We start from the raw sequence: 72,089 nt of genomic DNA, 5'->3' as shown, positions 1-72,089 counted from the left end.
CCACCTAACAGATGGGAGAGAAATTTTGATTCTTAGAAACAAACAGGGGATGTGTCGATGGAGAAGTAAGCTCAGGAGCTGGAGTGTGTGTGTGTGTGTGTGGCTTTTTTGTTTAACGGCAGAGTTCGCACTGAATGTTGTACAATATTAACAGGACGGTTTGCAGTGAAAGTGAGTAGGTTAGTGAATGGCACAGACACGCGTGCACTGTGCTGCTAGCTTTTTAATTTAAAAAAATTGCTTAAGTGTTTACTGCGAGATCGTACGTACGACGAATGGATTGGTACAGCATGTATTGTTCTTGGCTTCCCCTGTTTATTAGACAATGGACCAATGAATTCTTCAAATTACACGTTATGACACGAGATTCAAAGGGACAAAACCTCTCTGGAAACAGTGCATTTGGAAGTGGCGCACGTGTTTTGGGGGAACGCTGTCTGAGACACTCTCATTTTGAATGGCTGCCTTTTTCCAGTGGTACTTTCTAGAACAGCGTATAAATAATTCGAACATCAGCAAGAAGTTCAGAAGTTTTCGAACTGTTCTAAGTGGGACAGCACTTCCCACCCCCGCATATATTGATGCACATTCAGGAATTCATCATTGCCCCCAGCGCCCAGCTCAGCCAACTGAGGACCAGGTTCTCAAACCTGTGACGAACGTTACGGTTTACTGGGCAGCAGTGATCTCCACACTTGCGTATGCTGCGGACACTTGGACAACCCACAGCAGGCACCTCAAAGCACTGGAGAAGAGCCAGCCTTTGAAAGATCCTCCAACTCCAGTGGCAAAAAAAGTTGGTCCAACAGCAGCATTCTCTCCAAGCCAACATGCCCAGCATTGAGGCTAATCACTGAAAACCCAAATAAACCCAAGGATCCCATTTGCTTTATTGACAATAACTTGGTCTCCCACTTTCAACATTTGTATACATACAGCTTGGATTGCTGTATTCCTGCAGCCCTTAAACTTGTAACATTGAGTTCAGAAATTAGACTAGGCTGAGAACCCCGAAATCTATTACTCTTGTTGAAATGCTTGAGCTCCAGAGAAAATATATGGGCATTGCTTGATTGATAGCTCTGGCTGTCTGATCTCTGCAGTCAATTTCACAATGACTATTTACACAAGGTTAAGTAGCGTCAAGGGCTTGTGGTTTCTGTTTTTGACCCTTTAAAGGATTTGGATGATTGACACTTTTGTTGCCCTGTAGTGAAATGAGTTTTTCTTAACAAAGTGGAAAGTAATGAATGAATAACTTTTTAAAATTTTTTTTTTTTTACACATCCTACTGTATAGGCTTCATTGGTTCTATGCAGTCTATATGGGCATGGAAGTGCCATAGCGTGGCATGGGGTGCATGAGCATTAGAATGAGGATTAGGTGGCTGTGTGCTGGCATTGCTTAGCATAGATGGCATGAGGGGTCATGGGAAGTGGGTGGAGGAGCATAGCTTGTTACTGGGACATGAGCTGATGGGGGGGGGAGGTAGATGGGGGCATGAAATGGCATGGATGGGGCATGGGGAGTGTGTAGAGTGTGAGTGAGGCATGAGGATTGGAAGGGCTTCGTGTCCCACATCACTGAGGCAGGTCTTTTAAACAGCCCACCTCAGCACTCGGCAGCCCCTGTGGCTGCTTCGCTCCTCTTTCCTGGGTTGGTTTGCCCAACTGCAGCTTGCATCCACCTCCTAGTAATGAAGATCCTGTGTTTATAGGTACTTTCTCTCGAAGTGGGCGGACTAAGCCGGGAATTTTCCTGACTCCCGCCACCTGCCTCTGAGATGAAAATCTAGCCCTAAAGCTCTCTGTGTCTCTACCTCTATTTCCTCCTTTAATATACTTCTTAGAACCTAGCTGTTGGTGCAAATGTTTAGTTATCTATGCTAATATCTTTTTATCATGCTCGGTGCAAAATTTATTGGATGATATCCCTGTGAAGCACCTTAGGATATTTTACTTTGCTAAAGATGCTATATAAATATAAGTTTAGGTTGTTGTTGCTCCATGCTGGTGCTGCCCTTCTGCCAAATTAGTTGACACCCTGCCACACAGGACTAGTTAACCTTCCTTCCCAAATGGACATTGATCCCAGCTCTGCTAAAGTCAACCTGCCCACCTTGAACTGGTCCCTTCTGCTCCAGAATGAGTCTCAATACCCCAGGAATCTGAAGTCCTCCCTTTTCTGCTATTTTTCAAGCCACTGTTTTAGACTAATACAGTATTCCTATACTCATTTGCTTGTGGCACTGGGATTAACCCAGAGATAATTGCCTTTGAGGTCCAGCTTTTTTAACCTCTGAAACTCTGATGACAAGACCTCAATCCTATGCCTTCCTGTATCATTGGTCCCATATGGATCACGAATTCTGGCTGTTCCCCTTCTTCCCTCAAAATTTTCTGCACCCTCTCAGTAATGTCCTATACCTGGACACCAGGGCAGCAATCTATGCAGAATTCACATCAGCAGTTCCAAAAATGCCTCTCTAACCCCCTGGCTATTGACTCCCCTATGACCGCTGTATTTCTACAGTTTGCTATGCCCCCCTCTGTGGTCATTTGCCTGCTGTTGACCTGGATGTGCTCTAGACTGCATTCCCCCAAGATGTCACCATCTTCACTGGTATTCAATGCTAAAAAACAATTTGAGACACTTGCAGAGGATTCCATGCACTGCCTATCTCTTCATACTCTGCTGATGGCCACCCCCTTACTATCCTACCAGGGTGATGACCCCCTAGAACTTGCGCTCCAGGAATCTCTGGGCTCCCCCCATATGCCCTGCACTGTCTACAGCTAACTTTCATAAACCCTAAGTGCAGGTTCAAGTAAGTGGTGGTGCTTCTTGTTCATGTGGTTATCCAGGACACATGAAGTAACCTGGAGTTCCTACATTGTACAGAAATCTTGTTAAAAATAAATCCCTTTAAATCTACATGGTTACACTGAATAGTCCTACATTTACTGTTGCCAATTGGTTTAAATTAGTCAGCATCTCTTTCCTTCTTTGCATCGAATTCCCACTCTCACTAAATTCCCATTGCCACTCTTAGCATATACTCTCAGCTCTGTGCATACATATACCAGCATTCAAAGTGAATAGTTCAATAGACAATTAGTGCAGTTGAGCTCCAGACCAAGCCCTTATACACAAAGTACCAATAATGGGCAAAAGAAACAGTTTGAATATTCTTATATACGCTTTCACGACACTCAAATCCAGAAATGACACCGTAGAGATTCAAACATAAAAATGTAAGACCCTTTGTCTGAAAATTATATTCTTGTGAGCTAATGGATAGCGATCGTAACAGGGTGGATTCAGACGAACTACAGTGGATGTGTGAGGATGGCACAAGACAGACAAGCGTGACATACCATGACAGCAGATCTCCTGGTAGGAGTAAGCTACAAGCAGAGGCAGGGAGTTTAGTGGGGATATTCACTGTCTGTTAAAATAGCAATGATAAATTTCAGCTAAACATGTTAGCATTCACATGTTAACAGCTCATGGCATAATTTCAGGACCACCTCTTTTTAACCTGATAATGAAAATAAATATCTAAATGTAGTTTTAATTTACTTTAATTAAACTTCCATTTAAACCATTGCTAACAATTGTGCCGCACAATGCAGATCAGTGTCTTACATTCAAATTCACTTGCTTGAGGAGATCAAGGCATTTAGAGTCCAGTTAAGCTGTGGCTTGAGAAATGTTGCATAAAACACAATGTACTGAGATTCAAAGTTGCTATTCTGAGGATCCTTTGAATTTTGCCAAATGAACATAATGCTGTCTATTATATAGGGCAAACCATCTTTTAAAAATATTGCTGTAACTGTGAAGATCCCTCTCCTTTACATAAAAGTCTAATTTTTCCCTGAGTTTCCCCCCTCATTTCTACAGTTCCTAAAGGCATTTGCTAGTGCATTCAGAAACAAATCATTCTCCAGATCTCAACCTATTGACCATTCAACATTTTTTAGCATAGACAGTGAGTGCAGAAAGCTCATTTAACAATGGGGAAGGTGTCCCAGCCTAATTCAGTCCTGTCTGCACAATGATTGACCAGTAGAATTCACTGGACAACAATTATGAATGATAACCTTGGTAAATTTTCTCTTTCTCCACCCCAGTGGTCTAAAGTCATTTGTAATATCCTTCCACCAATATGGCTGAGATCAATGAATTCTGAGCAAATGGCAGATTGAACTAGAACCTTTGTAGATCTGTAATACTAACTATATCTTGTCTTCATTTACTCAATGCCTCGTTTTTAAAATTCTCACCCTTGTTTTCGAATCACTCCATGGCCCTGCACCCCCATGTCTCTGTAACCTCCTCCAGTTCTAGAACCCTCCGAGATCTCCTTGCTCTTCCAGTTCTGATCCCTTGCTCGCCCTGATTTTCTTTGTTTCACCATTGGTGGTTGTCCCTTCAGCTGCCTAGCCTGAAAGACTGGCATTCTCGTCCTCTGTTTCTCAACCTCTCTCTCCTGCTATAAAACACTCCTTAGAACCTATCTCTTTGACCAAACCTAACATTGTGGCTTGGGGTCAAATTTTATTTGATAATGCTCCTGTGAAGCTTGGGACATTTTACTTCATTAAAGGTGCTATATAACAGCAAGTTGCTATCGCTAATGACCTGAGCCATCAGGGGACATCTTTCCCTTTTATATATGTAATTGTAATGAAGATCTGATAGAGCAGTCAGCACTTGACTAACATTTTAAAAAATCACTGGAATGAAACTTGACACATAAATGTAAGCAAGCTATATAAATTAATTAGCTGGTTCATATTGTAAAATATATTTAAAAAGGATTAGTGCCTCTGTTAAAATAACAGACATAAGTGTTTAATCATTGGACATGTATACTTTCATTTTCACAAAGCATTATTTGAAGAAACAATTTAAGAATTAAATTTAAGTTGATATTTTTCCAGTGTTTTGACTTGAATCCTGCACAAACCATGGAGTAAATTTTACAGCTTACCCCTCCTGGCACAGTACTTCACCCAAAATGCTATATTGTGAGCACCAACTCATAACATTTATGCTCATATCTTTAATGTAAAAATTTTGGCACCTCTGTTGTGATCTTGTGGTCTGACTGCATGGCTCAGTAATATTGTCACTGCGGTATCAGATAAACTGCTAGGTAACCAGAAGACATATTGTCAGCATAGCTGCCTGATACTTGATCCACTTGTAATCAGAATATGATTTTTGCGGAAACTGCATTTTCAATACTCTGTTTGCTGTGGGCAAGTGAGCCTTATAAAAGAGACAAACTGATACTTAATAAAAATTAAATCAAAAGCATGGTGCGCCTACACACATGGACTGCAGCAGTTCAGGAAACCTTCTCGATGGCAATTTGGGGTGGTTAAAAAATGCTGGCCTTGCCCACGACCCTCACGCCCCACAAATGAATTAAATAAAAGCATCTGTCTAATGACTTGGCTTTGAGCCTAAATAGTCCCTGGTGTGTTAAAACTGATATTATCGTGGAATGAATACCAATTATATAATTGATTAATACAATAATGTAAATATCTGGCATACTAAACTGATTGGAGAATTCTGTTTCTCTATATCGCACATATAGGCCAGAATTTTCCGCCTCCATTGGTATCAGACGCCATTGCGGGTGTGAGCGGACAATATGGCGAGAAGGCCAAAAATCAGTTTTGCGCCATTGTGAAACTAGTTTGTTATCGTCCACTCTGCCTGTCAATAGGAACCTAATTTCAATGCATTTGCCTCTCATCATTTTGCCTGCCTATCAGAATCATCCCCCCCACGCTGGATCATCTGGATGATCATGATTGCATACCTAAACATGTTTCACAAGTGAACATAAGCGATGTACACCTAGCAAACTACACTTCTCTCAGAAATTTGAGGTTTGTTTGCCTGCTTTGCTTTGGGCAACACTCACGATCATCAGCTCCAGGCTTCCCAGGCAGCACCACATCATTTTAAGGGGGGCTCATGGGCAGGTCTCTACTTATTAGATCAGCCTTAAGGCAGGGGTAGCTGTTCAATGGCTGCAGGGCCAGGGCTTGCTTCGGGAAGTGGAAGAAGTGGCCTCAGACAAGGGAAGTGGCTGCAGGGCAAGGGCTGTACTGGGGACATATAAAGGGCGCAAAGCAGCCAGAAGAAAAACAAAATCTGATCTGGGTTCATTGCCATGAATCCACAAAGAAGATTTGAGGTACATTTGTGACTTAGCAATCATGGCACAGAACTTTGGAATGGCGGAGAGGAGACAGCAAGTTTACAATGTTGTTTTAATGCTGCATTGTCTTTGCTGTAGATACTTTCAATATTTATGATTTCTTTTTGGAATTAATTTTTGGGTGGTGGCAGGCGCGAAATTTCCTGACATAATTCTTCAACTTTGTTTCTGAATATTCACAAAAATAGGCCATTATGTAACCTTTAGGAAGACTCAAGCTGATGGAAAGCACCATTATTAAAATAGCACCATTTTCAGGTCTCAGGTAATCCAAACCTCTTAAAATGATAGATTTTTATTGAAGCTATATACACATATATGCTGGCCAATTTGCAAGGACACAGACAACACCACTTTCCACAGGGGAAATGATGGTTTTGCCGCTGGCAAAAAATTTCTGTCAGTTCCTAAATAGATTTGTGGACATCTGACAGGCTGATTCAGTGCAGGTTTCTTTATGTGGCTTGAAAGAATTCAGCAGCATGAGCAAGAGTCTATGGGTGGAATTGTCCCAGAATTGCACTAAGTACGGTAGCGGTCATGTGCTGGCCACAGTGACAGGTTTTCGCACTGTATTCTCCACTTCATGTCTCATTATTATGCAGTCACAGGAAAAATGCCGTTGCACTGGTGGGCTTCCTCCGATTACATACCACGCTACTTAATACTATGACAAATCCAAAAATTCCTAATTAATCTGATTGCCAACTACACAGCCTCTTTAACGCAGCAGTTCAACATAGACTTTGAACTTAAGTAGGCAATCCAGCAAGTTTACCACAGCACCCACTTGACAGTGGAATTCCAAAGGCATTTACCCAACTTTAGATACTGAGCACAGCAGACTTCTGCAAAAGTGGCTGAAGGCTTTTTTCCCCAAGTTTGTTTTACCTGGTCCTTTTAGATCTTACATGGTGCCTAACGTAGCCTTCCATCCTTCTTTATATATTTTTCTCTCTCTTCAATCTGTAAATCCCATTGTTCTATATATCTTTGTAAATTTATTTTTCCCATAATTTAAAAACCATTCATGTTGCCAATATGGTCAGTACCTTTGGGAAAATAAACATACTGTCTGGCCTCACTTATCTTGTTAGTTGTAAACATCTTACCATCCCTTTGAAACCTAAACAACCCCTTCACTCATCTAAAAATGCTAATTTCCTTCACACCCTACATGCTGCCCTCATCCATGTTTACTCATTAGCATTTCAAATGCCTTTTACACCCAACCTCTTTTGATAATTTCAACCTTGCAGTCCACCTGACATAGACAGAACCATACATACTCACATTCATAAAGCTACTGTACAATAAACTACAATAATATTATGAAAAATATGATAGTTTCAAGACACCTCCATCCTTATGGAAAAATGAATCATCGTCATTTCAAAAGGCAGCTTCATTTTCTCAACCCATTTTACATTACTTACTATACTTATCTATATACCGAAACTATTACATTACCAGATGCATGTATTAACATAACAATATATACAAATCCTTTGTATCAAGAGGTCATTTCAGTTCAGTGCCCAGGTTTTAAATGTCCAATTTCCTTTGACCTTTAACCTCTCGACAATGCATTTGCAATTAGATTTTCTTGTCCGGCCACCTGTGTAATCTGTAAATTGAACTGTGCAGTAATAAACTCTAGCTGAACCATCTTGCACTTCGGTCTCCAAACTTGTTCAGAAATTTTAAAGGATTGTGGTCTGTATAAGCAATTATTTCTGATGAAATGCTTGCAACATAGACCTCAAAATACTGCAACACTAACACCAAAGCCAGAGTCTCCTTTCCGATGGTTGAATATCTTCTCTGATGTACATTCAACTTGCGTGAAAAATATCTGATCGGTTTCTCAATTCCAATTTCATCTTCTTGTACCAATACAGCACTAATACCTACATTACTTGTGTCAACTGCCAATTTAAATTGCTTGGTATAAAAGGGGACTGCCAAAACTGGTGTCGTAATCAATACAGTTTTCAAATTGTCAAATGCATTTTGACACTCCTGCGTCCATTGAAACTTCTTGTTTCTTGTTCAATAGTTGAGCCAATGGAGCAACCACACTGCTAAAATTTGGCGCAAAGTTCTGGTAAAATCCACTCAAGCCCAGGAACCTCAAAACTTCTCATTTTGTTGTAGGTACTGGGAGACTCATGATAGCTTTTACTTTCACATCTCTCAGAGCCACCTTACCATGACCAATGCAATAGCCTATATCTATAACTTGCGCTTTTGCCAATTGACTCTTAGCCAAGTTCACCACCAAATTAGCTTCCTGCAGTTGATCAAATAGTTCTTTTGGATGTTGTAAGCACTCCTCCTACATTTGACTGACAACTATCAAGTCGTCAATATAAACAGCGCAATTGCTCAGCCCTGCAATTACTTTGTCAGTCTTTGAAATGTTGCTGGTGCATTCTTCATGCAATTGGCATAACTTTAAACTGATTTCGTCCATCTGGCATCAGAAAAGCTGATATCTCCTTTGCTTTCTCCAATAACGGTACTCGCCAATGTCCTCTCAGCAAGTCAATCTTTGTGAAACTTCAATTGTCCCACCTTCTCAATGCAATCTTTTAATCATGTGTGGTCTCACGAAGGCCCTGTATAACTGCAGTAAGACATCCCTACTTCTGAACTCAAATCCTCTTGCAATGAAGGCCAGTGTACCATTTGCCTTCCTAATTGCTTGCTGCACCTGCATGTTCACTTTCATTGACTGGTGTACAAGGACACCCACTTCCCTTTATACATCCACATTTCCCAGTTTATCACCATTTAAATAGTAGTCTGTCTTTCCGTTTTTCACACCAAAGCGTATAACTTCATATTTTTCTGCTTTATACTGCACCTGCCATGTGTTTGCCCACACACACAATTTGTCTAAATCGTCCTGAAGCCTCCTTGCATTCTCCTCACAATCCCACCCAGTTTTGTGTTGTCAGAAAACTTGGAAACTTTGCATTTGGTTTCTTCATCCAAGTCATTTATATATATCGTGAATAGCTGGGAAACAAGGACTAATCCCTGTGGTACACCACCTGCCACCTGGAAAAAGACCCATTTATTCCCTCTAATAAAAACAAAAAAACTGCGGATGCTGGAAATCCAAAACAAAAACAGAATTACCTGGAAAAACTCAGCAGGTCTGGCAGCATCGGCGGAGAAGAAAAGAGTTGACGTTTCGAGTCCTCATGACCCTTCGATATGACCCTTTATTCCCTCTCTCTGTTTCCAGTCTGTCAACCAATTCTCAACCCATGCCAGTATATTACCCCCAGTCCCATGTGCTTTAATTTTGCCCAATAGTCTCTTATGTGTGACCTTATCAAAATTCTTCTTGAAATCCAAATACATCACATCCACTTGTTCTCCCTTATCTATTCTATTAGTTACCTGTTCAAAAGACTCCAGTAGCTGAATTAAGCATGATTTCCTTTTCATAAAGTGATGCTGACTTTATCTAATCCCGTAAATGCTTTTCAACTGTTCTGTTACCACATCTTTTATAATAGATGCTAGCATTTTCCCCTACTGATGTTAGGCTAACTGGTCTGTCTATTATTTCCCTCCATTTTAAATAATGGGGTTACATTTGCCACCCTCCAGTCTGTAGGAACTGCTTCAGAGCCTATGGAATTTACAAGATGACCACCAATGCATCCAATATTTCCAGGGTCAGTTCCTTTAGTCCTCTGGGATGTTGATTATCAGGCCCTGGGGATTTTTCAGCCTTTAACCCCATCAATTTCTCTGGCACCATTTTTTTAATAATACTGATTTTCTTCGATTTTTCCCTCTCACTAGACCCTTGGTTCCCTAACATTTCTAGGAAATTATTTGTGTCCTCTTTTGTGAAGACAGAACTAAAATATGTGTTCAATTCTTCTGCCATTTCTTTGTTCCTCATTATAATTTCCCCCGATTCTGACTGTAAGGGACCTACATTTGTCTTTGCTAATCTTTTTCTCTTCACATATTTATAGAAGCTACATACTACATGTCCCCCTTCTTGATCAATCTTTTTGCCTGCTTTGCTGAATTCTAAACTGCTCCCAAACCTCAGGCTTGCAGCTTTTTCTAACAATTTTAAATGTCTCCTCTTTGGATTTAATACTATCCCTAAGTTATTTTGTAAACCATGGTTGAGCCACCTTTCCTGTTTTACTTTTGCGCCAGACAGGAATAAATAATTGTTGTAATTCATGTATACATTCCTTAAATATTATCCATTGCCTATCCACCATTAACCCTTTTAGTAAGATTCCCCAATCCAGCATTGCCAATTCATGCCTCATACCATTGTAGTTCCCTGTATTTAGATTCAGGACCCTAGTTTCAGATTCAACTTCTTCACTCTACATCCTAATGAACAATTCTATCATTTTATGGTCGCTCTTCCCCAAGGTTGTTATTTATTCCTTTCACGTTGTACAATACTCAGTCCAAGATAGCCTGGTCTCTAGTTGGCTCTTCAACGTATTGGTCTAAAAAAACATCACATACACACTCCAGGAAATCCTCCTCCACAGTATTATTGCTAGTTTGGTTTGTCCAATCTATATGTAGCCGAAAGCTACCCATGATTACAGTTGTACCCTTATTGCATGCCTTTCTAATTTCCAGTTAATACCTTCCCTTACATCTCCATTACTGTTTGGGGGCCTATAGACAACCCCCACCGAAGTTTTCTGCCCCTTGGTGTTTCTTATCTCCACCCAAACAGACCCCACATCATGATTTTCTGAGCCAATATCCTTGCTCACTAGTGCATTGATTTCCCCCTTTACTAACAGTGCTACCCCACCTCCTTTCCCTATTGTCTGTCCTTCCTAAATATTGAATACCCTGGATGTTCAGTTCCCATCCTTGGTCACCCTGCAACCATAACTCTGTAACTCCAACTGTACAGTAACCCTTTATATCTATTTGCACTGTTAATTCATCTACATTACTGCAAATTCTCTGTGCATTAAGGTACAATGCCTTTAGACATGTCTTTTTAACCTTGCTAGTCATCTAGCTTTATTTTGCAATATGACCTCATTTGTTTTTCACCCTTGTGTTTTCTGCCTTCCACTTTTGCTTCTTACTTTTCTGCCTTTTGTTTCTATCCTTGTTTCCCCCTCCTCTGTCTTCCAGCTCAGGTTCCCATCCCTCTGCCATTCTAGTTTAAACCCTCTCCGACCATGCTAGCAAACACCTATCCCACGGACATTGGTCCCGGTCCTGCCCAGATGCAACCTGTCCTGTTTGTACTGGTCCCACCTTCCCCAGAACCGATCCCAATGTCCCAGGAATCTGAATCCCTCCCCCTACACCATTTCTTCAGCCATGTATTCATCCAATATATCCTGGTGTTTCTACTCTCGCTAGCATGTGGCACTGGTAGTAATCCTGAGGTTAGTACCTTTGAGGTTTTACTTTTTAATTTACATCTTAACTCCCTATATTTATCTTGTAGGACCTCATCCCTTTTTTTACCTATGTCATTGGTACCGTTATGTACCACGACCTTTGACTGGTCACCCTCCCCCCTTCTGAATGCCCTGCAGCCTCTCCAAGACATCCTTGACCCTGGCACCAGGGTGGCAACATACCACCCCGGAGACTCTTTTGCGACCGCAGAAATGCCTGTCTATTCCCCTTACTATTGAACCCCCTATCACTATAGCCCTGCCTCTCTTTCTCCACTCTTGTGCAGCAGAGCTACCCGTGGTGCCATCGACTTGGCTCCTGCTATTTCCTCCTGAGAAGTTGTCTCCCCCAACAGTATCCAAAACGGTATATCTGTTAGAGAGGGGGACGGCCACAGGGGGCTCCTGCATCACCAGCCTTCCTCTACTCTGCCTGGTGGTCACCCATCCCCTCTCTGTCTGTTCAGTCTTTACCTGTGGTGTGACGACCTCACTGAACGTGCTATCCACGATAATCTCGGCATCGCAGATGCTCCACAGTGAATCCACCCACAGCTCCAGCTCCAAAATGCGGTTAGCCAGCTGGACACACTTCCTGCACACATGGCCACCAGGGACACTGGAAGTGTCCATGACTTCCCATAGCACAGGAGGAGCACATCATGAATGTGAGCTCTGCTGCCATGACTTCCCTTTAGATTAAGCTCATTAGTTACTCCCTTTAAAGAATAATAAGAAAATTCTTTAAAGAATAGTAACTACGCTTGGGGAGTTAATCCACTCCAAACACTCCCACTACAGTCCAAAGTCCTCATCTTATTTTGTTTAAGCTAATGGACTGCAGCAGTTTAATTAGTAGAAAAAGTGGAAGCAGAAGTACTCACCTGACCCTACTTACCAATCAGCTGCCTCCCCTGCGTCGCCTCACTTTTTGAATTGTGGCGTCACTTCAAACCCCACTGCCTGAAGGTCCTGAGGGTAAGCCTCTCCTCTCCAGTCTCAGCCTCTGTTTTTTGTGCCCTTTCATACCGCTCTCGCTAGCCTCTCCTCTCCGGTGTTCCTCTTTACATACAAAATCTTTAAACATTTCTGTAACCTGCCCTTCAGCACTCCCTTGGGTAAATTGTGAGCACATTCCCACTTCTTTACTTAACACTGCTTCTTCCTGCTTCACCTGTACACACATCACTGGTTTCTCCCGTGCCTGGACATTAGAACCCACAGCACTCTTACTTCCAGAACTTTTCTGCATTCCAGTTACTGCAACAGATTTTCCCTGCAACCTCCAACACATTGACTTAGCGTGCCCAACCTTATTACAATGAAAACAACTCAATTTTTTAGTGTCATTTCTATCCTCAGCACCTTCCTTTCTAGCCTGAGAAAAAAACTTCTTGACAATTTCCAACTACTCCTTCTCTTCCCTGACTACCCACCGTCCTTTCACCTTCCCAGTTCTTATCCTTCTCGGATTTAAAAAGGTGACAAAAAAAAGTTTAGATCTATGAACTAACTCATAATCACCTGCTATCTCTGCTGCTTGACTTGCCATTTTAACCCTCTGTTCTTCCACATGCATTCTCACTACTGATAGAATTGAATCTTTAAATTCTTCCAAAAAAATTGCTTCTTAAGAGCGAATTTTCTCTCTGCCTTTAATGACTGCATCCACTGGTCAAAATTACTTTGTTTTACTCTCTCAAACTCAATATAAGTTTGACCAGGCTGTTTCCTTATATTACTAAATTTCTTCCTGTATACCTCAGGAACCAACTCACATTCACTCAAAATAGTATTTTTTTAATGCATCATCATCCGCTGATATTTCTTCTGAAAGTTAACCGCATGAGCTCCACCAACCAACCTAGACTGTAAAAGCAATGTCCAGATTTCTTGCGGCCATTTCATCTGCTTAGTTATCTTCTCAAAACAAATAAAGAATGACTCTACCTCCCTTTCCTCAAAGTTCAGATGAGCCTGCACAAATTTAAACATCTTCCCACTGGGTTTTAGATTGGAAGTGGTCATTACATCCTCAGAACCACCCTCAGCCTCTGAGATCTCTTTTTTAACTTTCAGCCTTTTAAGCTGGTATTCTCTCTCCCTCTCCCTCTCTATTTCCCCCATCACTATTTTCTCAAATTCCAATTCGCTTTCCTGTTTTCTTTCTCCTGCCTTTCTGCCTGCTCCCTTTGAAATGCCCTTTCTCTTTCCTTTTCATTTTCCTCTGCCCCTAGCCTTTTCAATTACAATTCTCTCTCTTTCCCTTTTCCTTTTTCTTTTGCTTCCAATTCAAGTTTCTTCAGCTCCTTTGCTTGTTCAAATTCAAGCTTCTTCATTTGTAACTGAGGTCTCACTACTTCCAGCTGTGACTCACTAGCTTCAGGTATCCCTTCCAGTTTCAAATGCTGTGCTATTACTTCAACCACGTCTGCTTTCTTTGCCCTAACAGATAGCCTCAACTGCAACTTATCTGCCAATTCTGTTAACTTATCATTAGATTTTTTTTGGTAAACCAGCCGGAGTTATATCTTCTACTCCCAGAGAAGCCTTATCTATGGATAAAGCCATTTTTGCAGCCTCACCACTTCAAAATCCATCAGCACCACTCCTGAGTTCAATGTTTCCCTCACGCTCATAGCCTTAAGATTCATCAACTCCAGGCCAATTAAAGAATTTCAGAATTCCTGGATGGGCCCCCGATTTTGTTATGACGTGACAGGTGGCGTGTACCAGGTGGAAGGAAACGTCCCCAAGGGAAAATTGGCCACAACGGCCAATCACAATTTGCAATTTGTGTTTGTTATGAGAAGATTTGTGCACTGAATTCAGAAGTAATGAGTCCACTAACACCTTTCATGATTTTAAAAATGTAATTAAAACATTTATTATCAAAAGAAAAGATTTCAAGCACATACATAAGATTACAGTTTTGTAAACAATAACAAATCCCAAAATTCCCAATTAACCTGACTACACGCCCCCGTTATCGCAACAAAATAGATTTTGAATTTAGATAGACAATCCAGCAAGTTTATCACAGCACCCACTTGACAGTGGAATTCCAAAGGTGTTTCCCCAACTTCGGTTACTGGACACAGTAGCCTTCTGCAAAAGTGGTTGGAGTTTTTTTTTCCAAGGCTGTTTTACATGGTCCTTTTCAAGAGTCTTCCATCCTTCTTTATATATGTTTCTCTCTCTATTCTGTAAATCCCATTGTTCTATATGTTACTTTTCCCATAATATAAAAATCTATCATGTTGCTAATATGGTCAGTACCTTTGGGAAAGATAAATATACTGCTTGGCCTTGCTTATCTTGTTAGTTCCTATCATCCCTTAGAAACCTAAACATCCCCTTCACTTATCTAAAAATGCAAATTTCATTCACACCCTACATGCTGCCCTCATCTATGTTTACTCATTAGCATTTCAAATGCCTTTTACACCCAGCTTATTTTCAATTTTGCAGTCTGTCTGATTCCAATTCAATTAAATCACACAGACAGAACCATACACACTTACACTCATAAACCGACTTTCCAATAAACCACAAAAATATTATGAAAAACATGATGGTTTCATGACATTATACCCTGAACCTTTATTATATTCCAGTTTCTTCTTCATCATCTATTAAAGGCCATTGATTAATTGACAGCAAACTGGTGCAGTTCATGAATTGTCACAAACATTTTATTGCTAAAAATGCCATAGTCCATTCTTATGGAAGCATATTAAAGCACTAATCTGAAAAACCCTGATGGTCACATGTGCTGTACGTAATGGGCCCTGTAGTCTTGGGAACTTCCTGTCAAGAAGTGCAAGTTCCGGGACGTGTCCAGGCGGTGCCTCTTTCCACAGGATTAATGATGGCAATGGTCGCCATGCCCCTTAGGATAGGGTATTCTGATTTGGATGGTGGTCAGGGACAGGATGGTGTGATGACAGTTAAGGAAGGTAGGGGGAACTCAGAGTGCAGGAGTGTCAGCCTCTGCAATTATCCAACACATATGAGGTTCTTTCAGCTTGTTTGGATGAGAGTGGGGGCTGACTGCCCATGGAACTGTGGTACAGGAAGCCATTCAGTGGAGGCAGCACAAAGCAATGTAATGGTAGTAGAGGAAAGTACAGTAAGAAGTACTTACACTGTTCTCTCCAGCAAGGAAACAATATGTTGCCTGCCCGGTGCCAGGGTTAGGGACATTTGCTCAGGGCTAGAGAGGAATTTGCAGTGGGAGGTGGTGGATCTAGTGGTTGTAGCCCATGTAGGTACCAATGACATAGGCAGGATGAGTAAGGAAGTTCTGCATAGTCAGTATGAAGAGCTAGGCACCAAATTAAGAAGCGGGACCTTGAAGGTAATAATTTCTGGATTATTACCTGAGCCGCGTGCAAATTGGCATTGGACAAATAAGATTAGAGGAATGAATGCATGGTTCAAAGACTGGTGTGAGAGAAATGGATTCAGATTTGTGGGGCACTGGCAATAGTATTAGGGAATGTGGGATCTGCGCTGTTGAGGCAGTCTACACATGAACCGTGCTGGGGCTGGTGTCCTCGTGAGCTGCATAACTAGGGAAGTAGAGAGGGTTTTAAACTGAATAGTGGGGGCAAGTGATCAAATTTGGGAAGATGTTGTAAAGCAAAGGCAAGAGAGAAAGGTACTAACATGAAAAATGGTAAACAAGCTGTGACAGGAAGGGATGGAGAGTACAAATCCGAGAGAATATCAACAGATAAGACTAGACGCTGCAAAAATAATAAAAGGACAAAACTAAAGGCTCTGTATCTAAATGCATGTAGTATTCAAAACAAAACAGACGAACCGATAGCACAAATAGGAATAAATAAGTACGATCTGATAGCCATTACAGAGACATGGCTACAGGATGACATAGATTGGGACCTGAATATTGAAGGGTACATGACATTTAGGAAGGGTGAGTAGTGAGAAAAAGGTGGAGGGGTGGCTCTGTTAATTAATGATGATATTAGCACATTAGAGAGTGATGCCCTAAGTTCAGAAAACCAGGATGTTGAAGCGGCTTGTGTTCAGATGAGAAATGATAAAGGCAAGAACTCACTCGTGGGAGTGGTGTACAGGCCCCCTAATTGTAACTACGTGGTGGGGTAGAGTATAAAAGAAGAGATAATGAGACCTTTTCAGAAAGATACGGTGATAATCATGGAGGATTTCAATCTACATATAGACTGGAAAAATCAGTTAGGGAAAGGTAGCTAGATGAGGAGTTCTTGGAAGCTTCTTAAAACAGCATGTTCTGGAGCCAACCAGAGAATAGGGTATACTAGACCTGGCATTGTGCAATGAGATAGGGTTAATTGATAACCTCATAATGAAGGCACCCCTAGGTAGCAACAATCATAATATGATTGAATTTTACATTCAGTTCGAGGGAGAGACAAGTGTGTGCAAGATTAAGAATTTTAAACTTAAATAATGGCGATTATGAGGACATGAAAGCAGAGTTTGCTAAAGTAAACTGGCAAATGAGGTTATGAGATAGAAGTTCAGTGTTAGACAATTAATGGGATATTTCAGAATACACAGAATAGATACATTCCAATGAGAAAGAAAACTTCCAAGGGGAGGGCCAACCATCTGTGGTTAACTAAAAGGTTAAAGACAGTATCAGATTTAAAGAAAAGGCATATAATTATGCAAAGATGGCTGGTAGGTCAGAAGATTAGAAGGAATATAAAGAATATTAAAGAATGACAAAATGATTAATAAGAAGGGAAAAATTAGAGTATAAGAGAAAGCTAGCCAGTCATATAAAGAATGATAGTAATAGTTTCTACAGATACTTAAGAAAAGATTTAACAAAGTGAACATTGGTCCTATAGAATTGATAATGGCAAGTGCTTCGGATGAATTAAATAGATAATTTACATTAGTCTTCACTATAGAGGACACAAGTAACATCACAGAAATAGCTGTAAATCAGGAAATGGAGGAGAGGGAGGAACTCTGGAAAATTACAATCACCAAGGAAGTGGTATTGAGCAAATTGTTGGGGCTGCGGGCTGATAAATCCCCAGCTACTGATAGACTTCACCCTAAGGCCTTGAAAGAAGTGGCTAGTGAGATTGGTTTTAATTTCCCAAAATTCCCTGGATTTGGGGAAGGATCCATTGGATTGGAAAATAGCAAATATAACTCCTTTATTCAAAAAGTGAGGGAGACAGAAAGCAGGAAACTGCAGGCCAGTTAGCTCAATATCTGTCATAGGAAAAATGTTAGAAGCTATTCTTAAAGATGTTATAGAAAAACTCAAGGCAATTAGGAAACGTCAACATGGTTTTGTGAAAGGGAAATCATGGTCAGGATTTTCACCTCGTCGGGCAAGTGCGGCGGGCGGGCCCGTGAGCGGTCACGAAGTCGACTGGTACCCGTGATCAGGCACAGAGCTGCCTCAGGATGCTGAAGATTTATAAACTCAAAAATTAAAAACTTAAGCAACGTTAAAATCATAATCACCTCGTGTGACTTTGTCACATGAGCAGGGACATGTTATGAATGAAATTTAAACATTTTTATTTGATTTTTTATTTGCTGTTAGAAATTCATTCCGCCTGTGAATGCGGTTTCCTAAAAAATACAAAGGCTGCTTGGCCTTTCACGCCTGCCCACCAATTGTAAGGCTGGATGGGCAGCAAAAAATTTCATTTAATTATTACTTTAGGCCTGTTAGTTTTCGGCGCGCATGCTGCCGACTCACGCGCGCCCCTGCTGAACGAAATGTCGCGCGAGTGTGCTATGACATCAGGATGCTCGCTCGATGTCATCGCACATCATTTTATACCCAACAAGCACAATATTCTGCCCCATGTTTAACCAGTTTATTGGAGTTTTATGAAGTTGTCACATGTGCTGTGGATAAAGGGGAATCGGTGGATGTACTGTACTTAGATTTCCAGAGGGCATTTGATAAGATCCCACATCAAGGTTATTGTGGAAAGTAAAAGCTCGTAGAGTATGGGGCAACATCTTGGCATGGATAGAAGATAGGCTAGCTAACAGGAAGCAGAGAGTTGGCATATATGGGTCTTTTTCTGGTTGGCAGGTTGGAACGAGTGATGTGTCATAGGGATCAGTGCTAGGGCCTCAACTTTTTACAATTTATATACATGACTTGGATGAAGGCACTGAAGGTATGGTAGCTAAATTTTCTGATGAAACAAAGATAAGTAGGGAAGTAAATTGTGAAAAGGATGTAAGGAGCCTACAAAAGGACATAGATAGGTTAAGTGAATGAGCAAAGATCTGGCAAATGGAATAAAATGTGGGCAATTGTGAAATTGTCTGTCTTGGCAGGAAGAATATAAAAGCAGCTTATTATCTAAATGGCGAGAGGTTGCAGAGCTCTGAAATTCAATGGGATCTGGGTGTCCGAGTGCATGAATCACAAAAGGCTAGTATACAGGCTAATAGAATGTTATTGTTCATTGTGAGGGGAATTGATTACAAAAGTAGGGAGGTTATGCTTCAGTTGTACAGGGCACTGGTGAGACAACATCTTGGGTATTGTGTACAGCATTGGTCTCCTTATTTACGGAAAGATGTAAATGCATTAGAAGCAGTTCAGAGAAGGTTTACCAGGCTAATACCAGGAATGGGTAGATTGTCTTCTCAGGAAAGGTTGGGCTGGCCAGGCTTGTATCTGCTAGACTTTAGGAGAGTAAGAGGTGATTTGATTGAAATGCATAAGATCCTGAGGCGTCTTGACAGGGTGGATAAGGGTGTTTCTTCTTGTGGTAGAATCTAGAACCAGGGGTCACTGTTTAAAGATAGGGGTTGCTCATTTAAAACAGAGATGAGGAGAATTCTTTCTCTCAAAGGGTCATAAATCTCTTCTGAGATGGTGAAGGAGGAGTGCTCGAGGCTATAATTGCAGGTCCTGATGCAGACACAACGATGAGAATTTTATTGTGGAGAGGTGCGTGTGTTTGGATGCAGCTGAGGAGTTAAAACTGACAAGCATTGGGAAGCTGTTTTCTACCTGCTGACTTCTGGGTTATCAAGCACATCAGGCTGCTTGCGTGCAGTCCCTTTGAGAAACAGGAGCTGCCTAGCGTATGTTAATTTCAATTTATTTTCAAATTTAACAGAGCAGCCATGGATTCCCTGGGCTTCCTAAAATCCCCAGTGAAAGTAAGGCGAGAGCACGGTGATTATCGCGGAGGTCGATTAATCTCATGGAAATAGTGCAATAAATTATTCAGAACTCACAGCTGCTTTCTAATGTGCTTGTGGTTAAGGCTTATGGCACAGAAAAAGGCCATTTGGCCCATTGAATTCATGCAGACTCTCTGTAGCTCAATCCAATTACTCCCAATCTCATGTTCTCTCCCCTTCGCCCTGCAAGCTTATTTCGTTCAAATGTCCATCCAATTTGCTTTTGAAACCATTGATCTCCTCTGTTTCCACCAACCTCACAGGCAGTGAGCTCCAGGTTATTACCATCACTGCATAAAAACATTCTTCCTCACATCTTCCTTGTAGCTCTTGCACAAAACCTTAAATCTGTGTCCACTAGTCCTTGACCATCAGCTTTGCTTACCTTATCCAAACCTGCCATAACCTTCTATGCTCTTCAGATTACCCCTCAACCTTCTTTGCTTCAAGAAAAACAACACCGGCTTCTCCAACCTAATCTTGTAGTTAAAATTCCTCACCCCTGAACCATTCTGGTAAATCTTCTGTGCACTTTCTCAAGGGCCCTCACATCCTTCCTAAAATGTGGTGAACAGAACTGGACACAATGCTTTAGTTTTTTAATATATTCATTCATGTGAATATGGGCATTGTGGGCTATGCCATCATTCATTGTCCATCCCTAATTGCCCTTGAGAAGGTGGTGGTGAGCTCCCTTCTGAGAACTGCTGCAGTCCATACGGTGTAGGTGCACCCACAGTGCTGTTAGGGAGGGAGTTCCAGGATTTTTACCCAGCCACAGTGAAGGAATGGTGATATATTACTACCAGGTCAGAGCGATGTGTGGCTTGGAGGGGGCCTTCTAGGTGGTGGTGTTTCCATGTCTCATCTAGATGGTAGTGGTCATGGGTTTGGAAGGTGCTGTATAAGGAGCCTTGTTGAGTTCCTGCAGTGCATCTTGTAGATGGTACACACTGCTGCCTCTGTGCATTGGTGGCAGAGGGAATGAATGTTTGTGTGTGGGGTACCAATCAAGTGGGCTGCTTTGCCCTGGATGGTGTTGAGCTTCTTGAGTGTGGTTGAAGTTGCATCCCATCATATGGAGAGTATTCCAGCACACACCTGACTTGTGCCTTGTAGATGGTGAACAGGCTTTGGGAAGTCAGGAGGTGAGTTTCTCACCACAAGATTCCAAGCTTTGACCTGCTCTTGTAGCCACAGTAATTATATGGCTAGTCCAGTTCAGTTTATGGTCAATGGTTACCGCCAGGATGTTGATAGTGGGGGATTCAGTGATGGTAATGCCATTGAATGTCAATGGGTGATGGTTAGATTCTCTCTTGTTGGAGATGGTCATTATCTGACACTTGTGTGGCATGAATGTGAGTTGCCACTTGGGAGCCCAAGCCTGCAATTGTGCAGGTTTTGCTGCATTTAGACATGGACTGCTTCAGTATCTGAGGAGTCACAAATGGCGTTGAACATTGTGCAATCATCAGTGAACATTTCCACTTCTGACCTTATGATAGAAGGAAAGTCATCGATGAAGCAGCTGAAGATGGTTGGGCCGATGACACTACGCTGAGGAACTCTGGCAGTGATGTCCTAGAACTGTGATGATTGCAACTACAACCATCTTATTCTGTTCTAGGTATGATTCCAAGTAGCGGAGAGTTTTCACCCTGATTCCCTATGACTCCATTTTTTCTAGGGCTCCTTGATGTGTCCTTGATGTCAAGGGCAGTCACTGGCATCTCACCTCGGCAGTTCAGCTCTTTTGTCCATGTTTGAACCAAGGCTGTAACGAGGTCAGGAGCTGAGTTGCCCTGGCGGAACCCAAACTGAGCATCAATGAGCAGGCCATTGCTAAGCATGTGCTGCTTGATAGCACTGTTGATGACCCCTTCCATCATTTTACTGATATCAAGAGTAGACTGATGGGGCGGTAGTTGGCCAGCTGGATTTGTCCAACTTTTCGGGTACAGGACATACCTGGGCAATTTTCCACCTTATCAGGTACATGCCAGCATTGTAGTTGTACTGGAACAGCTCGATTAGGGGTGCGGCAAGCTCTGGAGCACAAGTACTATTGACGGAATGTTGTCAGGGCCCATTGCCTTTGCAGTATCCAGTGCATTCAGCTGTTTCTTGATATCACATGGAGTGAATTGATTTGGTAGAACACTGGCAACTGTGATGCTGGGGACCTCCAGAGGATCATCCACTCAGCACTTCTGGCTGAAGATTGAAGCAAATGCTTCAGCCTTATCCTTTGCACTGATGTGCTGGGCTTCCTCATCATTGAGGATGGGGATATTTGTCGAGCCGCCTCCTCCAGTGAGTTGTTTAATTGTCCACCACCATTCACGACTGGATGTGGCAGCACTGCAGAGTTTTTATAGATCCGTTGATTGTGGGATCGCTTAGCTCTATCATTTGCAGCTTATTTTGTTTGGCACTCAAGTAACCCTGTGTTGTTACTTCGCCTCGTTTTTAGGTATGCCTCAGGCTGCTCCTGGCATGTTCTCCTGCACTCTTCATTGAACCATGATTGATTCCCTGGCTTGGTGGTAATGGTAGAGTAGGGGAATATGCCAGGCATGAGGTTACAGATTGTGTTCAAGTACATCTGCTGCTGCTGATGGCCCACAGCACCTCATGGATGCCCTGTCTTGAGTTGCTAGATCTGTTCGAAATCTATCCCATTTAGCATGGTGCTAGTTCCACACAATACGATGAAGGGTATCCTCGATGAGAAGATGGGACTTCGTCTCCACATGGACTATGCGGTGGTCACTCCTACCGATACTGTCATGGATAGATGCATCTATGGCAGGCAGATTGGTAATGGTGAATTCAAGTACAATTTTCCCTCTTGTTGGTTCCTACACCACCTGCCACAGATTCAGCCGAGCAGTTATATTTTTTAGGATTCGGCCAGCTCAGTTAATAGTGGTGCTACTGAGCCACTCTTGGTGACGGGCTTTGAAGTCCCCTATCCAGAGTACATCCTGTGTCCCTGCCAGCCTCAGTGCTTTCTTCAAGTGGTGTTCAACATGAAGGAGAACTGATTATCAGCTGAGGGTGGGTGGTTGGAATCTTACCAAAGGCTTATAAAGGCAAAGCATAATTTTCCTGCTTTTGTGCTCAATAGCTCTATCTATGAAGCCCAAGATCCTGTTTGTTTCACAATACTTTTGCTGAGAGGTTACTTCGAAACATTTAAGCTTTTCTCAATCACATTGCAATGAGCGACACTCAGGCTGCCTTCATTTGAAACTTGCACGAAGATCAATATGACCAGCATTCAATCCAGCATCAACACCAGTATCAGCCTAATGTTCAGAGACCTGTAGCTGGACAGCAACGGAGAGGGGGACTGCACAGAGGGGAACAGTAGAGTGAACTGCAAAGAGAGGAACAGCAGAGAGTGAACAGCAGAGAGAGAAACAGCAGAGAGGGGCAGTGCACAGACTGAACAGCAGAGAGGAGAGCTGTTACGAAAGTATAATAATTTTCATAATATTTTTCTGGTTTGTTGTTAAGTGGGTGCATGGGGGGAGTGTTGTGTTTTTCTGTCTGCCTGAGATTTAATTACATTTTGTAGCCAAGCAGACTGCAAGTTGAAATTATCAAAAGAAGTAAGATATAGAAGTGTCTTTAAAATGCTAAGCAGGTAAACATGGTTGGAATCTTAGCATGTAAGGTGTGAAGGGAATTTGTATTTTTAGATAAATGAAGAGAGGTTTGTATTTCAAAGAGGATAATGAGAAAATTGGCAACATGAAAAGATTAATGTTATGAGAAAGGTAAAGTTCCAAAGACATGTTGAAATAATGGAATTTACATATTAAAAAGAGAGAAACATATATAAAGGAGAATAAGACTATGGCTTGAATTTTACCTTTGGCAGGAGCCATCGACGAACATGGGAGCGGCCAGGAAACGGACCGCTCACCGCAATTGGTCCTGGACCGCGGTTTCATGCTGGCTAGCCAATTAACAGTCAGCCAGCATGAAATGCACGCTGAAAAGCTCAGCGCTGCCAGGGTGGGGGCGGGAAGAGGGCAGGCGATGACGTCACCGTGGGTGCAGGTGAGCGCCGCGCGAGAGCTCCCTGAAGGCACACAGCTGCCTCAGGGAGCTACAGACATTCAAATGATGAATTAAAGGTTTCAAAAGCTGCAAAAAAAATGTCCATGCATCACAAGCAAGCACCTGAAAACATACCTCATTAAAAATGCTGTCCACAGATATTTATTTTAATTTTATTTCATAACGGAGATTTCATCCCAATGTTGGAGGAGGCTTGATGAAAAATGTAAAGCCCGCCTGGCTGATTCACCTGTCAGCCAACCATAAGGTTGGACGGGCCACAAAAAATCAGAGACAATTGCGCTGTTAATGGGAGTAATTGCCCTCTCAATTGTCGGCAGGCGCACTTCTGACTTTTGCGCGAGCCCGCCAAGCGAAATATCACGTGAGTGCGCGATGATGTCGGCACGCTCGCCCAACATCATCCCCCACAATCTTACACGCAATCGGGTCAGACGCAAGCCCGCCCGCAGGATGTAAAATACTGCCCTACGTGTCAGGAGAAGGCATTGCGAGTTCTAACGGAAGTGTGTGAAATAGCCTTAATGGAGCCTCCAGTATTTGTGCATAAGCCTGCTGTCTATAGAAATTGAAACTGGAGAAAGCCACTTTGAACTCCACTGCCCAAGGTATTGTGTTAATTTGCTGGATCTGTTTAAAACCTAAAAATCTATGTTTGGACCATTGCCTTAAAGGTAGTGTAACTGGGAGTCAAGTTAATTCAGGATTTTAAGTGTTATTATAGTAGTAATTTGTAGTTCTATGTATGTGCTTGAAATCTCTTTTGTTAATAAATATTTTAACCTAGCTTTTTAAAAAATCTCTAAAAGTCTTGACGGTCTTATTACTTCTGAATTCAGTGCACACATCTCAAAATGAATACAAATTAAATATAAATATAAATACCTTTGTCACTGCGTGATCAAGCTTCCCTCATGGACTTGACCTGCCTGGCACAAATCATCTGCCACATCATAACAGGAACAGCAGAGAGAGGGAACTGAAGAGAGGGGAGCAGCAGAGAGGGGATGTGGTAATTGGATGTTTAGTCACTCCCTTCTGCCAATCATGGGTTACGTGATGTTCTATGGGGGCTCTGACCAGTGAGCTCTTAACGCGGGCAATCCATGGAGCAGGGCTCCTCCGATGAGAGACCTGGTCGAGCGTGCAAACACTGAAAATGTCTCTGTAATAAAGTTTAACTGTTTCTTGATGAAACCAGTCTGCTGCATAGTCATCACATTTGGCGACAAGGGTAAAATCAGTTTCGATTCTGCACCTCTTCCTATTACTATGAGTAAATCAAATTTTCAAAAAGCTACTCACCAGTCACGTTACTGTTTGGAACAATCGACCCTTATGATGTTAATATTGAAGATTGGAACCAGTATGTTGAGCATCTTGGATTTTACTTTCTAGCAAATTAAATAACCCCAAAAGAAAAGGGGAAAGCGATCCTCTTAAATGTATGTGGCAGTAAAACATAGAACGTAACTGGCTCGAGCACATCCAATTCCAAGCCAAAGAGTGAATTAGTGGACCTGGTGAAAACACACTTCCAGCCTAAGCCATACTTGATAATGCAGCACATTAAATTCAATTTGAGAGTTCGGGTGTTGGGAGAGTCCATCGCAACCTGTGTAGTGAACCTCAAGCAGTTAACAGAACACTGCGACTGCAGAGACGTTTTAAACAAAATGCTGCGGGACCGATTGGTATGTGGGCTCAAGGACAATGCCAAACAGCGCTGATCGCTTGCCGAGGTCAATATTGATTCTAATCATGCCCTAGAAAGCTCCCTTGCCATGGTAAGTGATGCGAGAGGATCGCAGGCTTTGCAACAGATGGAAAATGGCGCCGTACTTCATGCGGGGTGGGAGCCTGCTACCGATCGTGGTACGAAAACCAGACCTGCAGAATTAAAGTGCGATTCGGTGGCCACTAGGAGAAATATCAAGAAGCTTAACAGAAATGCTTCATCATTGGTTTCAAGATAAAATTGCTTTAGATATGGAGGTGACCACAAAGCAGGAACATGTAAATTCAAAGAGGAGGAATGCCATTACTGTCATGAGAAGGGTCACATGGTTAGGCAATGCCGGACGAAGTTGAAGCAGTCTGCAAAACAGCAAACAAACATGATAGAAGTAACGGGTACAGCAAAGGCTGAAGCTGCTGCTCCTGACATTTACTCCTTATATAATGTGACTGCTATGAAAACTGAACCTATTTCTGTGACAGTACAAGTGAATGAGAAGCCACTGACAATGGGAATGGATACTGGTGCCTCAACTATGGTAGTAGGAGAGCGTACTTTCAGGTACCTTAATGAAGGAAGACAGCCAATAAATTTGGAGTGGACAACCGCTAAATTAAGAACTTACAGGGGAGAATCTATTCAAGTAAACTGTCTATGTCTCTTACAAGCGACAGACGACCCAACTGCCTGTAATAATAGTGAAAGGAGTGGGACCCAGCCTTTTAGGTTGGGATTGGCTACAGAGGATCAAACGCAACTGGTCTGATATATTTCACCCAAAATGAGCTGGAGTTCCAGAACTTCTAAGGAAATACAACATGGGTTCTTAGGGTGAGTTAGGAAAATGGATGGACCTTTACATGCTACAAGGATCGCTCAGGCCTACGTTTGTTCCTCTGGAAAATTATGAAAAGAGGCAAGATGAATTTAATGCCACTCTGGACAAACTGAAGAAACGGTTGGCAGACAAGACTCAACAATGTTCATTAGCCCAGGAGGAGGCTAAGAGATACAAGGAATAGACTGAAGAGCCAGCTGAATGAAACAAAAGAGCCTTGAAAAGAAGGGTCATGGAACTTTCCAAGATGCGAGTGGATAATGAAGCCATGAGTAGCCCAATTACAGAACTGAAGGAAGCTAAGGATTCACAAGGCAGAGACCTGGCCAACTGTGAAACAAAGTGAAGAACAAGGACAAGCTCTGCTGCAGACAGAGAAAGAAAAGACAGAAATAAGATTGGAAAATGTAAATCTGACACGGAAGCCCACAGAGCTGGAATAAAAAGCACTGAATGCCTTAAACATACTGTGAACCATTGAGTCATTGAAAAATAAAATGGCAGAAATTGTGGAACAAGTGGAAATAAAAGTTCCATTGTTGAGACGTCAGCGTCCAGCAGAACACGATGGACCAGTGGAGAAAGGGAAATGTCAAACCGACAAAGACCCCCCGCAAAGCAACTGAGAGTACCACTGCCCCAAACATGACAAAATGTGTTCTGGACGGATTGTCTGGGCTCCGGGAGCCATTGTTTCAGAGACTGGTCCATTATCTTTCCAAGTACAAGTGGGAGATAGAATTGTCCCTAAGTATGTAGATCACATCCATGCCAGAGAGACATTCCAACAATGACCTGATCAACCTGTAATTAGCATTGAAACATCGACTTCTGAAGCGTGTGATAGGACAGACCTAGAACAGACATTCCAGATGCTTCAGAAGAGTTGCCAAACCCTGAACTGCCCAGTTCCAATGATGCGTCTCATAGTGCAGCTCCAGAGCCTGTCAATCCTGTTCAGCAACCTGCAGTGCTAGAGCTATGCTGCTCTAGCCGTATAAGAAGGGCACCTCAGAGACTTGACTTATAATCACCTGAAATTGTATATATGTTTGTTGGATTGTTTAAATGCTTTTCTGTACAAAGTAATTTTAAAAAAACTAAATGGGGAGGACATGTGGTAACTGGGTGTATAGTCACTCCCTCCTGTCAATCACATGTCATGTGATGTACTGTGAGGGCTCCGACTAGTGAAGTCTTAGCATGTACAATCCCTGGGGTGGGGCTTTTTCAACAAGAGATTTGGTCGAGTGTGCAAGCGCTGAAAATGTCTCTGTAATAAAGTTTAACTGTTTCTCGACGCAACCAATCTGTTCCTTAGAGTCATCACAGGGGGACAGCAGAGGGGGGGAACAGCAGAGAGGAGAACAGCAGAGAGGAAAACAGAGAGGGGGAACAGAAGAGAGAGGAACAGCAGAGAGGAGAACAGCAGGGAGGGGAAACGCAGAGAGGAGAACAGCAGAGGGGTGAACAGCAGAGAGGGGGAACAGCAGGGAGGAGAACAGCAGGGAGGGGAACCGCAGAGAGGGGAACAGCAGAGAAGGAGAACAGCAGAGAGGGGGAACAGCAGAGAGGGGGAACAGCAGGGAGGAGAACAGCAGGGAGGGGAACAGCAGAGAAGGAGAACAGCAGAGAGGAGGAACAGCAGAGAGGGGAACAGCAAAGCAGCAGCTGCAGTGAGGACAGCTCCTGAGAGAGGAGCAACAAAGGGGTGCAGCTCGTAGGAGGCACTACGTGTGACATAGGGCATACAGGCTAAGTTTCCCTGACATGTCAGAACAGCAGGGTCTCAGGAGGCTCAGGTTATTGTACTGGGCGTTTGCAGACATCCTGCTGCCTCCTAGAAGAAGACATGCTTTCTGGATCTGGTGGCCACAATTTACCAGAGGCTGTCAAATCCAGCAATACCCTCAACTTTTATACCTCTAGGTCTTTTCAGGGTGCTGCCTGAAACATATCACAAATGCACAAGACAGGTGACCGATGCTTCGTTTGCCAGGGCCAGCGATTATATCAACTTGGAGTGCGGTGTTGCTGGTCCGAATGAGCGCTTTGTGGCTGTGGCTGGCTTCCCAAGACAAAGTGCCACCAATTGCACACACAGGACAATCAGGCACTCCAGAAAAGTTGGGAGTATTCGTCAACCGCAAGGGTTTCCACTCCATCAACGTGTTTGCAGGTGTGTAGCCACAAAGAGATATTTTTGCAGATGTGCAACAGAATTCTGAGGAGCTGCCACAATGCATTCAAGTCAGTGACCGGTGACGTATTTCAAGCTGCAAGGATACTTAAAGGGTGGCTGTTGGGAGACAAAGAAAACCCTCTCCAAACTTGGCTGATGACACCATCAGAAGTACAAACAAATCTGGCTCCTGTGCTTTCCTTAATCCACCGATGATTTTAAGTATCCCAGATTGCTTCATGACTATTGTACTCAGTCTCTATTCTCATTAATGGCTGTGAATTCCATCAGCATCCTTGAAAATCATCTTAGGAATCATTTCTATTGTTGGTTTCTAAAAGAAACAAAGGAATATAAAAAACTCGGAGCAGGAATAGACCATAGGCACTTGAGCCTGTTCTGTCATTCAATGTGATCATGGCTGATTAGCGGCCTTAACTCCACTTTCTTGCCCAGTCCCAATATCCCATAATTCCCTGAGAGGCCACAAATCTGTCTATCTCATGCTTCAATATGTTCAATGATGGAGCATCCAAAACCCACTGGGGTAGAAAATTCCAACAACATTCACAGCCTTTTAAGTGGAGGAATGACCAGCTGCTTTGCCTGATTCTGTTCTAGATTCCCCAGCCAAGGGAAACAACCTCTCAGTGTCTAACCTTGTCAAGCCCCTTCAGAAGGTTGTAGGTTTCAATGAGCTACAGAAGCCGAATGCCCCCCTGGGAAGGGCACCCTGTGCCTCTAGCCACTTGCGCCACCTGGTGCTGAGAAGGGTGGGCATCCTCTTGCATGCACTGGAAGCATCTGACCTGGGTGTTACAATGATGTTTTTCAACCCCACTGGCGGATGTGATGCTGAATTTCCAATTTTTGACCTTGCAGGTCCATTGTATGTATTCACTTGACACTCACCAAAGAAAAACATTCCGCTATAAGAGGGGTTCAGCGCTAGTGTTGTTTTAAGGTTCAGGCACCCAACTTGCAGGTCAGGTTATTTTGGATAACTTCTGCAATTGCAACGTCTCTGGAAGTATTCTGGCTTATTTTTTGGGGTATTGTAGTGAGTCCTTGGTTGGCAGGAAGTGTTGTTGCGAGGACAGAGGATTTGTTGATCTCTTCTCAGACATGAAGGCTGCAGTGGCAGTGCCTCTGAGTCTGCAACATGACAGGCAGATGGAACAGGGGCTACAGAAAGGGCACGCTGTGCCTGATGCCCTCTGCTGGTTTAGAGCCAGACTCCTCCATTCTCCTTGACAGTGACAGGAGGCTGCTTGTCAGGCCTGCCAGCGCACGCAGCATCTCGTCGTTCATCTTCATTAGCGTTGTCCTGTAGGCTGTCTCATTACTCATCTGAGTTCTCTACAGCAGAACTCATCTATGACTTCCCTCTCAAGTGAGCTCATAAATGAACTACCTTTCCCTGGCCTAGCCACACCCACTCGTGCCTCACCACATGCAGCTCCCAACTCTACGGTAGCCTTTAGGTTATTCAGTGCCAGTAAATGTCAGACTATTTTCAGGCAATTCTGTCATCTTCATAGCTAATCCAATGATTCACAAATTTGCCATGCAGCAAAATTGTAGTTATGACCCCTTCCGTGGGGTAGGCGAGGGTGAGTGCATCAGATATATTTTGACTTTTGTGCAATAGTGTAAAAATAGGGGGCAGCAAATCATCAGCTCATTTATATTTGTCCTATTTTTTGCCATTGAAGTCAGTGAATATAAAAATCAGGAGAGATGGTTTAACAAGCTGCTGATGTACTGTCCCCCATTTTACTATATTGTACAGGGTTGAGATCTACCTCTATGCTGTTAGCTTCATTCTTCTGTATTTGGTCCCTGTGTTTTTCTTAATCCACATACATTTTTAAATATTCCAGATTGCTTCATGTGTATTGAATGCATTCTCGGTTCTGATTAATGACAGTGAATTCCAACAATGTCTTTGAAAATCATTTTAGGGATCTCTTCTATAGTTGGGTTATCAAAAAATAGAAAGACTTGCATTTATGTAGCATCTTTCATGACTACCAGATGTCCCAAAGTATTTTAAAGCCAGGAAGGACTTTTTTGAAGTGTAGTCACTGTTGTAGGAAACATAACTGCCACTTTGCTCAGCAATGATGCCAGGGCTAACTCCCCTGTTCTTCTTTGATATAGTTCCATGGCACCTTTTATGACCACCTGAGGTGGCAGATGGGGCCTCAGTTTAGGATCTCATCCAAAAAATGGCAGCTGTGACAGTGCAGTGCTCTCTCAGCACTATACTGGTGTGTCAGTCTAATTTGTTGCACTCAACTCCTGGGGTAGGATTTTCCCATTGGCGAGTGGGGGGGGCGGGGCCTTCTCGCCAACGTGTAAAATGACGCGCAGTGACGCCGGGCGGAACTCCTGACGTCACTGCGCCCCATTTAAATTTTCCGGTAGGCGGGGGCGCAGCAAAATCAGCTGTGCGCCCGCCGACCTGTCAGTGGCCAATTGAGGCCGTTGACAGAGTCACTTAGCTAATTAATGGACCTACCCGTCCAACCTTAAGGTTGGCGGGCAGGCCAGGAGACCTGGCGGGAAGCAGAAAAAACATGAAACCTCATCCATGGATGGGATGAGGTTTCATGTAGGTTTTTAGAAATTTTATTAAAGTTTTTGTAAAATTATGGACATGTCCCAACTCATGTGACAGTGTCACATGAGGGGACATGTCAGGAATTTTTATTTTTATTTTTAATGTTTGATGATGATCCCCCTGAAGCTGCACTTAGCCTCAGTGAGATGAGTGTGTCCTTTAGTGCGCATGCGTGAAAGAGCGCACTCTCGATTTAGGGATTACCCCTGCCCCCACCCCAGGGAGCGCTTAGTCTAATTTGTTGCACTCAACTCCTGGGGTAGGATTTTCCTGTTGGCGAGTGGGGGGGCAGGGCCTGCTCGCCAACACGTAAAATGACGTGCGGTGGTGCCGCGCCCCCAATTGAGGGCGCCGATCGGAGGCACACCTTTACGCGCCTGTCATTGAACTTTGCCCCCAACGGGGGAAAGACCTGCCTCTGGGGTGGGTACTTGAACCCACAACCTTCTACCCCAGAAGCAAGATTGCCATCAACTGAGCCTCAGAGGAATGCAGCCTTAAGGGGTTTCTATACAATAAAACTCAGTTATTTGAATCATTGCTTAAGGCTCACTTACTTCTACTTCTAACGTGAACGATGATATATTTTTTGTCCATACAACGGTGAAGCTTTCAGGTGAAGTGTGATGAGTCTAATGCGCAACCCAGTTCACGTGTCACTGGACATGCTCTGAGTACAAGTTTCTAGAGAGCTTTAATCCCAATTTGTTTTTCTTGTGAGCAGAGGAGAAATTTATTAGCTGGCAGGGGATAATAAATCTATAAATAACTGTCAAAATTCAGCAATCATAACATTGTTATCAGAACTTCGAAGGAATATTCTCTACGTGTCTGTAGGCAACCAATTATACAGTTGATGCACATGCATTCCCTGTTCACTACAGATGTGTGCAAATCAGCTCAAAACTGCAGATATGGAGGTGGCTGTTGAAGTATTATTGGGTGATTCACTGCACAATGCAATAACGCCTTGGGCCTCTGTGCATTACCTTGCTGGAATAGTTTATATTACTTGCATGTGGTATTCATTCATTTTGACTGTAGTTCCCAAGATTTGTTGCTTCTTTGAAATACTCACAATTACTATATGTTCAGTTGTACCATAAGTCATCGATGGTCATTATCTATTCCCTTTTCTATCCTTATAAAGCTGTTACCTTTTCCAGTTCACCTCGGACTGATGTATTGAGATCCTCTTCATCCAGATAAACCACCAGAACAGGCAGTCAGCCTTGGAAGCTCCATCCAAATGAACTTTGTCAATACACTCCCTCAGCAGTTCATTTCAGTGCTAGGCTGGATTACACATTCTGAATCTTCAAGTTCACAACCTTCTGATTTGGGTGGGGGAGCTGCAACAAGTGAGATACACTGCCTCAGCATCTATGGCCATTCCTCCATTTAATGGTAATTCAAAAATCTACTCCAAACTGATGAGGGGCCCCAAAAGAATAGCTTGTCTAGTTCTGCACAGTTATGATAAAGGCAGAATGAATTCACCACAAAATTACCTGTCTTCTGCTTATCCTTACACAAAGCAAAAACTTTGGCTTTTTTCTTCCTGAATGAAATGTGGTTGGCGCCGTGAGTCAGCACAATTACCGTCATCTGTGGAACCTGAAAGGATAATGGTTCTAGATCTCTGCTGACTGTCAAGGTTTTACATGAACTAAGTTTAAGAGCCTTTAACCTGGTCACCAGCATGCATAGCCCCATAGCAAACTGGCAGTCTCACTCAGAGTAGCCATAAAGATGATTGGTGTGAGAAATAGGATGTTCCTGTTGGTGCCTTGAGGGTATTATTGAATGTTTCTGGGAGTTAGGGAAATTTGTTTGGGAAACTAGGAAACATTTATGCTGTGGTTAGCCTGCGACAGCTGTGCTGGGAATGAAAGTAGTGAAACTGGAAGAGGATCCTAATCCCTAATATTGAAATCCTGCACCATAATCGACATTTTAAAATAAATCAAAATAAATAAAAACATGTTGTGAAAATGTAACCTGATGTTAACTTTTCCTTAACTTTATAGGTGCACTACCACCAAATGCAGAAGAGAGGCTAGCTAGCTACCTTCTACATACAGACCGGTACAATAAACTCATCAGACCTGCAAAGAACAGCAGTGAGATAGTGACCATCGCAATAAAGGTTTCCCTCTCGCAGCTAATAAGTGTGGTGAGTACACGTTGCTTTAAAGGAAACAGTACTATTGAGATGCTTAAACTTTGTAAGAATGTATTTCAAAATCTAACATAAATCAAGGAGATAGCTGCAATGTTCATTGAAGTCAATGCATCCTCATGTGCCAAGTCCACAAAGTACAACAGTGAAAATGGTATATTTGCCTTTATTGCAAGGGGTGTGATGCATAAAAATAAGAAAACTTTGCGGCAATCACAGTGGTCTTTGATGAGACCACAGCTGGAATACTGTGTACAGTTTTGGTCACTTTACCTAAGGAAGGATATACTCACCTTAAAATGGCTGCAACTGGCTTGATTCCTGGGATGAGAAGGTTGTCCAAGGAGGAGATAATGAGGAGAAAGGGCCTTTGCATTCTATGGAGTTTAGAAACATGAAAGGCTATCTCATTTTTAGCCAACACCTAGAAAAGTCAACAAAAGAAGGGACAGTTCTAGACTTAATTTTAAGGAATGAAGCTGAGCAGGTGGAAGGGAAATCAGGGGACACCATCTTAGTCGTGGTGATCACAATTAAGTTAGATTTAGAGCAGTTATGGAATAGGATAAAGATAGACCAAGGATAAGAGTTCTTATTTGGAGAAAGGTCAACTTTATCAAGCTGAGATGTTACTTGACAAAAGGTGGATGGAAACAGCTACTTGAGCATAAATTAGTGCAAGTTGGGTCCAATATTGGCCCAGTGGCAGGAAGCAGAGGGTTATTATGGTCAACAGCTATTTATATGACTGGAGGCTGTTTTCTGTAGGGTTCTGCATGGCTCAGTACTGGGTCCCTTACCATTCGTGGGATATATAAATGTTTTACACTTAGAAGTAGGAGGAATGATTAAGAAGTTGGCAGATAATACAAAAATTGCCTGTCTCGTTGATAGTGAAGAAGAAAGCTGGAGACTGCAGAAAGGTATCAATGAACTGGTCAGATGGGTAAGAAAATGGCAAATGGAACTTAACCCAGAGAAGTGTGAGATGATGCATTTGTAGAGGACAAACAAGGCAAGGGGATATACAATAAATGGCATTATTCTCAACAGAGGGGCCTTGGGGTACATGTCCACAGTTCACTCAAGGTATCAGAACAGGTAGAAAAGGTGATTAAGAAGACATAAGGCAGGTCTAGAGTATAAGACCAGAGTGGTTATACTAGAATTGCATAAAACACTAGCTTGACTGCAGCTAGAATACTACGTGCTCTTCTGGTCACCACATCACAGGTTACAGAGGAGATTTACGAGGATGTTGCCAGGTATGGAGAACCATAGATTTGAGGAAAGCTTGGATAGGCTGAGCTTCTTTTGTTTGTAATAGAGGAGGCTAATGGGGGGGTTTAATTGAGCTGTATAAAATCATGAGGGACCTACAGAGTGGATAAAAAAGACCTATTTCTGTTAACAGAGCAGTCAAGAACGGGGGGCCTAGATTTAAAGTAATTGGTAGAAGGATTGGGGAGGGAGTTGAGAAGTGTTTTTTTTCACTCAGAGGGTGGTAGACATCTGGAACTCACTGTCTGATAGGGAGCTGGAGACAGAAAACCTCACTGCATTTAAAAAGCATTTGGATGTGCACATGAAATGCTGTAACCTACAGGGCCACAGACCAAAAGCTGGATTAGGCTGGATGGTTGTTTTTTTGGCCGGTATGGGCATGGTGAATCGAATGCCCTCCGTCAATGCCATAAATGTTTCTATGTTTCTATGCTGCCATGATTCTTTGAGGACTTGAAAGGAAGGATTCTGAGACTCTGTTTCTAATGGCTGGGGTGTCCAGAACGAGGGGGGCATAGTTTCTGGATAAGGAGTCAACTGTTTAGAATTGAAAACAGGAGAAAATTCTTAATTCAAAGGGTTGTGAATCTTTGGAATTCTCTTCCCCAGGGACCTGTGGATGCCCAATGATGGAATATATTCAAGACTGAAATCAATAGATTTTTGGACACAAAGGAAATCAAGGATTATAGATTTAGGACAAGCAAGTGAAGTGGAGGTCAAAGATCATCCATGATCTTATTGAGTGACCATGGCTAGAGGGGCCATAAGACCTACTTGCCTCCTATTTCTTATATTCTTGTGAGCTCCCCCTACAACATTAATAAGCATCCTGTCATCCACATTTTCACACATGGGGTTAATTCTGACTTTGCACAACAGCGTTAAGCAGGCGATAGCGAATTGGCAGCCGATTTCAAGTCGATTTGTCCTCACAGAAAGTCAGAATTACCCACCCGCCCAACCCAGTCATTTTTCATTCTTGTCTTCAGAAGTCCTGTACATTAGTCGACACGGTGCTCAGTGTTTGCATTGGATACACCACCACTGTCTCGTATTTTTCATGGTCGTCAGGTAGAATAAATAACAGCCCAGCCCCTGACAAATGTGAGTTGATCTATATGTGCATACAGGACAGTTAGTGACATTTCCACTTAGCTGATTAACATTACAGCCCATTTCAGCAGTCAGTCTCTGACTTCACTTAGATTCAAACTGAGCTATGTGATATAAGTAAGCAATATGCTGATTCGTCACACTGCTGGTTAAAACAGGCTAATGCCTTTGTTAAATCAATGGAGAAAGGAATGTCATACAAAATCTATTTGTTCATACATTTATTCCGATTGTCACCTTGAGCAACATGACTTCAACACATGTTCAGGGCAGGACAAGGCATTTAGTCTGTTAACCAACTTTGAACACAAGCGTTAAAACAGAATAATAAGTTGGAACGAACAGCTGATGTGAAGAGCCAACTCTCTGTATCTCAGATCGTGTCTTCCCAACCAGTGTCTCTCTCTTTTTTTGTACCCACTCTCCGTCTCTCACACACGGAATGAGGAAAGAAGTGGGGGTAGGGGAAACCACAAGCTACTTAGGATTGTTGACAATTCTACAATTTGAAAACCATGTTGATTAAATGATAGATTGGGAGGGTGGCTGGCAGTTGAGTGGTGAGCCCTCCAGCTCTAAGCATTAACCAGCAGGGAATTTGGTCTCAGTGAGTCTGTACCCACTAGGTGGTGACAAGGGGCTTGGGGATGGTGGGTGATGGTCGGTCAAACCTGAGTGGGGGTGGGGTCAGATAGATCGGAGAGAGTGGATTGGCGGGGGAGGGTGGTGCGGTGTTTGTGGTGCGGTTATAGGTTTGCTTGTTGGGCTGTGTGAAAATACACCTTTCTCCTCCTGCTGTAAAGGTGCTTATCTGTTCCATTTAACACTTCACATCTGCCCTCTTCTGCTAGGTGTCAAAAATAAAAGTGAGCTCAAATGGAGGCATGAGGGCTTCTTAAAATATCTTAAGGGTCGAACCTCATCCTCATGGCAGATTGGTCACCCTCTGGCCTGTGAGCAGGTTAGGCTCAGGTTGCCCATATTTTTTATTTTAACCACCCTCTTCCCACTCAACGAGGGTTAAAGTTACCTCCCTTGACCCTTGTTTCTTTCAATGATCACTATGTCTGAATAAGCTTGTTTCTTCATACATTTACATCACCATGTCGCCTTTGTTCCACCTTTGATGCCCAGTCTCTCTGCCACTTGGAAATCATTTTCAACTGGTCCCTTCATTCCCCCCCTCATTTGCTCTTACAATTTCCTTTCATTGTGTTTTACTGGGGGAAAACCCAGGTCCATGTTGTTCATGGCTCCTTATTTATAATATGGGCCATTCCTTTTCCATCAATGAAATACAGTCATGAAGTAATGCCTAATCTCACAAGACGGCCCCAGTTCATTTGCATGCTAGTATTTATTGTACCTCAACCATGTAAGACGATATTGGCCTTGTAAGGTACATGCTCCAAAATAAAACTGTCATTTTGTGATAGAGCTCTCAACTTCTCTCCTGTGCTCCATGTGTAAGTGAGATGGAGAATGTGCATCAAGATGGAGAGAGGTTAGACATTCAGGAATGAAAAAAAAATAGGGATTAGGGTTTCTGTTTTAGGCATAACCTGTGTGAATTGTGTCCAAAATTGCATCCATTTTGAGGTGTGCTTCCCCTCCGCTCCCCCCAAGTTTGTTCTCAAACTAATTTCCATATCACCAAATTCAAAGTCTGTCATGAACCATAGCAATTGGGCAGTGTTTTAAAATGTAATTTAAAAAAAAATGTTGTTTCACAAGCTGTTCCTTCATATATTTTAGAGTGATAACTTAGTAGCATTTGATTACCAAATGCGATGGCTCTATCACAGAAAAGAATGCTTCTTAAATCACAGTGTCAATCCACCACCTGTGAGTAACCTGATGTTAAATGAATGAGATTTTTAGAAAATATACAGAACGATTTTCTAGTTATATTGAGGTGCAGCAGTCAATTTCTTAGTAGTCTAGAACAAAATTACATATGGAACATTTTAAACACACCTATTAGCGCCCTTGCTTACTTATGTGGCTTATTTATTTTTTCCATTTAAACGTGTGCATTTTATTGTATTGGTCAGTGCCACAAACTGGCATCACCAAGTTTCAGATGGTTCATCTTGCTTACCAGGGGTGTAAACCTCACTTGTGATTGGATAAAGGTAAATCTTTTTTTGCATAAAAAATCAAAGAGGGCCGAACATTCAAGGCAGAAAGTACGAAACAAGACATTTCTCGGTTACCTAATTTACATATAAGTCATGCTACATTAGGTTAAGTAGTTGCTTCCATATTTTGGGCAGCTTGTACAGTGGCTTTAATAAATTTAGACAGTGCAATCCTTTGCATCATTATTCAAAATGACTAAATGTACAATTCAGTCCTCAAATGCATTGCAGAATTTCTGGGGTGCTTGTTGCCAAAAATACCACCAGCACCTTCATTGTTCCTGGTTTTATTCCTGAGGTGGGCGATAAAACCATACCAGTTCTTCTTGAGCAATCAGTATGACAGTTGCAGTCCATTTAAAAGTACTTGCGGTGGAAAATGTAAGGTCCAGATTCATCACGTTCCTGGTTGCTAATCCACATCTGCTAGAAGATGGGCAGAGAATGGAACCTCTAATCAAGACTGAGTATTTACACTGACACTTGATTTTCATGGTGCTTGGAGCCAGAGCTTTGATCTCCTTCATCATATGGCCTGCAATACCAGGATACGTAATGGTACCACCAGACAGGACAGTTTTGAACACAGGTCCTTCCTGATATCTACCTCACACTTCATGACGGAGTTGAAAGTAGTCTCAAGCATACCATAGGATTCCACACCCAAGAAAGCTGGGCATCTGAATTGTTCATTGCCAATGATGATTACCTGCCCAACAGGTCCATAGCTTGTCCCTGAGGAGGAGGAGGAATCAGCAGTGACCACCTCCATTTCAAAGTCCAGTGCAGCATAGAAGGAGCTTCTCCTTGATGTTACTGGCAATTTCTCTCTCAGCTGTGGTGATGAAAGATTAGCCACTTCCTGTCAGAATCTTGATGAAGTAGTCTATCAGATCACAGTCAGCCGAATGCAGATGCAGAATAGGGAGGGGCAGGGTGTAACCTTCGTAGATGGGCAGAGTGTGGGTCAGCCAAGTCCATGACGATATCAGTGGTTCTAAGAGAGACATACAGGGACAGCATAGCCTGAATGGCAACAGAGAAGGCAGTGGTATTGAAACCTTCAAACATGATCGCTCTCATTATTTCTCTGTTGGTGCTCAGGGAACTTCTATGAACAGGACTGGATGTTCTTCAGAAGCAACTCTAGAAAGTGTGATGCCGGATTGCCTCCATGCCATCCCAGTTGGCAACAATGCCATGCACAATGGGGTACTTCAGGGTCAGGATACCTCTTCTGCTCTGGGCTTCATTGCCAAAGTAACTGCCTTTCTGCTCCATACACCCTGGTGGCTTAGGCAACCAATAATGGAAGGAAAAACACTATGAGGTGAATCATTGTGAGCAAAACTAGTCTTACGCATACCAGACCAATTGTCAAAAACCATTGCCATAATATCATCACCCATGGCTATAGTTCACCCTTTGTTTCCTTCTGCAGATGCAAGCCTGGCTTCACTCTCAGCTGTTGAGGTTTAACCAGCCTCCTAATTTTAGCATGAAAGCAAACTACTGCAGATGCTGGAAATCTGAAACAAAAGCAAAATGTTGGAAAAACTCAGCAGGTCTGACAGCATTTGTGGAGAGAGAAAAACAAAGTTAAAGTTTTGAGTACACACAACCCTTCTACAGAGCTGAAGAGAAGTGGAAATTTGTTGAAATTTATACTCTTTAAGTGGGGCTGAGGCAGGTGGAGCTGGATAGAAGGCCAGCGATAGGTGAGGACAAAGAAAGGATTGACAAAGATGTCATGAATGAAAGGACAAAGGAAGTGTTAATGGTAGTGGTTAGTGCTAAAAAAAAATGGTGCTAATAGTGGCGTAAAGGTAAGAAAGCAGAATGTGATTATAGCAGAACAAGGATAGCATTGTGTGGAAGAACAACATGGAACAAATGACAGATGGCCCTGTAGGGGATGGGGTGGGGCAGGAGGTGGTGGTGGGGGTAAAAAAAATGTAGAAAACGGGATAAAAAAGGGGATAAAACTACAGATAAATGAACAAAAAAAAAAGTGGGTACAAAAAAATGGAAGTAGAAGAAAGGGGATGAAAAAGGGGGTGAGGATGGAGGGGAGAGTTCAAGGTCTGAAGTTGTTGAAAATGTTAAGCCAGGAGGGCTGTAAGGTGCCAAATCAGAAGATGATGTGCTGTTCTTCCAGTTTGCATTGAGCTTCACTGGAACATTGCAGCAGGCCAAGGGTGGACATTTAGGCATGAGAGCAGGATGGTGTATTGAAATGGCAAAGGGCAGGAAGTTCTGGGTCATGGTTGCGGACAGACCGGAGGTGTTCTGCAAAGTGGTCACCCAGTCTACATTTGGTCTCCCCGGTGTAGAGGAGTCCACATTGGGAGCAGCGAATGCAGTAGACCAAATTGAGGGAGGTACAAATGAAGTGCTGCTTCACCTGAAAGGTGTGTTTGGGCCCTTGGACGATGAGGAGAGGGGAAGTAAAGGGGCAGGTGTTGCACCTTCTGTGATTCCATGGGAAGGTGCCATGGGAAGGGGATGAGATGTTGGGGTTGATGGAGGAGCGGACCAGGAGGGAATTGTCCCTAATGAATGCCGACAGGGGTGGGGGGGTGAGGGGAAGATGTGTTTGGTGCTGGCATCATGCTGGAATTGGCAGAAATGGCGGCGGATGATCCAATGAATGTGGAGGCTGGTGAGGTGAAAAGTGAGGACAAGGGGGACCCTATCATGGTTCTGGGAGGGAGAGGAAGGTGTGAGGGCAAAGGCATGGGAGATGGGTCAGACACTGCTGAGGGCCCTGTCAACCACAGTGTGGGGGAAACCTTGGTTAAAGAAGAAGTAAGACATGTCAGAAGCATTGTATTGGAAAGTGGCATCATTGGAACAGATGCAAAGGAGGCGAAGGAACTGAGAGAATGGGTCGGAGTCCTTACAGGAAGCAGGGTGTGAGGGGCTGTAGTCAAGGTAGCTGTGGGAGTCGGTGGGCTTGTAATGAATATTGGTGGACAGTCTATCACCAGAAATGGAGACAGAGAGGTCAAGGATGGGAAGTGAAGTGTTGTGTATGGGCCATGTGAAGGTGATAGAGGTGTGGAAATTGGAAGCAACATTTATAAATTTTTCGAGGTCCAGATGAGAGCGTGAAGCAGCACCGAAACAATCATTGGTGTACCGAAGAAAGAGTTGTGGGCGGGGGCCTGAGTAGGACTGGAACAAGGAATGTTCCACATAACCCATAAAGAGACAGGCATAACTGGGACCTAAGTAGGTACCCATAGCCACAGCTTTTATTTGGAGGAAGTGAAACAAGTTTAGGAGAAAATCTTCAGGGAGAGAACAAGTTCAGCCAGACGGAAAAGAATGGTGGTGGATGGTGATTGTTTGGGTCTCTGTTCAAGGAATAAGCAGAGAACCCTCTGACCATCCTGGTGGGGGATGGAGGTGTAGAGGGATTGGACGTCCGTTGTGATGAAGAGGCAGTTTGGGCCAGGAAACTGGAAATTATTGATATGACATAGGGCATCAGAGGAATCGCAGATGTAGGTGGGAAGAGACTGGACAAGGGGAGAGAGAATGGAGTCAAGATGGGAAGAAATGAGCTCCATGGAGCAGAAACAGGCTGACACGATCAGTCTAACGGGACAGTCCTATTGGTGGATTTTGAGAAGGAGGTAGAAGCGGGCTGTCTGGGGATGGGAGACTGTGAGGTTGGAAGCTGTGGAGAGAAGATCTCCAGAGGAGATGAGATCAGTTACAGTCCTGGAAACAATGGCTTGATGTTCGGTGGTGGAGTCATGGGCCGGGAGAGATAGGAAGAAGTGTCTGAGAGTTGGCGCACAGCCTCTGCGAGGTGGAGGTCAGTACACCAGACATCAACAGCACCACCCCTATCAGCAGGATGGATACAAAGTCAGGGTTGGACCTAAGGAAACGGTGTGCAGCAAGTTCAGAAAGAGACAGGTTAGGGTGGGTGAGAGGGGCAGAGAAATTGAGATGGCCGATGTCATGCCGACAGTTCTCAATGAAAAGATCGAGAGCAGGTAAGAGTACAGAGGGAGGGGTTCAGGTGGAGGGAGAATACTGGAGATGGGTGAAAGGATCCATGGAAGGGGGAAGGACTCCTGCCCAAAGAAGTGAGCACGGACACGAAGGTGGCGGAAGAAGAGTTCAGCTTCGTGCCGAGCCCAGAATTAATTGAGGTGAGGGTGTAAGGGTATGAAACTGAGTCCTTTGCTGAGCACTGAACGTTCAGCAACGGAGAAGGGAAGGTCAGGGGGTATGGTGAATTCATGGCCAGGGCTGGGATTGGAAGACAGGATGGGGTTCGAGAGACTGGAAGGGGTGGAGTGTCCTGGACGGGCGTTGGTATCAATAAGTTGTTGGAACTTGCGTTTCTTAACACCTGAAAGGAAGAGAAAAAGTTTCTTAGTAAGGCGTCGGATAAGACAAAGAATAAAATGAAACTGAAGACAAGGACAGCTTTGAAATAGGATGAGTCGATGCTGCTGGAGAAAGAGGTCGAGTGTGTTTATATGGCAGTGCATGGGACTGAGTATGGATTTCAGAATGCGACAAGAGCAGCAGTCCAAGGAACATTGTATGTCCCGGGGATACCTGTAACCCTGGGTGGATTCGAAAAATGAGGGATGGAACTTCAGTTGGAATCCACATGGGGCAAGTTGGAGACAGAGACAGCCGCTGAGGAAGGAAATATGGCTGTGAAATTGAGTTGTGGTAAACACCTTGTCAAACAGCAGGAGGGAAGTGGAAAGCAATGAAGGTGAACAGGGCAAAAGAGAAAAACGGAAATCCTGTCGGAGAGAAGAGCAGTACTTCTTCAAGGTAGGCATTCCTGGAAGAGAAGTGGCAGTGAATTAAACAATAAGATAAAAGAAAAATAAAAACAAAACTCCTGGCACTTTTCCTGATGAAGCACTTTAAATGATCCCATTCTGTTAATTAAGGTTGTTGATATTCTCAGTTCGGTTGGACCATAACAATTTGCTGATGTGCACAAACGTGTCTTCATGTATATGATTTGGAATAATTTAAGGTATAATTGTGTGATTTTTATTTTTTTCCAGAATGAGAGGGAGCAGATAATGACCACAAATGCCTGGCTCACCCAGGTTTGTACAATTTATCCACAATATATTAAATCATTTATATAAAATGCTGGGACCAAAATAAGCCTGCTCTGTAACCTGAATATGTACTTTATTGTGAAATTCTTCCACAATAATATCAAATGAATTGAATGATATTAAGTGTTTTAGTTCAGAAGATGACTTATATGTATTCATATACCCTGAATGTGATTTCTCATTAATGAGCTAGCACACGAGAAACAAAAAACAGATATATGTCCTATATTATTATGCAAAAAAGTCTTCAAGGAATGTCATGTCAGCTGTAATAAGGTGAACTGTTGATGTGAGGAAGCCAACTTTCATAATAATTCAGAATACAGAGCCATCAACAGCATACGCTGAACATAAAACTTTACAAAGCAATGTAAAAGGTGCTGCCTGGCCTCCTTTTCCGCTAACAGCCAACTCTTTAAACCACCCGTCCTTACCTCCTCCAACTTCACATCTAACAAACGTCAGATGTCATGAGCTTCTTAGTCACTTTGTCTGTTAGCTGCATCCCCACTTTCTGCCCAACAAGACAAACCTTCTCCAAGATCCCAACCTGTCCTAATCCTAAATTTGTGCATTCCCTTGTTTGCCTCATAGCTCCCCGCATGCCATGTCTGAGCTCGCCTTGTCCACTGCTCACAGACTGTTCGCTTCACCCCATTTCCACTGACTGCTGTTCATTCAACTTTACTTCCTGCTTCCCACGCTTTCAGTTTCTTTCTCCTCAGGCGCTAACCGCTTCCTTTAAAAACTACAACTCCTTTCTCAGGAAACCCACCCTCAGTCCCTTTGTGCCTGCAAACTACCACCCCATCACTAACCTCCCTTTCCTTCAACGTGTAATCACTTGCCAAATCCATGCCCATTCCTTTCGCCATTCCTTATATCTCTCCAATCAGGTTTCTGATTCTGCTACAGCAACAAAATAGCTCAAACAGAGGACGCAAATTACATTCTCTATGACTGTGACCGTGGTCACAGTGTTGACCTATCTACACCCATCTACGTGTTTGACTACAGCATCCACCTCCAACACTTCTTCGTCACCCAGTTCTCTGAGACTGCTCTTACCTATCCAACTGATTTGAAGAATCTTCCATTTTGGCTTTTTCCGCTTGGACTCTCACCACTCCCTACCAAATCACCAAAGGATTTACCCATAGGCCCTACCTCTTCCTTAAGTTGCAACTTGCCGCCATCATCCAAAGAACTGGGGTCAGCTTCCACACACATACTGATGATACTAAGCTCTCTTAAGTCTTTCACTGCCTCTATACTGCCAACTTGTTCAAAAGCCAGTTGTAAATCGGTCATAAATTTCCTCCAGTCAGAAATTGGGAACAACAAAGTCATCCTCAGCCACTGCATCAAATTGCAGCAGACTGTGCAGAACTCTGGTCTCCTAGCTACTGACCCCAATCCTCTCCATCCCGTTTCACTTCCATAACATCACCCATTGCATAGCAGAGAGATCTTCAGATCTTTTAAACGATGGCCAAGAGAGGCTGGGCAAAGTAGAAAGGCAGAATGTGACTGGCAGGTGGGGTCATGGGGTATGTTCCCAACAATAGAGAGAAATATGCAGCACATTATGCAACAATGAGAATAGGTTAGAAAAATTACTCTTAAATTTTTGCAGCTTTACTAAAAGTTAACTGAATGGAACTTGAATCTGAGCCAATTAACTCAAAATGTGATTTAGAAAATTGAATATTATTGACTATGTATATGTGCAACAAAGATGTAGTTGAATAGATAGGGAATATCCACACTCTAATATTTTTATGATATATACAGTGGAAGTGAAATTTTACCAAAATGGACTTTCTGTTTGACATTTTCGATGCTTTCTGTTGCAGATGTGTAAGATGTAAAAGAAAAAGGGATAATTGCAGTTATATAGCACAATTCACAGCCACAGGATATCCCAATGCATTTTACAGCTAATGAAGTAGTTTTGAAGTGTAGTCATTGTTGTAATATAGAGACACACAGCAGCTAATTGGAACACAGCAAATAATATTGACCAGATAATCTGTTTTTGTGATTTCGACTGAAGGATAAATATAAACCAGGACACTAGGGATAACTCCCCTGCTCTTCTTCAAAATAGTGCTATGCGATCTTTGAGCCCACCTGAGAGGGCAGACAGGGCCTAAGTTTAATATTTCATCCAAAAGGCAGCACCTCCAACAATGCAGTACACCCTTAGTACTGCACTGGAGTGTCAACCTTAATTTCTGAATTCAGGTCCAGGAATGGGACACTGAACCCACAGCCTTCTAACTCAGAGGTGACAGTACCACCAGCTGAGCCACAATGAGTCAATGCAGGAGCCTCTAAATTATAAGTTTACACCATGCAATCTCAGAAACTGGAGTTTTGTGTAATATTGCAAAATTATTTATGATAAGTTATAAACTATATTAACAAGAAAAGCCAGCAAATCACTGAGCGATGTTATTATATCACTGATTAATTATCAAATTCCTTTTAAGTAGCAGGATTTGATAAGAGTATCTTAAACATTTGTACAAAGCACTGTTCACAATATTTGTAGGTTGAAATGGTAAAATAACCCCTGTCGTTAAAGGAAGATGAGACACAATTTGCTGATTTGCACCTGCAAAATGGCCACAGATTCTAGTATCTAATGTCCGCTTTGAGGTCATTATAGAGACTGTGTTCATGACAATCAGCAAACTGTCTACAAAGGCACTCTAGATGGATTTCAGCTAGAGTGGAGATAGACAAGATGACACTGGATTGTAACAGACAACTGAAAATGGAATTTCTTTAATCTGGATTTTGTTTTAAACTTCATGTTTTGTTAATTACTTCACTCTTTTTATTCAACCTTCTTTGGTTTAGAGTGAACAGGTAACTTGTCCCCAGACTGGTTCTAATGAATGTAGATCCTATTAGGAGGTGTAAAAGATAATCAATTTATTTTTTTTAAAATTAGCATGAATGGCATCCCCTGCCCCTACTTCCATTTGGAGTTCCCTGTCGGCAGTGACCGAGATCAGAAACACTTTACATGGGGATTCGTAATATATATTATATATATATATCTTCATAGTGCACTAAGTTGACAAAAAATGGGTTACCTTGAGATTATGGTTTCATGGTGGTGAGTGGTGAACTAGGTTTAATTTACACATTGATTGAACTACCTGCTTACTTGATCCTGATTTCTTGTGGTTTCTCTTTCCCCTGAGAGGTGGGCTTCCTCAATTCATAGGAGTGGTTGCTGGTTTGGTTTTGACTCAATTAAACCATTAATGACAGAGCACTGAATAGCAATGACTAGAGTGGCAGAGTCAACTGGGAGTTGAAGCTCTTCCTGTACTCTGTAAGGTGGAGAGCTTAAAGCATTTCTATCTGTTGTTATGACATTTACAGGTATTTGTTACAAGTGTATATGCAGCAAGTTAGGACACGAGGGAGAAAGGCACGGAATACGTGGAATATATCTTCATCCAAAAGACATACAATTTTTCAACATTTTCCAAGGGAGTATGACATAAGTGACTTTACTCCACCTCCAGTTGCTCCTTATCTTACAAGTTGGCATGTTGAATACAGACAACTTAACTTTTATTACAGATAACTACTTCGTTCCATATTTCAAGCATCATTACAAAAAGTATTTATAGAAGCTCAATATTTAAATATGGAGCAGATTGACTTATATTGACTTAAGGACTTGAATCAATTTTAAAACAGATGATCGAGACAATAGGGAAATAACTACATTGGCTTTTAGCTCCTCACTCTTTAATGAAATCAATTTAATGAATCCTTTATTTACAGAAAAGCGATCAGAATAAGATTTTGTGGCAGGCTTACTTGCAGATCAAAGCTTAGGTGTAGCAAGGAAATAGGAACATGATAAACCAGGATTGTTTCATGTGCAAGGTTAATCTTTAATATTCACTGGAATAGACCCCACGTTTATTGTAGTTTTTTTTGGATGTATGATAATATTGGCCCCTAGCCTCCGGGCTTCTGGGAGTCATAACTGGGGGGTATCCCAAAGATGTGCTGGGGAACCTCCACCGGAAGTCCCCAAGTAAGGATTGCTTGCCAATTGCCTGGGAAGTTCAAACTTCCATTGGGCAATTACCCTGCAAATGGAATACGTGGAATATATCTTCATCCAAAAGACATGCAATTTCTCAACATTTTCTAAGGGAGTATGGCATAAGTGACTTTACTCCACCTCTAGTTGCTCCTTATTTGCAAGTATGATTTAAATCGCAAACTTTGGATGGTTCTGACTGTCTTACAGTGACAGTTACCCAAAAAAAGCTAGAAGAATTAAAACTACTTCAAACTCCTGGTTAGCTTTGATACTAAACCCTCATGCGACTCTCCCCACCCCTCCGACCCCCCCAAACATGGGAACCCCTGACCCCACCCACTGACCAGCCATCTAATCACCCCCTCTGAACACGCGACCTCCAGCCCCCCACTAACCGTCTGACGCCCCCGACTAACCACCTGAAAACCCCCACTGACTAACCAAGCTCCCTTCACTGACCACCTAACCAACCCCCACTGACCACCTATTCCTCCATCCAGACCAACCACACCCACTGACCACCTGAACACCCCTACTGACCACCAGAAACCCCCGTCGCCGATTACCCTTTACTTGATCCCCCCTCACTGACCACTGGTCTGACCCTCCCCTGACCCCATGCCCCCCTGACCAACCAGCTCCCCAACCGACTCCTCCCCAACCACCCCTAACTGTCTTCTCTATAAGCCACCGCACCCTCAAAGAGCTGACTCTCCTGAATAACCCCCCTCACTGACCACCTGACGCACCCCCACCTCCCCCCCCCCCCCTCCCCACACCCCCGCCCTCCCCAATCCTACCCACTTACCTTACAAACCCACCTTCTCCATGGCTTCTGGAAGCGGCTTTAAACTTACCTGCTTTACGGCAACTAGTGCCGTAAAAAAGGGGGCATGTCTTCCTCATCTCCAACTCTCCAGCCCTTGACTGAAGGCCTCAGGAGTGCGCAGCCCTAAAAAGTTCCTGCCTGGCCTGAGCCGGAAGGTCGGGCGAGAAAGGAGCAGCAGGTTTCCCAGGTAAGTAAATAGGAGTGGCATGGCAATCCAACTCTGATTGCCACTCCGTGGAAGATAATCAGGCCTATTATAAAGTACTGTGGCCAAAAAGTAAAGAAACAGGTCCGTGAAGGTGCACAGTTGTAACCCCAATTCGCTTGCTGAGTGCATTTTGACACCAGAGCTTTTTAGTTGCCCAACGTTCTTCAATTAAATACATTTGGTTAAAATTTAATGATTTGATGAGTAGCACATATGGCGAGAATGCAGCAATGGGTTCCAATTAAATGTTATAGAGACTTCTTTGTCACCTACCTTTGAAGACCAATTTTTCATCTCCTTATTGAACTCTTACCTAATTTATGGCTGTGATGGCATGAACAGAAATGTAAAAATTATTTTTTAAAATTCATGATGTACCAACTGATCTTATTCGAATAGGAATGGAATGACTATCGGCTAAGATGGGACCCAGGAAAATATGAAGGGATTGATAAACTCAGACTAGCTTCTCAGCATCTTTGGCTCCCTGATATAGTATTATACAACAAGTGAGTAATTCATCCATCATTTGGGATTTTGGTGCCATGAGGTAATTATGTATTCCATTTATAGTCTGTAAAACCTGTTTGGCTGAATATGCGGATATAACGCCTCTTTTTCAACCTAAAGGGTAAAATGTAGATCTGGGAATCTGAAATGTTTTGCCTGAAAAGTCAGGGGTGATTCCAGGATCTGGTGCTCTCCCAGGGGAGTGCCACTCTTTGGGAGTGTATCTGGGCAAATAATGGATGTTCAACTCTAGATTTTCTGAGATGTGCTGGTCAATGAGAGCTCCAATTCACAGACTCACCCTGTTCACCTGTTTTCAGATGCTGAATGATTTTAAATGTTCACCTTAAACATTCATTGACCAACTGACTAACACTTCGCGCCCCCCCCCCCCCCACCCCCACACTTTAACCTGACTACCCCCTGACCCAACTTCCCAATCCTACCACCAGACTACCCCCCCAGACCCAACCTAACTAACCCCCAACTGGACTCCACAACCTGACATCCCCCCGGACCACCTGACTACCCCCCTACCGGCATCCCAACCAGACCCAACTACCCATCCGACCCAACCACCCCCTGACCTAAACCGACCCGGCTACTTCCTTACCACCTGACCACCCACCCACCCACTTCACTCCCCCCACCCATCTCACCCATCTACACACCTACCCATCTCACCCAACTGCCCACTCATCCACCTATTCACTCACCCACCTACCCATCTACCCATCTCACCCAGCTACCCACTCATCCACCTACTCACTCACCCACCCACTCACCTCACCCACCTGTCTACCTCACACCTAACCAGTTACCCAGCTCACACATCTACCCACTTCACCCACCTACCCACTTCACCCACCTGCGCACCCACCTCACCCACCTCACCAACCTCACCCACCTACCCACCCTCATCCGTTCACCCATTTACAAACCCACACTCAAAGACTAGATCTTTGAACCTACCATACAGAATACAGCAGCTAGTGCCGTAAAAAGGGGGCATGTCCACTCCACCCCGACTCTACTCTGCTCACTGGAGTTAGAAGGGAGGTGCTGCACGTTTTTCTGATAGTTGGGATCATAAGGTCTTGGATGAAGTGCACAGGTCGGGAGAATCTTCCCGCACAGCGGCAGTACACACAGCATCGCTGCTACTCGGAAGATTCGGGTCATGCCGCCCTGACTTGGAAACATGCTGCTGTTCTTTCATTGTTGCTGAGTGAAAAACCTGAAGTTCCTTACCTAACAGCATTGTGGGAGCACCTTCACCTCACAGACTACAACAGTTCAAGAAGCAGTTAGGGGTGGACAATAAATGCTGGCCTTGCCAGCACCACCCAAACATAGCAAATTAATTGAAAAAAAACCACTGTGTACTTCCAGCATTCTCTGTTTTTATTTTAGTACTTTTTTGTAGATATATAATGAATTTTTAATCTTTATTGACTTGCACTGTTGAGCCCTCTTATTGATTTAATTGCGATATTGATAAAACTGCACTGTTGAATGCTGATATGAACCATAGCTAATGAATGCAATTTAAATGTTTAACTCATTTCAATATGAGACCTATGTTACTCAATATTTTTACATTTCATTTGATGAATGCTGCCAGCTGACAATGGGAGGAGGAATATGAAGGGGAAGCAGTTATCTTCACCTCTCCATATCCCAAATACCTGCTCAGTATGCAGGGGTTGTGAGAAAGTATTCCTATGAGCCTCGTTGCTTTGATTCTTTGAGGGAGAAGGAAGAAATTTGGGGAACTATTCCCCTCTTTCCCCAACATTTGACTCCAGGAGGTGGGAAATCTTAATGGCAATCAAGTCACTTCAGTCTTGTTCATGATATTCTGTTCTTTGTCAAACATTCAAATGTTGAAAGCAGCACCGAAAAGAGCCACAAGGCTAATCCTCAGTGTTCTTGGTCTAAGTTATGAGAACAGACTGGAGAGACTTGGGCATTTCATCCTAGAAAAAGGCATCCAATAGATAATCCCATAAAGGCCTATAAATAAGATTTCTCAAATTAATCAGGAATATGACTTTAAATTAAAAGGTGGAGTAGAACAAAAGGATACAAATACAAACTAGAGAACATTACTCTTAGCACAGATATCAGGAAATGTGGAAGGTGTGGAATGAATTTCCAGATAGGGGAAAAGCTTGGAATTGGTTGCCACCTTGGTGAGGAAGGCATCACGATTAATAGCTGAATCAGAGAGGGTAAAACTTCCTTTCGAGTCGTTTGACTCAAAAGCCTTTAGGTACAATGAAGGGGTAGCACAGTTTAATTAGAGTGGGTCTGACATGTAACATCCAGTGGACTACACCATTCTTAATGTGTTCCCCTCACAAACAGTGTCAGTGACAGGCAAAATACCGATGGAACTCCGTGCAGCTCCATGAGGTGAGGAATTTATTGCATTCCCCAAATTGTTTTGCGAACCCCTAGTCCTAAACAGTTCTTTTGTGCTTTTCCTTCACTCCCAGTGCTGATGGGACCTATGAGGTGTCTCTCTACACTAATGCAATCGTATACAACAATGGAAATGTGTTCTGGCTGCCTCCTGCCATCTACAAGAGTGCCTGCAGAATTGAAGTGAAACACTTCCCTTTCGACCAACAAAACTGTACCTTGAAATTTCGATCGTGGACGTATGATCACACTGAAATTGATTTAGTCCTAAGCAGTGATGTTGCGAGCAGGGACGACTTCAAGCCCAGTGGGGAATGGGATATTGTCTCTCTGCCAGGGAGAAGGAATGAGATTCCAACAGACCCAACTTATGTTGATATCACATATGATTTTATCATCAAGAGGAAACCATTATTTTATACCATTAACCTGATCATCCCCTGTGTGCTGATCACTTCTCTTGCAATTTTGGTGTTCTACTTGCCCTCTGATTGTGGCGAGAAAATAACTCTGTGCATTTCTGTTCTGCTGGCGCTAACTGTCTTCTTACTGCTTATCTCAAAGATTGTTCCGCCAACCTCACTGGATGTGCCCCTAATAGGCAAGTACCTGATGTTTACCATGGTCCTGGTTACCTTCTCAATAGTTACTAGCGTCTGTGTATTGAACGTCCACCATCGGTCACCCAGCACCCACACCATGCCCGAGTGGGTGAAGCAAATGTTTCTCAGAAAGCTGCCTGCCCTATTATTTATGAAGCGCCCTGAGAATCGAAGTATGAAGGACAGTATCGGAAAGAAGCAGTCGTCTGCTGGTACAGGTAGCAAGGCAGATCAAGCTGATGTTCAAACATGCTATGTGAATAAAGAGTCAGCAAAAAAACATGGCTGGCGGTTAGGAGATATGTCTGACAATCAAGATTTAAGAAAGAAGGGGTCAACAAAGATTGATACCAGTGTGCAAGAGGCTGTTGATGGTGTTAGATTCATAGCGGAGCATATGAAGAGTGAAGATGATGATCAGAGTGTGAGTTTATCCCTTTCTACCTCTTATTTTGACACTGAATGAAGCTAAAATGAGCGAACAGTGAAAAACAGACAAGTTAATGTTTCATTTTATGGATGTTTTAATTAAGGATTCATTTTCAGCATCAAGCCCTGCCGAATTTACAATATTGTTTTGCGCACAAGCTCAACAGAAAGAGAACAGTGGAAGTTTACAGCACAGGAGGATGCCGTTCAGCTCAGTGTCTTTGTAGAAACATTTTGTGAGACCAATCTAAAACTAATGCTATTGTCCTACTGGCTCTCCATGGCTTTGCTTCCAATATGCAAACTGATAGCTATGTTGCAAGAACTTTATTGAGCGTACCTTAATAGATACAGTGGTTGTGCACCAGTAACTTCCGATAGCAACCCATTTCATACTCTGGTCTGCATATAAATGCATGTTCTAGCCTTTCTCCTTGCTTTCTTATTGACAGTTTTAAACTGATGACCCTTTAAAACTGACTCCCCAACCAGAGGAAATAGCTTTTCCAAATTCACGCTATCACAAATCCCTCAGGATAAAAACAATTATTCTATCTTCTCTTAGCCCTCTCTACCCCAAGGTGAATGACAAGTTTCAATGAGGATTTGTCATTGTGAAGGAGAGCCAAAAAACATGAACATTGTTTTCACCACAATGATATGATTTCTTAATTGCATTACTGCCTTACAATGCTTAAGAAGTCATTTCATCTCAGTGTTTAGCAAACAAAAAGATGTACCAAAGATTCTAGAAGAGCTGTGTGGCCTTCAAACAAGCAGAACTTCATAGTCACACACCCTCCTGAGGTGAACCCTGTCACCAAATGCAGCCCTGCCCTGCCAGTCAGAAAACCGGGCACCTTCACCACACCTTAGTTATAAATGATAAGAAGTCTGACCGCACCCTTTCCACTCAAAAAGGAATCATGCAATCACCTGCCTTAAATGCTAGAAGGACAAGGGCAGCAGACACATGGGAACACCACTGCCTGGAAGTTCCCCCTCACCATTCTGACTATTGCTGCTCCTTCACTGTCGCTGGGTCAAAATCCTGGAGCTCCCTCCCTAACAGCACTGCGGGTGTACCTACACCACATTGACCGCTGCAGTTCAAGAAGTCGGCTCACCACCACCTTCTCAAGGGCAATTAGGGATGGACAATAAATGCTGGCCTAGCCAGCGACGCCAACATGCCATGAATCACTACAAAAAAAGCTCACCCTTCCAATACATTCCATAACAGAACTGAATTCTGCTACTAACATCCCAACTCTCTCACTTATCCGAAATTTGACCAACTTGCACACCTCCTAATGACTAAAGTCAACTTTCTCTGTTGCCTTACTGAGACCACAGAGCTCCAACCACCTTAGTGAGATATAAGAATATAGGAGCGGGAATAGGCTATTTGTCCCCTCAAGTCTGTTCTACCATTCAATGAGATCATGACTGATCTGTGACCTGACTCCATACACCCATGTATGCCCCATATCGCTTAATACCTTTGACTAAAAAACTCTACTGATGTCAGTTTTAAAATTAATAATTGATCGAACATCAATTGCCATTTGCAGAAGAGCGTTCCAAACTTCTAGCACCCTTTGTGCTGGAAAAGTGTTTCCTAATTTAATTCTTAAACGGTCTGGCTCTAATCTTTTGACTATGCCCCCTACTACTAGACTCTCCAGCTAGCAGAAATAATTTCTCCAAATTTACCCTATCTGTTCCCCTTGATATCTTGAAAACCTCAATCAACTCATGCTTAACCTTCTAAGATCCAGGGAGTACAACCCCAATTTGTTTTACTTCTCCTCGTAGCTTAACCCTTGGAGTCCAGGTATCATTCTAGTAAAGAAAAACAGAAAATGCTGGATATGCTCAGCAGGGTAGGCAGCATCAATTCTGATGTAAGGTCATTGACTTGAAACATTAACTCTGTTTCTCTCTTCACAGATGCTGCCTGCTCTGCAAAGGATTTCCAGCATTTTCTGCTTTTATTCCAGATTCCCAGAATCTGCAGTGTTTTGCTTTTGTATCATTCTGTTAAATCCATGCTCCAAGCCGATTGGGCTGGATTTAGTTCTGCCGTCGCTGCCTCCTCTGGCAGGTGTGAAAGTGGTCAGGAATCTGGAGTGGGAAGGGTGCGGCTGTTGGAACCTGCTCACGTAGCCCCAAGCTCACGAATATGGGTGATTCAGGCTTTCCACCTGATCACAGGTGCAGGCGGCTCTGATGTTGGGAAGCCCACACTACCTGATCCCAGTGCAGGAGATGGCAGTGTGTGTAAAGGGCAGACAGCCCTGTGTTAGAGCTACAGGTTGGCATGCACTCATTGCTATGCAGCATGGTTCCTCTGCACTGCTGAGCCCCCCAGCACTCGAGGATGAAGGAATACAGGGTGAAGGATTCCCATAATGCCACAACTTCGCCCTTTCTTTAAAAACAGCCTCTGAAGTGTTGTCCCCTCAGGGACTCAGACCTTGACGCCATTTTAATGAGTGATCCCTCTGTCTCTCGGCTATACACTGCCCCTTTATTTTTTGGACCCAAATACTTGTGGCATATGGAGATCCCGTCTCATCTCTCAGCACGTTAGATTATCAAGTTTCAACATGGAGAAAAGTTCTCCAAAAATAATCCACTGCCCTGTGACTTATTGTCCTGCAAGTCAAAAGGACCCTCACAGTGAGTCAGTTAAGCCACATTTAGGTTACTAGCTTTTAGTGGATGGGTTATTGAAGGCACGAGAGGCTTGTGTCAGTTTCACATAATCGAGAAGGCTGCATTAAATCTGGTGAATAAGATTTCAATTAAATATAAGTGGTCTATTATGCATAAAGATGAGGTTCCCATCACTACTCCTGCAATGTGTAACTCACCTCCTGACTACCCAAAGCCTGCCCAATATCTATAAGGCACAAGTCAGGAGTGTGATGGAATAGTCTCCACTTGTCTGGATGAGTGCAGCTCCCACAACACTCAAGAAGCTTGACACCATTTAGGACAAAGCAGCCCGCTTGATTGGTACCACATCCACAAACATTCACCCCCTCCATCTCTGACGCACAGTAGCAACAGCGTTTATCATCTATAAGATGCACTGCAAGAATTCATCAAGGCTCTTTCGACAGCACCTTCCAAACCCATGACCACTGCCACCTAGAAGGATAAGAGCAGTAGATAGATGGGAACACCACCACCTGGAAGTTCCCCTCCAAGTTCCCCTCCAAGTTACTCACCATCCTTACTTGGAAATATACCGCCTTCATTGTTGCTGCATCAAAATCTTGGAACTCCCTAACAGCACTGTGGATGTACCTACACCACATGGACTCCAGCGGCTCAAAAAGGCAGCTCACCACCACCTTCTCATGGGCAACTAGGGACGGGCAATAAATGCTGGCCCAGCCAGCGAAGCCCACATCCCGTAAATAAATTTTAAAAAATGGTCCCACACTCTTCTCTCACTCTCTCACTGTTAAAGGCCCCATTCCTCTCACATTCACTTCCTGTAAATGACCATGCTGTTTCTCTCTCACTCTCATGCTGAAAAAAAAAGGAGGAAAAGCCAGCTAGCTATTATTGTGGAATTACTGGAATCTTCCGCACATAGGAGAGAGAGGTTTCAGGTCTTTTCCCTTTTAGGCTAGGAGCTATTCAGCTACACTGCTTCTCACACAAACTGGTCACCTGGTCAGGAGCCAATTACAATGTTGTTATCAGGCAGCTCCCTTGGTCCAGGGCTGCTTTCTGGCACCATCCTGTCTTTCATGGCACACTCTGTGCCATGACTGCAACTTTGTATATATCTCTTCCTGTCCCACTGGACATGTCTTTCAACCTGCAGCCAATTCTAATCCACAATCCAACAGAAAATAAAAAGATATGTTCTTTACAACAGTCCCACGGAAATAAAAAGATATGTTCCTTACACGCCTCCTTGCCCAATCACTTAACGAACCTATGTCCCTTTGCAGCCCTTTGCAACCTCCTCACCGATTACTTCCTCACCTAGATTTCTATCGTTAGAAAAACTGGATAGTTACACTCGGTCCCCTCATTCAAATCATTAATATAGTCTGTAAATAGCTGAAGCCCAACCCTGATTCCTGTTGTTCACCAATCTGCAGTCCATGCTAATATATTACCCCCAATCCCCTGAGCCCTTTCTGCTATAGCAAATTCTTTTGTGATACTTTATCAAGTGCCTTCTGAATTTCCATAAACACTACACCCACTAGTTCCACCTTATTCCCTGCGCCAGTCACACCATCAAAAAATTCTGATATATTTGTCAAACACAATTTCCCTTTCATAAAATTGCATTGATTCTGCCTAAATATATAGTGATTTTCTAATTCCCCTTTTGTGACATTCTTAATATCTGTACAGGTAATTTGATAGCCCAGCAGTTTTTTTTTTTGTTTAATTGGACACATTAGGAGAAGGGTTAGATAATATCCTGAGCTTTATTTCTAACCTTCAGAGAGCATACCCCCTCCCCCCCACCCCGTTACAATAGTTGATGTGCAATGGCATTCATCCTCTTCAAAGATGTTGGCTCTGCTGGAACTTACGCCTGTGGTTAAGACAGTAAGATTTCTTTACTCAATTATGTGACATTTTTAACTTTCTAATTCAATGCACTTCACTGCTGGGGTAAACATTTACTCTGGGTGCTTGAGGGAGTTTGGGATTACTGCAGGAAGCTGTTTAATCTCCCTGTAAATGTTTGTAGGCCAGAGTTACACCTGGAACAATGCACATTCATTTTTATTTTTTTGTGAACTTCAGGTTAGTCAGTGATGTGAAGGTAACTCACTTCTATAATGTTCAAAAAGTAAACATCGCCCAAAACAAAACTGTTTGTTACTTATAAATCCAGATTTTGGTAGATTTAATCATATATCCCATAGATAGGAATTCTTGTTCCATCTGATCAGTAAGACAATTTGAGTTAACACAATGGGGAAAAAAAAATCACTTATCACGCTCAGCAAAGGAGCTGTTCATTATAAACACTAATAATCACAAAGTTGGCCCACATTTTCCTCCCAATTACTGTTTATCTCATGAGAGATTCATACTGGGTGATGTAGGATAATGGGTCAAGTGTTCCTTCACCATTGAGATTTTCCTCTACCTGAGCTCTGAAGTCACCTGCACTCACAGCAATCCTGCTCACATCATACTTGTGATAACTAGGTGACCCTTTAATGAAGCCCATTCCATCACCATCCCTTGCAATGTGCAAATTTGTTCCTGTGTTTCCCTCAAAAATAGTGACGACACCTCAAATAATTAATTGATTTTAATGTGCTTTATGATGCTCCGAGCATTTAAAGGCACTTTATAAATGCAAATTCGTTCTTCTTTCCTACTTAATATCTGTTGCCAATCTCTAAGAATCAATAGCTGTGTAAAAGATATGAAGCAGCTTATCATGCATATGAATGCATTCTAAACAAGGGGCTACTGTGATATCCTTTGAAAGAACCTACAATCCAGCACTATTCACAGGCCAGAGGAAAGTGCTGGCTGCTTGACTGGCAGTGGCTCATGACACCAGGTCAGAATTCAAGAATCCCCCCCACCACTGAGCGATGGTTATGGTCACATTTTCACTGCGCAGACCATAGGAATTCTGAAGGCACGTATCAGACCCCTGGGTAAATTTGGGGAAGGACCCTAAACAATCCTGCTACGATCATAGAGTCATAGAATGATTACAGCACAGAAGGAGGCCATTCAGCTCATCAGAAATGTACTGGCTTTCTGCAAAGCAATTTAGCTACCACCTTAATCCCATAACTCTGAAAACAAATTATTTTGAGGTAATTATCCAATTCACTTTGGTTGTACTGGCGATTTCAGACCTAAAAGTAGACTTAATGAAATTTCTACCTCATTATTCTGAAAGTGCAATGGCTGTTGTGAAACACACCTCCCCTACGAACCCCTCTTTTGTTGCTCCCCCAGATGTACCACAGCATAAAGTGGAGGAGGAGCAGCAGCAAGAGGAACCTGGTCCAATTACGAGGATGAATATTGGATCTCGGGCCTCACAAACGTTATTCGGGTGAATTGCTCCCTCAGGCACCCTCACGCATTTTATAATGCCGAGCGCCAGGCCGCTTAACTCCCCGGCAGGACCCCGAAAGGGCATCCCAGGGGGTGGGAGGGAAGAACGGGAGAGGGGCCGATCGCAGGATGACATCAACCCTTATGGGTGCTGTGGATTCAAGAGGAGCCCTCCTCCTCCTCCTCCTGGCTGCACATCAAACTTAAGAAGAAAGTAATCTACTTTTCTGGAGGTGGCTGATCACTCCACTCAGGGCAACTCAATTTTGTTGCAGACTCGTAAAACAGTCTATAGGCACCTCATGAGCAAATTAATGGCTGTTTTGGGCAGTCACCCGGGACACACAGCAACCAACTTCTGTGCAATAAGGTCCCACAAACAGCAATGAGATAATGAGTAGATTAATCCGTTTTTGTTTTAACTCATCTCTGGTAGCCAAGTTGTCAGAACCATATTGATTTGCCAATTATATTTATGTTTTTTCTTGTCCTTGTGCCTTTCTTCCAATTTACCAATTTCCACCCAAATTTTTACTTTTACTTCCAAAGAGAACGGCAGCAATCTTTTTCATTGGCCTGAATTGAGTGTCTACTCTCAGTGTTCCAGCATTGTTGCTGGAGCACGAGGGAATTTTCAGTCTCATGGTGCGTGAGGTGAAAGCAAAGTCAGCTCAGTGAAACGGAATTCCCTGGAGATACTTACGCTGTAAGGGTTAATTTGCTTGCTTAAATAATGAGACTATCACCCAGATTTGCATAACCTTTTGAATTCATGTCTAAGATGCAAATTTCCAGCAGTCCCCAGGCAGCATAGTATTAATATTTTATTAGTTCTCTTTTTATTTCTACTTCAGCACCAGAACATTTTATTTCTCATGCAGTGCCACAAAGTAAGCCCATAATGTTGCTGTACAATTCTTGTTCCCCTTCATGGGGTTGAAAGATGGGGCAGTTTTTAAAATTCATTAATGGTATGTAGGCATCGCTGGCTAGGCCAGCATTTAGTGTCCATCCCTAACTGCCCTTGAGAAAATGATGGTGAGCTGCTTTCTTGAAAAACTGCAGTCCATGTGATGTAGGTTCACCCACAGTGCTGTTAGGGAGGGAGCTCTAGGATTTTAATCCAGCAACAGTGAAGGAACGGTGATATATTTCCAAGTCAGGATGGTGAGTGGCTTGGAGGGAAACTTCCAGATGGTAGTGTTCCCATCTATCTGCTGCCCTTATCCTTCTAGATGGTAGTGGTCATGGGTTTGGAAGGTGCTGTCTAAGGAGGCTCGGTGTGTTCCTGCAGTGCATCTTGTAAATAGTACACACTGCTGCTACTGTGCATAGGCAGTGGAGGAAGTGAATGTTTGTGGATGTGGTGCCAATCAAATGGGCTGTTTCATCCTGGATGGTGTCAAGCTTCTTGAGTGTTGTTGGAGCTGCACTTATCCGGGCAAGTGGGGTGTATTCTATCATACTCCTAACTTGTGCCTTGCAGATGGTGACAGACTTTGGGGAATCAAGAGGTGAGCTACTCACCAAAGGATTCCTAGCCTCTGACCTGCTCTTGTAGCCACAGTATTTATATAGCTACTCCAGTTCAGTTTCTGGTCAATGGTAACCACTAGGATGTTGACGGTGGGGGATTCAGTGATGGTAATACCACTGAATGTCAAGGGGCGATGGTTAGATTCTCTCTTGTTGGAGATGGCCATTGTCTGTGTGACATGAGTGTTACTTGCCACTTGTCAGCCCCAACTTGGATATTGTCCAGGTCTTGCTGCATTTAGACATGGACTGCTTGAGTATCTGAGGAGTCGTGAATGCTGTTGAACATTGTACAATCATCAGCAAACATCCCTACTTCGACCCTATGATGGAAGGAAGGTCATTGATGAAGCACCTGAAGATGGTTGGGCCAAGGACACTACCCTGGGGTGTTCCTGCAGTGATGTCCTGGAACTGAAATGATTGACCTCCAACAACCACAAACATCTTCCTTTGTGCTAGGTATGACTCCAACCTGCAGAGAGTTTCCCCCCTGATTCCCATTGACTCCAGTTTTGCTAGGGCTCCGTGATGCCACACTTGGTCAAATGCAGCCTTGATGTCACCCCACCTCTGGAGTTCAGCTCCTTTGTCTGTGCTTGAACCAGGAATGTAATGATGTCAATAACTGACTGGCCCTGGCAGAACCCAAACTGAGCATCAGTGAGTAGCTTATTGCTAAGCATGTGCCGCTTGACAGCACTGTTGATGACCCCCTCCATCACTTTACTGATGACCAAGAGTAGACTGATGCAGCGGTAATTGGTCCTGTTGGATTTGTCCTGCTTTTTGTGTACAGGACATACCTGGGCAATTTTCCACATTGCCAGGTGGATGCCAGTGTTGTAGCTGTACTGGAACAGCTTGGGGCAGCGGCAGGTTCTAGAACACAAGTCTTCAGTATTATTGCCGGAATATTGTCAGGGCCCATAGCCTTTGCAGCATCCAGTGACTTCAGCTGTTTCTTGATATCACATGGAGTGAATCAAATTGGTTGAAGACTGGCATCTGTGATGCTGTGTACCTTTGGAGGAGGCCAAGATGGATCATCCACTCGGCGCTTCTGGCTGAAGATTGTTTCAAATGCTTCAGCCTTATCTTTTTCACTGAAGTGCGGGGCTCCTCCATCATTGAGGACTGGGATATTTGTGGAGCCTCCACCTCCAGTGAGTTGTTTAATTGTCCACCACCTTTCACGACTGATATGGCAGGATTGCAAGAGCTTAGATCTGGTCCTTTGGCTGTGGAATTGCATACTGTAGCCTCCTAGTCTTTTAAGCCTATTTTACTATTTATCAAGTTGTCAGCAGCAGTTCCTTTCAGAAGACTCTTAAAAGAATATGCTGGATTGGTAGAATATTGGCCCTGAATTTCAATTGGACCAGAGAAGATGGAGAGTAGGTGCCTTGCCCAGCTGGGTGCTGGTATATTGGCTATAACCCAGTTCCACTAGGTGTCTACCCCATACTGGAAGGACAGGAAGCTCTGGTCCACAGACAACAGATGCATATTTCACCCAGCATCCAGTGTACACCCCATTCCCCCCATCAACACCCTTCCAAAGTCAATGAGGTGTATCTGAAGAAATTCCCTGGGTTACTCAGACCTTGGAGAGTTGGTGTGCATTTGGTTGAGGCCGTTAGAAAGGCCCCCGTCACTTGCCAAGTCTCGTAATCAACAGTATGAATGTTTCAGAGCCACAGAAAACATTGAACTATTTTGAAAACTGTTTGTTTCCATACCTTGCTCGGCCCCTGAGCTGATTTTGGAACAATTTGACGGCATTCTGGTTTTCCTGGCTGGTGTCAGAGCGGAGCACAAGCTGTACCAATCACATGACCGATGCGCACAGGGCATCCCCCAAAGGAGCTTCCCTCTCCCCTCCCTTCCCACTATTTCACTAAGTTTGATTTTAAAAATAGCCTTCCCACTCGCGCCTGCCTTCTACTACCTAACACACAATATCTACACTGGAGACTGATTGAAGTCCTTAAGTGGCCATTACTTGGCCAGGCGGGCTAATTGGAGCCTAACCCACCCCTCCCAACTGCCCCTTCCCCCACATTATGGGGACCAGGTCAGGGGTGGACGGGTAACCGGTGAGTTATCTATCTATCATGTTTTATATGCCTTCCACTCACCAAAAACACGCTCAGTGGGGGAACCTAAAATCCAACCCCAAGTATCTGAAGGTTTGTGCAATGATTGGCAAAAACAAGTCAATTTCTAAATACACATCCAGTCTTCTGAAGCAGTTAATCTGTCATGCCATGCTCGTGTGCTGGAAACTATGCCTTAATATTAACCCCCACCCATCACCATTGCCCCATCCTGCCCAGAACAGGTGAGAGAGGGTCGAGGTGGTTAAAGAATTAAATATAGGGAAGGGAGCCTCAGTGCAAGTGCCCATTGCCTTATTTACATGAACAGGTAGCGGTGAGTTTAAGTGTCCTGCTGTTTGGAGTTTACACTTCATTAACGTAATTAAATCAGCTCTGATGGAGCTGTTGGGAGTCCTACTTAAACTTCAGTGGTTTCCCAGAGTTCAGGAAGTCTGGCAGTGAAAGACAGACGGGAGCTGCCACCCACCCTAGGTCATGTTTTTTGCAGCATGTCTTGTGGACCAGAAGGGGAAGGAGTGTTCTGCCCAAGCCCTCAAGGCTACTGCTCATGGCCTCTCTCTGCCAATAAACAAGGAACATCCACTGGTCCCCAGCTGTTGGTGTACGGTCCAACCCTCCCACCAGGCGCTAGGTGGCAAACATAGTAACAAAATGCTAATAAGGCCCTGCCATTAATTTCAGCAGGACTCTGCATTTCCAGCCTTGGGGGGTTCATCCGCCATTTCTAGGCTCACCAATACCCTCTCCCCACCCCCCCATAAACATCGGGGCCACTGGATCTCAGGAAGGAATCAGCAGAATTATGTTTTAGATTGGTGTCAACTTCCTTCGTGTGAGGATGAAGTAACATGAATTTTCACAGCGCCTTTTTATGATCTCAAGACATCTCAAAGCACCTTATATCCAAAGAGGTGATTTTGAAGTGTAAACATTTAAGAAATGGAGAAAAATTGGCATGGCAATTTGTGCACTAATATGCCACAAACAGCAAATGATAATAACCAGATAATATGTTTTAGTGATGGTGGTTGGACGATAAGTATAAACCAGGGCACCAGGGATAACTCTCTGGGTCTTCTTCAAAATAGTGCCATGGGATCTTTTGCATCCCCCTCAGGGGCCAGATGGAGCCTCAGTTTAATGTTTCCTTCAAATGATGGCACCTCCGAAAGTGAAGCACTCTCTTTAACACTGTGCCGCAGCGTCAGATGGATTATTGTCCTGTTATGGCACAGCTGATGGTAAATGCTGAGTTGTTCAAATCCCAGTGGGAAACTTGAAACAACTTGTTTTTCAATTTGTATAAATTTTGAGATGCGTGCCTGAATTCAATAGTAATAAGATGACCAAGTCTTATAGGCTTTTACAAAACTAGATTAAACATTTATTAATAGAAGAAATGACTTTACATACATAGATAGATCTACAAATTACGACTATAATTGCTAAATCCCCTAATCAATCTAACTCCCAGTTACACTTTCATTAAGGCAACAGTAAGACACTTCGATTTTAAAAGACCCAGGCAAAGAAACATGATACCCTGAACAAGTTGAATTCCAAGAGAGATTTCTTAACTTAAGTCCTTTGAGGACAGCAGCTTGAGGCATAGGTGATGAAGGCTTTTCACACTTGTAAGATCTTAAAAATGCCTACCCTTACACACAGCCCTTGCTCCTTCTTTATACATATCTTCCTCTTTGAATGCAAATAGCCATTGTTCCACTATGTCATTGGACTTTATCTCCCTGATAATAAAACCTTCTCAAAGCATTAATTTCTAGCAGTAATCTTTGGGAAAAATAAACACGTTCTAAACTTCACCTGGCTCGGTGACATATTTCACCACTCCTTTGAAAACAATCTAGTCTGGTTTATTTCAAAATGCAAATGTTCCCTTGACACCCAAGTTTCTAAACTTCCCCATGTTTATCTAATTAACATTTCAAACTTAACCTCTCTTCTTAGATCAAAGCACCCAGACTAGCTGCCTCTAATTCAGTTAAATTTCACGTGCAACACACAGGCACACAAAGATACATCCCACTATTACTGTATTTTACAATAAATTCCAATAGCATTATGAGAATTATTACATCTTCCTGACAGTCCATTAAGAATTGACATCTGGAAAAACTCAGCAGGTCTGGCAGCATCTGCGGAGAGGAACACAGTCAACCGTATTCCTCTCTGCAGATGCTGCCAGACCTGCTGAGTTTTTCCAGGTATTTTTATTTTTGTTTTGGATTTGCAGCATCTGCAGTTTTTTGCTTTTATCTAGTGTTAACTGTGTTCCTCTCCGCAGATGCTGCCAGACCTGCTGAGTTTTTCCAGGTATTTTTATTTTTGTTTTGGATTTCCAGCATCCGCAGTCTTTTGCTTTTATCTAAGAAGTGACATCTGTTGTGCTTAACTTGGAGTAATGTATAGGCACATTAAGTAATTGAGATTATGTCATAAATTGAGTGAATAACTCCAGTAGACGGCAAAGGTTTCTTATCCCTGTCCTTCCCGGAACAAAAAAACAGTAAAAAGTGGAAAATAAGAATACTGACTGAACTGGTCTTGTGTGGCTTAAAATGGAGCACCAGTAAAAACTGTGAAATAAGAGTACTGGTCTGAACTGTTTGTTTTCCATCTGGGTTGTAAGATGTTCCAAATTGTGCTACTCGCATTATAGATGGAGTTTATAGAGACTAGTCTTATTCTCCTCTTTTTGGCATTTTCGCTCTGCTAACAGGTGTTATAGCAGATTGTGACTAGCAAAGCTTATAAGAAAACTGTGTGATTTGAATGACATGCTATTATCCTATATGACTTAAAGCGTAGTGGCATAGCTTTCCAAAGTGGAATGAATTTGAATAGTCTACATGTAATTTTATCTACAGATGATAGAGTTATGTTAGCATCATATTTAAATTGTAGGGCCTAGGGTTCCAGAGGCCTAGGGTAACAATTTGAAGATTCCAACCACACTCAAGATGCTCGACACCATGCAGGATGAAACAACCATAGACCATAAGACATAGGAGCAGAAGTAGGCCATTCGACCCATCGAGTCTGCTCCGCCATTCAGTGAGATTGTGGCTGATCTGATAACCCTCAACTCTGCATTCCTGACCTTTCCCTTACTGATTCCCTTACTGATTAAAACTCTGTCGATCTCAGTTTTGAATATACTTAAGAACCCAGCCTCTACAGCCCTCTGCAGTAAAGAAGTCCACAGATGCACTACCCTCTAAGAGAAGAAATTCCTCCTCATCTCTGCATAAAGGGTGACCCCTTACTCTGAGATAATGCTCTCTGGTCCTAGGCTCTCCCACAAGGGGAAACAACCTCTCAGCATCTACCTTGTCAAGCCCCTAAGAATCTTATATGTTTCAATAAGGTCGCTTCTCATTCTTCTAAACTCCAATGAGTACAGGCCCAACCTACTCAACCTCTCCTCATTAGAAAACTCCTTCATCCCCGGGATCAACCTAGTGAACGTTCTCTGGGCTGCCTCCAATGCCAGTATATCTTTCCTTAGCTTAGGGGACCAAAACTGTTCATAATATTCTAGGCATGGCCTAAACTTGTGCCTTGTATAGTTTTAGCAAGACTTCCCTATATTTATACTTCATTCCCTTTGAAATAAAGGCCAACATTCCATTTGCCTTCCCTTTTACCTACAGAACTTGGATGCTAGCATTTTGTGATTCATGCACGAGGACCCCCAAATCCCTCTGTTTGGCAGCTTTCTGCAGTCTTTCTCTATTTAAATAATATTCAGCTCCTCTATTCTTCCTGCCAAAGTGCATAACCTCAAATTTTCCTACATTATATTCCATCTGCTAAGTTTTTGCCTACTCACTTAACCTGTCTATATCACTCTGTAGAGTCTTTGTATCATCCTCACCACTTGCCTTCCCACCTATTTTTGTGTCATCCGCAAACTTTGTGATAGTACATTCACTTCCTTCATCCAAGTCATTAATATATATTGTGAATAATTGTGGCCCCAGCACTGATCCCTGTGGTACTCCACTAGTTGCAGGTTGCCATCCTGAAAATGTCCCCCTTATCCCAACTCTCTGTCTTCTATTAGTTAGCCAATCCTGTATCCATGCTAATATACTACCCCTGACACCATGGGCTCTTATCTTATTAAGTAGCCTTATGCGTGGTACCTTATCAAACGCCTTTTGGAAATACAAATATATCACATCCACTGGTTCCCCTTTATCTGTCCTGCTTGTTAACTCCTCAAAAAATTCTAATAAATTTGTCGAGCATGATTCCCCCTTCATGAAGCCATGGTGACTCTGTTTGATTATATTAGGCATTTCTAAATGCTCTGCTATTATATCCTTTATAATAGACTGTAACATTTTCCCACTTGACTGGCACCCAATCCCCAACCCATCCACAACCTTCAAGATGGCAGCGATTCACAGTGACAGCAGCGTGCACCATCAACACTTTCCAAACTCACGAACTCTACCAACTAAAAGAAGAAAGGCAGCAGATGAATGGGAACACCACCACCTGCAAGTTGCCCTCCAAGTCACACACTATCCTGACTTAGAATTATGACGCTGTTCCTTCACTGTCACTGGGTCAAAACCCTGGAACTCCCTCCCTAACAGTACTGTGGATGTACCAACATCACATGGACTGCAGTAGTTCAAGAAGGCAGCTCATCACCACCTTCTCAAGGGCAATTAGGGGTGGGTAATAAATGCTGGCCTACATACCATGAACAAATAAAAAAAAAGCGCAAGTTAAAATCCTGTCATAACAGCTGGGAATTTAAATTACAATTTAAATAAATTATTTAATTAAAAAGCTAGTCACCAATAATAATGACCATGAAGCTCTCAAATTGCCCTAAAAACCCACCGAGTTCACTTATGCCCTTTAGGGAAGGAAATCTGTCATCCTTACCTAGTCTGGTCAACATGTGACTCCAGATTCATAGCAGTGTGATTGTTGATTAAATGAACTCTGAAATGGCCTAGCAAGCTACTCAGATATATTCAAGAATGCAGCTCACCATCACCTTCTCAAGGGCAATCAGGAATGGGCAGCAAATTTGTGGTCTTGCCAGCAATGACCCTATCCAATGAATGAATGTGTAAAAATGATAATGTATCACACACACAATCATTACACACAGTATAACATTCCCCATTTTCCATTGGTTTCAAAATGGGCCCTGGTGTGATTTAAGCCATGAAATTTAGAGAATGGATACAGATTGGGATCATCAATGAAAGAGTGGAAGGTCTGGATGATGTGCTGGACATCATTTCTATAACAAAGGACCAAGAAAGAATCTAGATACCAGTGCATTCTGTGCAGTATTTCCTTGTTAACATTTTAATGAACTATATTTCTACATTTATCAATCTTTGTTTTGCAGATCATTGAAGACTGGAAATATGTTGCTATGGTTATCGACCGGCTGTTTTTGTGGATATTTGTGCTTGTGTGTGTGGTTGGCACATTGGGACTCTATCTTCAACCTTTATTTCAAAATCACGCCTCACCAGATACATTTTCTGATACAGAATAGTTATCCATTTGTTCTTCCACGTGTAATTTTCCACATTTCAAAGAAAGTGAATATCAGACAACAAACAAGCATGTGTCGTTTACAGATACACAGCAGAAGTGAACTGCAACTTTGGATCATGTGTGATCATTTCATTTAAACACTGCTGCATGTTCATCTGAAAGTTAACTCAAATAGGTATAGTTGCCCTCTCTAGATTATCCCATTTCTCTGAATTGTTTAGGGTACAGATACACCACCGGTACAACAGCAATTGGCTCAACTGACTCTTGTTTAACACTTTTAAATGTTACTGGAGGGTCGCACTTGGTGGCTTGGGTGTCCATGATTGCCTGATTAGCTTTATGTTTGATTCAAATATTTCCACTTAAACAGGGAAAAATATGACAAAAGCAAATACAAAATGCTGATGGCATTGATGTTGTAGCAATCATCATCCCTCCTTAACCCTTACCACGCATTCTACACCAAAAGTTTTCGTTTCAACCTAATGACCTCTTTACTATTGAATTTTGATTAGGGTACTATCTTCAAGTAAACTTAATTGACAAAATCCTTAGGGACGAAGACTTGTAGATTGAAGATGTGTATGTACCTTTGATCTAGACGTCACGTGCAATTCATGCTGCTTCTTTGTATTTGTTTTTTGTCATATTTTTCCCTGTTTAAGAGGAAATATTTGAATCAAACATAACGCTAATCAGGCAATCATGGACACCCAAGCCACTAAGTGCGACCCTTCAGTAACTTCATCGGTGCCATTACATTGCTTGTTTGTGAGCATTTTGCATAAACACAGGTGCTTTTAAGTGAGTTTGAATTCAACTACCCATGAAAATCACAGTAGAAGGCTGTACGGTCCAAGTTATGAGGTATGCCTACAATTCTGCGCTATTGTCATCATGAGTGTAACAGATATTTGCTAAAAACCTTTAAAAATGTGTAGGATATATTGTGACTCAATGAGGCATTGGAAACAAACATCAATAAAAGCTTCTTCTTTCAAACACTATATGTACATTGACCTGTTCAGCTCCTTCCCCTGAATTGTCAAATTATGATGTTCTTACTGCCATGAGTTCCACCTGACATGTTTTGAGGAAAATTTGAATTGCTGTTTACAAAGATCTCAGTCATACAGATTAAATCAGCAAAAAAAAAAATCAGCACAAACTAGTGATCAAACCTCAGAGTTTCCAGATGTCTGTTTCAATACCAGACTGGGCTGAGCATGTACATATTAAGCTATTGGTTTCATATATACTTGCTTAATGCTCCCAGTCCATCTTCAGTCCTTTTTAACTACAATCCTCAGGCTTCATGATATGCTCTGCACAGATTCACCAAAGCCAGTGTTTGCAAACTAAAATGTCTTTGGTTTTTTAGGAACTCAGGCAAGATTAATATCTGAGTGTCAATAACCAAAATAATATATTTGGCTAAGTTAACTGATGATATTAAAAATCCACATTTGCTTATAGAGATTAAAAATTAAGGCAATTGTTAGCTTTGACAAAGTTATCTGAAAATCTCATTTCATAGTCGCAGTTGTATTTGCATCTACCTTTCAATTGCAAAAGACAGTGAGACAATTTTTGGGTAATTTGCTATGCCAAAACCCTTTCTTAAACTAGTCCCTGCCAGCACTCTTCTATTTCACCGTTACTATCCAGATTTTATCTATAGGGGCCCAGGAAATGGCACAGGACCATAATTTGTTGGCTCCTCATTGCACTCATAAATCATGTCACTTCTTAAGGGGCCTGGAATGTGAACACTTAATTAGCACTTACAATCTCATCCAACTCAACTCATGTATAATTTCACACTGCTAACACCTGCTTCACAAGGTCTACTCATCCCAGCTATGTAACATAGGCATTCAGAGCCAATCATATTCTGTCCAGTCAGGAAGTCTGCTCTTAAAGGCAAACTTGTCCATTTATGTTGCTGCAACCAAAATTGTAAAAATGCTAGATCATTAAGTGATATCCTTCTTCCATGTTTTTGGAAACTGAAGATGAGAATAGACAAAGGGTAAGTAGTGTAGACCATACAGCCCCTTGAGCCTGCTCCACCATTCAACACGATCAAGCTGATCTCCCTTAGCTCTACTTTCCTGTCCACTTCCCATATTCCTTTATTCTCTGAGACCCCATAATCTATCTCTCAGCCTTGAATTATACTCAATGATGGAGTATCTACAATCCTCAGGGGTAAAGAGTTCCAAAGATTTACAACTCTGAGTGAAGAAATTTATCCTCACCTTAATCCTAAATGATTGACCCTTACCCTGAAATGGTGCCCATGTTCTAGATTCCCTAACCAGGAGAAACAATCTCTCAATTTCTATCCTGTCAAGCTCCCTGAGAATCTTGTATGTATCAATGGGATCACGTTTTATTCTTCTAAACTCCAGAGAATAAAGACCTCTTCCATTAAATCCCTTCACATAGGATGACACTGTCATCCCAGGAACCAATTCAGTGGACCCTTGCTGTATTGCCTCCAAAGCAAGTACAACGATCAAAACTGTGCGCATTACTCCAAATGTGGTCTCACCAAGCTAAATACAAATGGAGCAAGACTTCCTTTTTCTTGTATTCAATGCAATAAAGATCAAGATGTCATTTGCCTTCCTAATTGTTTGCTGCACCTCTCTGCTCTCTTTGTGTTTCTCGTATAGAACACCCAAATCTCTCTGGACATCAACATTTGGAATTTCATGCCTTTAAAAAAATTCTGTTTTTCCATTCTTATTCACTCTCCCCACATTATGCTTCATTTTCCCACTGACTTAACCCACCTGTATCTCTTTGCTGCTTCTTTGTGTCCTCCTCAGAGCTTACAATCCTGCCTGGCTTTGTATTGTCAACAAACATGGGTATATTATTCTCGGATAGTTCAGGTTGGATTTTCATCCTTGAGGGGGTAGCAGGAGTTGGGAAATTTCTCGGCCCAACCCACCCACCTCAGGAGAAATTGCCTGCGAAGATCAGATTTTCATTGCAGAGAGCAGTTGTGGGCTACATTCAGGCCAGACAAAATAGGAAAGAGTTCAGGAGCAGTCACGAGCTGTTGGGTGCTGTGGCAGGCTGTATAAAAGGCCCATCTCAGTACTGTGGGACTTAATCAATACTCTAATGGATTTCTAAGCTCTCAGCCAAGCTTCATTATGCATTCTTGGCTGACAGCCCAGAAATGTTCAGGATGCTGAGGAAGTTCTTCCATTAGACTTTTAAAACACCTCAGCTCCAGGGGAAATATTTCTTGATTGACAGCTCTGGCTCTTTGATCTATGCTGTCGATTGCACGATGTTTGTTTACACAATATAAAGAGGTTTCAAGTGCTTCCAGTTTCTACTATTGGTACTTTAAAGAGCCTGAACTTTTATTGGCCTTTAGTTCATAAGGAGGGTATTTTTTAAGAAAGTGGAATATTATCAATGAATGACTGGGTTTTGGGGTTTTTAATTTTAAAAAAATTCCACATATCGCACTCCCACTATAGCGTTCATTGGTTCTATCCATGTATAGTGGCTGAATGTGCATGGAAGTGCCATTGCTTGAAATGGGGTGATGAGGGCCTATAGGGGGTGGGTGGGAGCTATCCCTTAGCATGGAGGAGCATAAGGGCCCAAAGGGGATTGGGGCACATACCTGAGAATGGGGCTATGAGGGGCCATAGGTGTAGGTGGGGGCATCTCTTTGCATGGAGGCATGAAGGGCCATAGGAGCTGGGTGGAGGGCATCCCTTGGCATGAGGGGCATGAGAAGGACCTTTTAAATTTACCTTTCAAAAGTATCCCTGATGCAAACTATGTTCATGATACTGTGAACCATGACTCTTCGAAAAGATGGCCAGAATCCATGAAAAATGCTTATCCTCACAGTGGAGCCAGCCAGCTCAGGGATGCAGAGTGTGGGCTTGAAACCTGAGCCAGTCCACACCCTTAAAAGGACCTGGTGTAAATCAGAAACCTTGGAAATGAGCTCACAATGCCTTCAAGTTTCTTATCATCCACAAATTTTGAGATTGTGCTTTGTACACCAAGATCTAGACACTAACATATATCAGGAAGTGCAGGGGTCCTAATACCGATCCCTGCGGATCTCCATTATAAACCCTCCTCCAATCTGTAAAACAGCCATTAATCACTGATTCCTGCCACTTAGCCAATTTTTTGTCCACTACTGTTTCCTTTATTCCATGAGCTCTAACTTTTGCCCTCAAGCCTGTTGTGTGGCATCATATTAAATGCATCTTGAAAGTCTACGTATACCACATCAACAACATTATCCTCATTAGTCTCTCTAGACCTCTTCAAAAAACTCCAAGAAGTTAATTAAACATATTTTCCCTTAACATATCCATGCTGGTTTTCCTTAATTAATCCAAATTTGCCCACGCAACTATTAATTTTGCCCCACGTTATTGTTTCTAGAAGCTCCCCCACCACTGAGCTTAAATTGACAGGTCAGTAGTTGCTGGGCTTATCTTCACAC

At 42.8% G+C, this 72,089-nt stretch overlaps 1 protein-coding gene and 1 pseudogene across 1 annotated transcript; one reads left to right on the top strand and one right to left on the bottom strand.

The window, feature by feature from the left end:
- The first annotated feature begins 33,496 nt into the window (after window positions 1–33,496).
- Window positions 33,497–67,583, top strand: LOC121276769 (neuronal acetylcholine receptor subunit beta-4-like). Its single transcript, XM_041185314.1, has 5 exons — window positions 33,497–33,536; window positions 43,138–43,182; window positions 48,718–48,827; window positions 51,330–52,281; window positions 67,431–67,583. The coding sequence occupies exons 2-5, from the start codon at window positions 43,156–43,158 to the stop codon at window positions 67,581–67,583; spliced, it is 1,242 nt and encodes a 413-aa protein (XP_041041248.1). The 5' UTR covers window positions 33,497–33,536; window positions 43,138–43,155.
- Window positions 38,441–39,492, bottom strand: LOC121277204 (annotated as a pseudogene).
- Window positions 67,584–72,089: the final 4,506 nt, after the last annotated feature.

This window comes from Carcharodon carcharias, chromosome 4 (assembly GCF_017639515.1).
Source record: "Carcharodon carcharias isolate sCarCar2 chromosome 4, sCarCar2.pri, whole genome shotgun sequence".
NCBI classification, from domain to species: Eukaryota; Metazoa; Chordata; class Chondrichthyes; order Lamniformes; family Lamnidae; genus Carcharodon; species Carcharodon carcharias.
The sequence above is the reverse complement of the archived record's forward strand: the minus strand, read 5'-3'. Positions and strand labels throughout refer to the sequence as shown.

Excerpts from the sequence above, each read along its gene's own strand:
- LOC121276769 (XM_041185314.1), top strand. The coding sequence starts at position 43,156 with ATGACCACAAATGCCTGGCTCACCCAG. Across the intron at positions 43,183-48,717 it reads CAAATGCCTGGCTCACCCAG|GAATGGAATGACTATCGGCT; the intron begins GTTTGTACAATT and ends TTATTCGAATAG. Across the intron at positions 52,282-67,430 it reads GTGAAGATGATGATCAGAGT|ATCATTGAAGACTGGAAATA; the intron begins GTGAGTTTATCC and ends TTTGTTTTGCAG.